Consider the following 71,393-nt stretch of genomic DNA (forward strand, 5'->3'; position numbering starts at 1 on the left):
GGGAAAGAATATGGTGGTTATTCCAGCTGTTGCCTTGGCTTCAGCCCTTGGCATGAGGCACTTCCCACCCACTACCTGGGAGCTAACTCTGGTGGGGTCACTACTTACTAAAATTTGACCTGACCTCTCTCCTTCATCCAAAATTGCCAGATCAGGCCTGAAGAGAACCATTTGCCTGTCGGGAGGGATAGGTACATATCCGGGAAGAAGATGTCAACCCTGGCAATTATTAACCTATTGATACCCATCCTCAGCACTTTTGAAAATACATTTATTTAATAGTACATTCGATAAGTTTATCGTGACTAGTCTACTTGAACCTATTTTTGGGTCTACCTCCACCACTCATGTAAACTCCTTGTGGGCAGGGAGTGTGTCACTTCCTTGGTTTGTACTTGCTGAGAGTACAGTGCATTGCACTAAACGAATGCTTAACGATATTACTAATATTAGCCTAGACTGTAAGCTCTTTGTGGGCAGGGAATATGTCTACCAACTCTGTTGTACTGTACCCTCCCAAGCGCTGAATGTTCTGCTCACAGTAACCACTTAATAAATGCAACCGATTAATGAATACCATTACTACTACTATTACCATGCTAATATTTTCTTTTAGATCCTCTTTAGACTTCCCTGTAGTCTGAACTGCTGTTTTTCGTTCTTTCTTTCCTTCCTCTCCCTGTCTTTTCAGTTTCAATTTTTTCCCAAGCAATTATTTCAAATTTCATATTCTTCTTTTTCCTTCCTTCCATCTCCTCTGTGTTCTCCCCTTCATCAGCCCTGTACTAGGGAGACTCCACACATTAAAATGGAAGATGTGGTCCTCGACTTCGAAGAGTTTCCAATTCTCTCCCATTTACTTCTTTATCATTTACTTCTCCCGTGGGTCAGTCTTCATTCCTTCTCCTTGAGCCTAAGCAAGGTATCTTCTACCTTTGTCATCTTTTTTTTTTCTTTTCCATCAGCTCGTGGCCATGCAAACCTTCCTGGTAAGGTGCTTCATAAACTCTACATCGTTATTGTCATCGTCACCGTCATCCATCAAGATAAGGAGAGTCACTCCTTTTGAGCTAAAGAATGCCTCGTGGGGCAAGTTACCTCATAGTCAGGGTCTCTGAGGGGCTGCTAGGAAACCAGGTGATCCCTGGATTCTTTCTATTTGGATTGAAAAGAAACAGGTTCTCTAATGCAGCAGACATTTATTCAGGATATTTAATGTTTAACTTGAAAAGGCCAATCAACGCAAACACCAAGTCGTATGCATTGTTGGCAGTCTGCGCTTTTAAGAAAAGGGCACAAAAGGAATCCCCATATCCTTTTTTGTGGCCCCTACTATCTTGGTAAACTGAGTCCATTGGCTTCTAAACACCTTGAGGTTCAAAATACTTTTGCATTGTGTAGTTCAGCGATGACTCTCAGAAAGCAAGGTGTTCTAATGGACAGAGTATGGACTTGGGAGTCAGAAGGACCTGGGGTCTTATCCTGCATCTGCAACCTGGCTGCTGTGTGACCTTGGGCGAGTCACTTAACATCTCTGTGCTTCAGTTACAATGGGAATTAAGACTGTGAGCCTTCTGTGGGACAGAGATTGTGTTCAACCGTATGAACTTGTATCTACCCCAGCGCTTAGTACAGTGCCTGGCACATAGTAAGTGCTTGATCACCTTGTAAATTCCCCAGCACTTAGAACAGTGCTCTGCACATAGTAAGCACTTAATAAATGCCATTATTATTATTATTAACAAATGCCATAAAAAGATAATGGTGAGTTGTTGCTGCTTCGATCTGAATAATGAAGCTTGAAAGATGAACTTTGACTATTTACTACTATTTGGTATCCAACTAGCTTTCATCTGCCCTAGTATTTGAACAGAGACATTTGCATCAATTCTTTACTTGGCTGGGTTATTACTTTAATTATTTCTTTAGTAATAATAATAATAATAATAGTATTTGTTAAGTGCTTACTGTGTGCCAAGTGCTGTTCGAAGCGCTGAGGTAGATACAAGGTGATAATAATAATAATGATGATATTTGTTAAGCGCTTACTATATGCAAAGCACTGTTCTAAGTGCTGGGGTAGATACAAGGTGATCAGGTTGTCCTACGTGGGGCTCACAGTCTTAATCCCCATTTTTTAGATGGGTAACTGAGGCCCAGAGAAGTTAAGCGACTTGCCCAAAGTCACACAGCTGACAAGTGGTGGAGCCGGGATTAGAACCCGTGACCTCTGACTCCCAAGCCCAGGCTCTTTCCACCGAGCCATGCTGCTTCTCAAGCACAGGTAATCAGATTGTCCCACGAGGAGCTCACAGTCTTAATCCCCTTTTTACAGATGAGGGAACTGAGGCACAGAGAAGTTAAGCGACTTGCCCAAAGTCACACAGCTGACAAGTGGTGGAGTCGGGATTAGAACCCATGACATCTGACTCCCAAGCCCAGGCTCCTTCCGCCAAGTCATGCTGCCTCTTTAAGTGTCCATGGGTTGTTGCCCTTAGAAAGAACAAGGTCTCTGCATTCTTGTGTAATTCTGATATTTTAGAAAGAACCCTGGCCTCCAAACCGATATGAGAATTTGGTTAATAATTAACATACAGGATTTCAGGGATTACAACCGGGGCTGAAAAATATACCATGGAAATCGAGTTTATACAGAAAACATTCCTTATCCCTTTTCTTTGATTGTAACTTCACTTCTCTGGATTTCAGTAACTGTTTATTTGAAGATAATTAGCAAAAGCTTTCCAGTTTTGTTTTTAAAACCAATGATAAGGTCACGCTGAATATCTTCAGGAGCAAAGAGCAGAGGGCAGCGTAGGAGAAAGCAATTCCAAACAAAACACAGGGAAAAGAGCTGGCAAGATGAAAAGATGGGATGTGGTCTATAAAACCTCCAACTGCTGACAGTCACTAAAAGCCTTTGGGGGACCTGCGTAAAATGCTCTGCTTTGGTCTTAATAGCAACATTACTGTTTAAACTGCTTATGGGCTTAATAGAGAGGTAATGGATATTATTCCACTGGTCCTCAGAGGATCCTCTGGCTCAGAAGTGAAGTAGAATAGTGGTAGCATTGTGATTTTTTTTTAACTGCTATTACCTTGAGGGGCACTTGAGACAGGCAATATGGAGTAAGCAGAAAGAAAGGCATAAAAGGTACGATGAAACTAATGCCCTAATTGAAAGCCTTCTGGATATTTAGAAGGCACTCAACTCTTGGCAGTTATGAACAAACTCTGCCTCTAGCCTTTAACCTTCCACAGGTGCTCCATCCCCATGAACCAGCTCTTTTTCAGGATGTGCCTTCCCCGTTAGTTGAAATAGTGACTTTCAAATTGAACCGCAGAGTTCCTCCGGGGGATGTCCAGCGATTTCCTGAAAAAAAAAGTCTGGGAATGGTGAATATACTCTTATTACCCTCAAGTCGTTTCTTTTTTTTAAACGGTACTTGTTAAGTGCTTACTATGTGTCAGGCACTGTACTAAATAAGCACTGGGGTAGATAATAATAATAATAATAATAATGATGGTATTTGTTAAGTGCTTACTATGTGCAAAGCACTGTAGCGATACAAGGTGATCAGGTTGTCCCAGGTGGGGCTCACAGTCTTAATCCCCATTTAGCACATGAGGTAACGAAGGCACAGAGAAGTTAAGTGAATTACCCAAAGTCACACAGCTGACAATTGGCGGAGCCGGGATTTGAACTCATGACCTTTGACTCCAAAGCCCGGGCTCTTCCCACTGAACCACGCTGCTTCTCTAGATACAAGCTAATCAGGTTGGACACAGTCCATGTTCCACATGGGGCTCACAGTCTTAATCCCCATTTTACAGACGAGGAAATTTACCTGCCAGAACCTTAGAAGTTGAGAGTCTGTGATGTAAAAAATGCAAAAGATTTGACCAATCTCAGTGTGTTTAATTATTAGAGTTCCAAGAAGCCTTCCCTAAGCCCTCCTTTCCTCTCCTCCCACTCCCTTCTGCGCCGCTCTTACTTGCTCCTTCATTCATCCTCCCTCCCAACCCCACAGCACATATGTATATATCTGTAACTTATTTATCTATTGATTTATTTATATCAATGAATTAATTCATTCAATCGTATTTATTGAGTGCTTACTGTGTGCAGAGCGCTGTACTAAGCGCTTGGGAAGTACAAGTCGGCAACATATAGAGATGGTCCCTATCCAACAACGGGCTCTGTCTCCCTCTCTAAACTGTGAGCTTGTTGTGGGCAGCAGTGTGTCTGTTGTCATATTGCACTCCCCCAAGTACTTAGTACAGGGCTTTACACACAGCAAGCGCTCAATAAATACAATTGAACGAATGAATGAATTAACCTAGTCTCACTTTGTACTTTTTAGGCATACACCTCAATGGTCTTTTAAGAGATTCAAGTGCCTTTTTTCACTAACTCACTTGGGTTTTAATAATAATAATAATGATGATGATGATGGCATTTGTTAAGCGCTATGTGCAGAGCACTGTTCTAAGCGCTGGGGGGATACAAGGTGATCAAGTTGTCCCACGTGGGGCTCACAGTCTTAATCCCCATTTTACAGATGAGGTAACTGAGGCTCAGAGAAGTGAAGTGACTTGCCCCAGGTCACACAGCAGACATGTGGTGGAGTCGGGATTCGAACCCATGACCTCCGACTCCAAAGCCCGTGCTCTTTCCACTGAGCCACACTGCTTCTCTGCTTGTCTGCTGTGTGACCTAGGGCAAGCCGCTTAACTTCTCTGTGCCTCAATTACCTCATCCGTAAAATGGGGATTAAGGCTGTGAGCCCCACGTGGGATGACGATTACCGTGTATCTATCCCAGTGCTTAGAACAGTGCTTGGCACATAGTAATCGCTTAACAAATACCATTATTATTATTGTTTATGGCTTTGAGTTAAAGAGACGGAGGGATAAATCATCACCTAGAAGTTTTATAAACCAAAAGGAAAAAAAAAACCCTTCAAAGCTGTGTACAGATTTCGGGTATAAAATTTTTCGAGGCCAGGGCCCCCAACCCTTCCCCTGACCTCAAGGCATCCGTTTTTAAGAAGCCACCATGGGCCGGCTCATCCCCTTCTCGAGGGTGAAGGCAACTTGGCCCAGAGAGGAGCAGGAGCCTCTTGACCACTTCCAGTGGGAATGGCGCTGCCCAAGGGGAAGCGGAGGAGTGGGCAGGCCTTCTGCAAGTCCATGGTGCAAGGCCTCCCGCCCAATTATTCCCACCCCTTCCCAAGTGGGGAAACTGAGCAGCGGGAGAGAAGCGGTGCCACGCGTGACCGCTGCGCCTGGCGTTTTCTCCTTAATTGGGCCGGGCCCCTTTCTTGTTCCTCTGCCGGTCCTTCAGTCGGAAGCCCGGGCTCTTCGACTGCTCCTGCTCCAGGAGGATAAATAAATCATTCCTTTATTTTTATTAACAATGTGTATACATAATAATAATGGTATTACTGTGGGCAGAGCTCTGTAATAAGCGCTTGGGAAGTACAATTCAGCAACAGAGACCATCCCCGCCTCCCTGTGAGGAGAGGAAATGTAGGAGGAAGAGAAGGTGGAGAGAGGAGAAGGCCTTTTCTCGTGCCTCTACCAGTCCTTCAGTCGGAAGCCCAGGCTCTTCGACTGCTCCTGCTCCAGGAGGATAAATAAATCATTCCTTAATTTTTATTAACGATGTGTATACATAATAATGATGGTATTTGTTAAGTGCTTATTATGTGCCAAGCACTGTTCTAAGCACTGGGGTAGATACAAGGTAATCAGGTTGTCCCACGTGGGGCTCAGTCTCAATCTCCATTTTACAGATGAGGTGACATTATAATAATAATAATGGTATTAGCTAAGCACTTACTATGTGCCAAGCACTGGGGCAGATACAAGGTAATCACGTTGTCCCACGTGGGTCTCACAGTCTCAATCCTCATTTTACAGATTGGGTAACTAATAATAATAATAATGATATTTGTTAAGCACTTACTATGTGCCAAGCATTGTTGTAAGCGCTGGGGTAGATACAAGGTAATCACGTTGTCCCACGTGGGGCTCACAGTCTCAATCCCCATTTTACAGATGAGGTGACTAAGGCACAGAGAAGTGAAGCGACATGCCCAAAGTCACACAGCTGACAAGTGGTGGAACCGGGATTAGAACCCACGACCTCTGACTCCCAAGCCGGTGTTCTTTCCACTAAGCCACACTTCTTCTCAATCTCTCATTCTATTTATTTATTTTGGTGCCTGTTTACTTATTTTGATGCCTGTCTCCCCCATTGTGGACGGTGAACCCATTGTGGGCAGGGATAGTCTGATTCCGCCCTTTTCATTTTAATTACTCTGTGGAAAAGTGGGGTCCCCTTGGTTTATAAACTGAGATAGAATGAGGATAGTCTGATTCCAACCTTTTCTTTTTAACTCCTCTGTGGAAAAGTGGGGTCTCCTTGGTTTATAAACTGAGATAGAATGAGGATAGTCTGATTCCGCCCTTTTCTTTTTAACTCCTCTGTGGAAAAGTGGGGTCTCCTTGGTTTATAAACTGAGATAGAATGAGGATAGTCTGATTCCGCCCTTTTCATTTTAACTCCTCTGTGGAAAAGTGGGGTCTCCTTGGTTTATAAACTGAGATAGAATGAGGATAGTCTGATTCCGCCCTTTTCATTTAAACTCCTCTGTGGAAAAAAGTGGGGTCTCCTTGATTTATAAACTGAGATAGAATGACTGTGAGCCCGCTGTTGGGTAGGGACTGTCTCTGTGTGTTGCCGATTTGTACTTCCCAAGCGCTTAGTACAGTGCTCTGCACACAGTAAGCGCTCAATAAATACGATTGATTGATTGATATTTGTTGCTGAATTGTACTTCCCAAGCGCTTATTACAGTGCTCGGCCCACAGTAAGCGCTCCACAGATACGATTGAATGAATGAATCTCCCACAACCCGAGGCGTGGGGCGCCGGGATGGGGACTGAGGGGCCGAAGGGGGAGGGAAGGAGAAGGGCAGGGGTCAGGGAAGGCCCGTTAAGGGGAGGGGGCATTAAGGTGAGTGGAAATGGGGGAGGAAGAGAGGAGTGGAGGGAGTGCTGACAGGTGACAGGAAATGGAGGAAGAGAAGGATGGAGGGAGGAGAAGGCCCCTTAGGGGGAGGGGGCGTTGACAGGTGAGAGGAAATGGAGGAGGAAGAGGAGGGTGGAGATAGGAGAAGGCCCATTAAGGGGAGGGGGCCCTGACAGGTGAGATGAAATGGAGGAGGAAGAGAGGGGTGGGGAGAGGATTCCCATTAGGGGGAGGGGGCACTGACAGGTGAGAGGAAATGGAGGAGGAAGAGAAGGGTGGAGGGAGGGGGCTCTGACAGGTGAGAGGGGTGGAGGGGGCGCTGACAGGTGAGAGGAAGTAGAGCTTTGTATGTATATAAATATTTATAAATAAAAAATAAATATAGCTTTAATTCTATTTGTTCTGACGACTTTGACACCTGTCTACGTGTTTTGTTGTGTTGTCTGTCTCCCCCTTCTAGACTGTGAGCCCGTTGCTGGGTAGGGACCATCTCTATATGCTGCCAACTTGGACTTCCCAAGCGCTTAGTACAGTGCTCTGCACCTAGTAAGCGCTCAATATGATTGAATGGATGGAGGAGGAAGAGAGGGTTGGAGGGGGCTCTGACAGGTGAGAGGAAATGGAGGAGAAGAGAGGGGTGGAGGGAGTGCTGACAGGCGAGAGGAAATAGAGCTTTATAAATATATAAATAAAAAATAAATATAGCTTTAACTGTTTGTTCTGATGACTCTGACACATGTCTATATGTTTTGTCATCTGCCACCCCCTTCTAGACTGTGAGCCCGTTGTTGGGTAGGGACTGTCTCTACATGTTGCCAACTTGTACTTCCCAAGCGCTTAGTACGTGCTCTGCACACAGTAAGCGCTCAGTAAATACGATTGAATGAATGGAGAAAGAAGAGAGGGGTGAAGGGGGCTCTGACAGATGAGAGGAAAGGGAGGAGAAGAGAGGGGTGGAGGGGGCCCTGACAGGTGAGTAGAAATGGAAGAGGAAGAGAGGGGTGGAGAGAGGAGGCCCATTAGGGGGAGGGGGTGCTGACAGCTGAGAGGAAATGGAGGAGGAAGAGAGGGGTGGAGGGGGTGCTGACAGGTGAGAGGAAATGGAGGAGGAAGAGAGGGGTGGAGGGGGTGCTGACAGGTGAGAGGAAATGGAGGAGGAGGAGAAAGAGAGGGGTGGAGAGAGCAGAAGGCCCATTAAGGGGAGGGGGCCCTGACAGGTGAGTAGAAATGGAGGAGGAAGAGAGGAGTGGGGAGGGGGAGCTCACAGGTGAGGGTAAATAGTGGGGGAAGAGAGGGGTGGAGGGAGGGGAAGGGGCGCTGACAGGGGAGAGGAAATGGAGAAGACGGGGTGGAGGGGGCGCTGACAGCTGAGAGGAAATGGTGGAGGAAGAGAGGGGTGTAGGGAGGGGAAGGCCCGTTAGGGGGAGGGGGCTCTGACAGGTGAGGGGAAATGGAGGAGGAGAAAGAGAGGGGTGGAGAGAGCAGAAGGCCCGTTAGGGGGAGGGGGCGCTGACAGGTGCGGGGAAATGGAGGAGGAGAAAGAGAGGGGTGGAGAGAGCAGAAGGCCCGTTACGGGGAGGGGGCGCCGACAGGTGAGAGGAAATGGAGGAGGTAAAGAGGAGCGGGGAGAGGAAAAGGCCCTTTAGGGGGAGGGGGCGCCTTGACAGGTGAGTGGAAATGGAGGAGGAGGAGAGAGGAGTGGAGAGAGCAGAAGGCCCATTAAGGGGAGGGCGCGCTGACAGGTGAGAGGAAATGGAAGAGGAAGAGAGGGGTGGCGAGAGGAGAAGGCCCGTTAGGAGGAGGGGGCGCTGACAGGTGAGAGGAAATGGAAGAGGAAGAGAGGGGTGGAGGGGGTGCTGACAGGTGAGAGGAAATGGAGGAGGAGGAGAAAGAGAGGGGTGGAGAGAGCAGAAGGCCCGTTAAGTGGAGGGGACCCTGACAAGTGAGTGGAAATGGAGGAGGAAGAGAGGAGTGGGGAGAGGAGAAGGCCCGTTAGGGGGAGGGGGTGCTGACAGGTGAGAGAAAATGATGGAGGAAGAGAGGGATGGAGGGAGGAGAAGGCCCGTTATGGGGAGGGGGCGCTGACAGGTGAGAGGAAATGGAGGAGGAGAAAGAGAGGGGTGGAGAGACCGGAAGGCCCGATAGGGGGAGGGGGCCCTGACAGGGGCGTGGGAATGGAGGAGGACGAGAGGATTGGGAAGAGGAGAAGGCCCGTTAGGGGGAGGGGGCGCTAACAGGTGAGAGAAAATGAAGGAGAAAGAGAGGGGTGGAGAGAGCAGAAGGCCCCTTAGGGGGAAAGGGCCCTGACAGGTGAGGGGAAATGGAGGAGGAAGAGAGAAGAAGGCCCGTTAGGGGGAGGGGGCGTTGACAGGTGAGAGGAAATGGAGGAGGAGGAGAAAAAGGGGTGGAGAGAGCAGAAGGCCCCTTAGGGGGAAAGGGCCCTGACAGGGGGCGCTGACAGGTGAGGGGGAATGGAGGAGGAAGAGAGGAATGGGGAGAGGAGAAGGCCCGTTAGGAGGAGGGGGAGCTCACAGGTGAGAGGAAATGGAGGAAGAAGAGAGGGATGGAGGGAGGGGGCGGTGACAGGTGAGAGGAAATGGAGGAGGGGAAAGAGAGGGGTGGAGACAGCAGAAGGCCCGTTAAGGGGAGGGGACCCTGACAGGTGAGGGGAAATGGTGGAGGGAGGGGGCTTTGACAGGGGAGAGGGAATGGAGGAGGAGGAGGAGGAGGAGCTGAGGGGTGGGGAGAGGGGAAGGCCCGTTAGGGGGAGGGGCGTGGCCAGGGCGGGGGGCGGCCGCGGGGGCTGATGGGAGCCGTCGGACCGCGTGCTGCTACGGCGCATGCGCAGTGGGTGCCCTTCTCGCGCGGGCGGGCGGTCCGTTGGACGGACGGGGCGGACAGCCCGGGGCTCCCCCCGGACCCCAGCGGCCATGGCGGGGCAGGAGTTCGCGTCGCTGGAGCGGTGCTTGGACCGCCACCTGCCCGCCGAGGAGCTAAGGGAGGTGAAACGGATCCTCTTCGGGAAGGAAACCAGGTGCCAGGGTGGGGCCCCGACGGGAGGGGCGGGGCGGGGCGCGCTGCGTGCCCTGCGTGCCCTGCGTGCCCCGGGGGATGCCGGGAAGGGGGAGAGATGCCAAGTGGCGCCCTCGAGGGCCTGTCAGGGAAGCAGCCCAAGTCGGCCATCGCCCTGACGGGGTCCCACATACAATAATAGTAATAATAACGATGGCACTTCTAGACTGTGAGCCCACTGTTGGGTAGGGACCGTCTCTGTGTGTTGCCGACTTGTAATAATAATAATGATGGCATTTATTAAGCGCTTACTATGTGCAAAGCACTGTTCTAAGCGCTGGGAAGGTTACAAGGTGATGAGGTTGTCCCACGGGGGGGCTCACAGTTCTAATCCCATTTTACAGATGAGGTAACTGAGGCCCAGTGAAGTGACTTGCCCAGAGTCACACAGCTGACAGTTGGCGGAGCCGGGGTTTGAACCCCTGACCTCTGACTCCAAAGCCCGGGCTCTTTCCACCGAGTCACGCTGCTTCTTGTACTTCCCAAGCGCTTAGTACAGTGCTCTGCACACAGTAAGCGCTCAATAAATACGATTGATTTGTTAAGCGCTTACTGTGTGCAAAGCACCGGGGGGATACAGTGTGATCAGATTGACCCCCGGGGGCCTCACAGTCAATCCCCATTTTACGGATGAGGCAACTGAGGCTCAGAGAAGTGAAGTGACTTGCCCAAGGTCACACGGCAGACATGTGGCGGAGCCGGGATTCGAACCCATGACCTCTTGACTCCACAGCCCGTGCTCTTTCCACCGAGCCACGCTGCTTCCCAAGCCAACTGCCCACTTGCCCCAGGGTGGTAATAATCATGGTATTTGTTAATTCATAATAATGATGCCGTTTGTTCATTCATTCAATCGTATTGACTGCTTACTGTTTGCAGAGCACTGAACTAAGCGCTCGGGAAGTACAAGTTGGTAACATATAGAGACAGTCCCTACCCAGTAGCGGGCTCACAGTCTAGAAGGGGGAGACAGACAACAAAACAACACATATTAACAAAATAAAATAAATAGAATAGTAAATATGTACAAGTAAAATAAATAGAGTAATAAATCTGTCCAAACATATATACAGGTGCTGTGGGGAGGGGAAAGAGGTAGGGTGGGGGGGTGGGGAGGGGGAGAAGGGGGCTCAGTCTTACTATGTGCCAGTCACTGTTGTTCTGAGCCCTGGGGGGATACAAGGTAATCAGGTTGTCCCCCATGGGGCTCACAGTCCTCATCCCCATTTTACAGATGAAGGAACTGAGGCCCAGTGAAGTGACTTGCCCAAAGTCACACAGCTGATCAGTGGCGGAGCTGGGATTAGAACCCATGACCTCTGACTCCCAAGCCCGGGCTCTTTCCACTGAGCCACGCTGCTTCTCATAGCCAAGCTTTTTCTCATAATTCATTCATTCAATCGTATTTATTGAGCGCTTACTGTGTGCAGAGCACTGTACTAAGCGCTTGGGAAGTACAAGCTGGCAACAGAGACGGTCATTCATTCATTCAATCGCATTTATTGAGCGCTTACTGTGTGCAGAGCACTGTACTAAGTGCTTGGGATGTACAAGCCGACAACAGAGACGGTCATTCATTCATTCAGTCGTATTGAACGCTTACTGTGTGCAGAGCACTGTACTGAGCGCTTGGGAAGTACAAGTTGGCAACATATAGAGATGGTCCCTACCCAATGGCGGGCTCACAGTCTAGAAGGGGGAGACAGACAACAAAACAAGTAGACAGGTGTCAATGCCGTCAGAATAAATAGAATTATAGCTAAATGCATATCATTAATAAAATAGAGTAGTAAATATGTGCAAATAAAATAGAGTGATAAGTATGTTCAAAAATACACAAGTGCTGTGGGGAGGGAGGGGGCGATGAGTAGAGGAGTAGGAGGAGAAGAAAAAGGGGGACTCAGTCTGGGAAGGCCTCCTGGAGGAGGTGAGCTCTCAAGCGCTTAACCATGTGCCAGACACTGCCCTAAGTGCTGGGGTGGTTACAAGCTGAGCGGGTTGGACACTCAGGCCCTGTCCCAGGTGGGGCTCAAAGTCTCCACCCCCATTTTACAGATGAGGCCCAGAGAAGTGAAACGACTTGCCCAAGGTCACACAGCAGACTTGTGGCGGAGCTGGGATTAGTCAGCGTTCAGACTCGCATCATGGCAGGGGAAACCCATTAACCTCACCGTGGGCAGGGAACGTGTCTACCAACTCTGTTATATTGTATGTCCAAGCGCTTAGTACAGAGCTCTGCACACAGTAAGGGCTTAATACGATTGGTTTCTAGTCATTCAACTGCATTTGTTGAGCACTTACTATGTGGAGAGCACTGTATTAAGACTTGGGACAGCACAATATAACAATGCAGCAGACCTAGTCCTTGCACACAGCGAGCTAACAGTCTCTAGACTGTAAGCTTGTTGTGGGCAGGGAATGCCTCCCAATTCTGTTTTATTGTACTCTCCCAGGCGTGTAGTACAGGTCTCTGCACATAGTAAGCGCTCAGTAAATACCACTGATGATGAAGACGGCCTCTTCCGTTATCCAGCGCCCAGGCCTGCCCTTCCTCCCCTCCCACCCCCAGGGCAGGACTGAGATGATGGGGTCACCAGGGTTTGCCGATCATCAGTTGAACGGCTGGCAAATCAAGAAAGCTTAGTATGGTGTAAAGAACAATTAAACTAATAATGCAAAATGGGAGCCAAAGAGCCCTTAAAGTTGACTAACCTTCCCCCGGAAGAACCGACATCCCGCTGGTAGTCATTTGGCCAGCCAGCTAGCCAAATCCTGGGCCCTGACCACCAGTGGAAGAGCCAAGACTCCAGGTGCGGGTCATTACACCGAGGACGGGGTTGGTGGAGGAGAGGCCGGGAGGGGATGATCCCCCCCTTCAACCTCTGGCAGGATGGGACGGCTTAAATAAACTTGGCTTTTCGTGGGAGTTCTAGGTCAAACTGCGGGCGATCCTGCCAAGTTTGAGGTGATGATCAACTCCCGTGGCTAAAGTCCGAAAGCAAATCAGTACTTTGGGCCTTTGTTGCCTCACGTTTTTCATTCTAAACTGAACAAACTAAATGCGACCACCAGTTGGATCAGCTGAAGCCTCTTCTCCTTCCCTTCCCATTGACCTGAATTGCGTGCTTTCTAGGGATCAACTGGGTCTGGTGGCCTAAACATAAAGGAAACAGAATTTAGGGAAATTCTTTAGTTTTATTTTGCCCCCTAAAGTTCAAAATTAATGGAAACTAAGGCTTTAATATAACCCTTATAGCCTGACATCCTTCAGTAAAACTCAGTTGACCGCGAACTGTAGTTTGACCGCAAACTGTAGTTTTATACTTGAATATGAAATTTTAAATAGCTGTGATTAGTCTTTATTGTATTACAGTGCAGTTGAAAAACAATTGCATATTAATTCCCAAAATAGCGTTTGGGGTATGAAGACAATCTCTTGGCATAATTAGGTTATTGACATAATTAAGATTCACTGTCTTAGTTTCTAATTTTAGAAAGCTCATTAATGACTTCATGTTAAGGAGGAAAACAAATGGTGAAGGGGACAGTTCAAGTGAAGATAGAATTGTATTCCTGAGCTGTTGGTTGTAGAGAAGCAGCGTGGGTTAGTGGAAAGATTACGGGCTTGGGAGTCAGAGGACATGGGTTCTAATCCTGGCTCTGCCACTTGTCTGCTGTGTGACCTTGGGCAAGTCACTTAACTTCTCTCTGCCTCAGTTACCTCATCCGTAAAAATGGGGGATAATATAATAATAATAATAATAATAATGATGGCATTTATTAAGCACTTATTATGTGTAAAGCACTGTTCTGAGCACTGGGGAGATTACAAGGTGATCAGGTTGTCTCACTGGGGGCTCACAGTCTTAATCCCCATTTTACAGATGAGGTAACTGAGGCACAGAGAAGCTAAGTGACTTGTCCAAAGCCACACAGCTGACAATTGGCGGAGCTGGGATTTGAATCCATGACCTCTGAGCTGACCTGTGAGCCCCACGTGGGACAACCTGCCTACTTTGTATCTACCTCAATGTACCATGTATCTACCCCAGCACTTAGAACAGTGCTTGGCACATAGTAAGTGCTTAACAAATACCATCATCATTATTATTGTTATTAATTGCCTATCTGGACTTTTTTTGCCTGATGTGCTCTTGTGTCGTTGTAAACAACCATTAGGTTTTTTTAGGAGACGGGAGAAATAGAGTTCTGGAGGAGGTATTTCCATCAGGTGCCTCAGGATGGTGGTTCCAGAAACGGGAAAAACAAAAGGCAGAAGATTGTGTATAAACGGGAATAGATTACGTCTGAGAGAATATATCCAGGCCCTGAATGCGGGCATTTCTATGTGGAGATAAGATTGTCCCAGTTAGGGTGATGGGGGTTGATATATACTCCCTGAAATGGGAGTATTTCCTGATGAGGGGATGGAGATATCCCCAAAGAGTTAGTATAGAGTAGTGGCATGTTCCAGGGCAGGGGTTTAATTAGCATGAGAGGAGTGGTCTTGGAAAATGCAGATAGGTCCCAAGAGTTGCAAATGATCTCTGGAACATTTCGGTAATGCATCACAGTAATGATGAAGGGGTTGTCTCTATAAGGTCCCTTTCTGTTGGTCTCCTACCTCCTTTCTTTTCTCCCTCTTTTTTCCTCTCCCCCTACCCTCCGCAACTTCCATCTTTGAGAAAACACAAAAGGTTTGAGGTACTAGTTGTGGTGATCATTGAAATTTTTTTCTGTAACATGCCCAGAAACTTATTTTTTCTAAGTGTTTATGACCTATTACACTTAGTACAGTGCTCTGCACACAGTAAGTGCTCAATAAATATGATTGAATGAATGAAATCAAGGTACTTTTTTCCGGCACTGAAAACAAAGGCTGTAATTGCATTCAAAGCACTGCTGAGGCCACTTCCATCTGTCTCGTCTCCATTCTCTTTCCTTTCTTCTCAAAAACAAGAGCTGGAAGAGGGAAAGGAACCGAGGACCGAACATGCTGAAGATACCAAAGATAAAGTCTGGTTTCCTTCTGCCTTTCTCCTGTATATTTCTGTATTTGTCTCTATCACCTACATGTCTATTTCTGTCTCTCGGTCACTGTGTGAGTCTCTAAGTTTCTCTCATCTTTGTACTTCCAAGTTGAGGCTCCGCATACTTCCTGCTCTGATTAAACAATTTAGAGTTCCCCAACCAATGAAGGATGTCAGTTAAAAACAAAAATTAGAGGGGAGAGATTAAAAAGAGGGATGACTAATAGGGTGGCAAAGAGAAGAATGGGAAAGGTGGGAGTGGAGAAAAGAATTTTTCCATGTGTCTCCATCACATTTTAAGGAGATGTTTTAAAAACAGGCTTGACTCAGACTTGTACACACAGTAGTATACTAGGACTGAACATAGTAAGTGCTCAATAAATACCATCAATTAATTGACTGTTACCCCCTCACATATTTTGAAGGGTGATTAATTCAGTTATCTGGATCTTGAGAGTCAGAGGTGCATCAAAGTAGAGCCTGGGCATGTTCTAAACACCCATAAACACCATCTTTGCCCTGAATTCTGATTTCAAAATAGTGCTTTCATTGAGTGCTTATTGTGTGCAGAATACTGAATCAAGCACTTGGGAGAGTTCAGTTGAATTATATAATTGATTCTTGTCCTCAAGGAGCTTACTGTCTACCAGGGGAGACAGACACTAAAAGAAATTGGAAGGGGGATGGGGAGTGAGCGATAGAGGATGGAAGATACGCACATAAGTGTTTTGGGAGATTGGGAGTACTTAAATGTTTTGGCGTGGACTTTCCACTGAGATAGTTCTTAGGCAGAAGGGTAGGAGTGGAGGAGATCCAGGGCTGTGACTCCAAGGGAGGGCCAGGAGGTCAGGGACTTGATTTGGCAGTGAGGGTGATGTGCAGAGTGAGAATTTATTCATCAAGAATAAATGCAGCTTGGCTGTAGTGGATAGAGCATGGGCCTGGGAATCAGAAGATCATGGGTTCTAATCAAGCCACCACCACTTGCCTGCTGTGGGACCTTGGGTCTGTCACTTTACTTCTCTGTGCCTCAGTTCCCTCATCTGTAAAATGGGGATTGAGACTGTGAGCCTCACCTGGAACAGGGACAGTGTCCAACCTGATTTGCTTGTATCCCCTCCAGCGTTTAGTACAGTGCCTGGCACAAAGTAAGCACTTAACAAATACCATAATAATAGCAATGTTGTTATCAAGAGAGTGGAGGGTAAGTAGGGAGTGATGAATATAGTAAGTACTTAATGCAGTATAATAATACTGCAATAATAATTGCAGTAATAATAATAATAACTGCAATAATACCAGTATTATTACTATCATTTTTATTCAGTTTACCGAATAACAATAACTGTGATATTTAGGTGCTTACTGTTTGTTAAGAGCCATACTAAGTTGGAGGTAGATACAAGATAATCAGGCTGCACCCATCCCTGCCCCTTATTTAGCTCATAGCCTGTGGAGAAGGGAGGATAAGTATTAAATCCGTATTTTACAGATGGGGAAACGTTTCAGCGATTTGCCCTAGGTCACACAACAGGCCGAATCTGGGTCTCCTGATTCCCAGTCCTCTGCTCCCTCCACTTGGTCACGCTGCTTTTCATGGTGCGAAGAACTGAAGAAGGAACAAATCCTTCTACTGGCCCTTCCACTTACCTGCCCCCACAGTATTAGTGAACTGTTTGGACAGGAACAATATGTGCAGTACCTTTCGTACCTCTGTACTTTCCTCTTTGGTTAGGGAGGGCTGAGCTGGGGTGAGATCATAGAGAGAAACCCAGAATCCACTTACCCCAGCCATGGCGATGGAATCTTATTTTCCAAGCCAACAAGTAACCCGTCATTCACCTTCTTGCTCTTGTTCCTGTATGGTTTTGGGCGCTTGTTTATCATTTGTTTTTTTAGTAGGAAGTTGGAGGAGTAAGGGTAACGAAATATCCAGAGCCCTTCCTTGATCATTTGAGTTTCATTTCTTGTTATCCGTGTAAAACAAAGCTACTCTCAGCTTACGGTTAGGACATTTTTCTCCATTAAAAGAAAGCTTGCCCCATCACAAAATCTTTATTTGAATTCGATATCTGTTTGATCTTCATGTGTAAAGAATAGAAGTTTTCTCAAGGTGCTGCAAATTAAACTTGCCCTGGGTTTTTCAAAAGTGTGTTGCGTTTTTCATATTCGCAAAACAATACTCAGTGCACTAAAATAGAAATATTGAAAAGCTAGTGAACCTGAAGTGTGTGATACCACCCAAGTGTGAGGCTTCATCCTGAGAAGCTTTTTCTGGCCATATATTCCTGCCCAGCATGACCCTGAACCTGTGGTAAATTAAAGTTTATCGTACATGATCAATTGGAAATAACAAGCGACTAGAGAAACAGCGAGGCCTAATGGAAAGAGTAAGGACCCGGATTCTATTTCTGCAGTGTGACGTTGTTGGGCAAGTCACCCAGCTTCTCTGTGCCTCAGTTTCCTCGTTTGTAAAGTGGGTATTCAATGCCTGTTCATTCATTCGTATTTATTGAGTGCTTACTGTGTGCAGAGCACTGTACTAAGCACTTGGGAAGTACAAGTTGGCAACATATAGAGGTGGTCCCTACCCAACAATGGGCTCACAATCTAGAAAGGGGAGACAAACAACAAAACAAAACATGTAGACTGGTGTCAAAGCTATATGCACATCATTAACAAAATAAATAGAATAGCAAATATGTACAAATAAAATAGAGTAATAAATCTGTACAAATATGTACAAGTGCTGTGGGGAGGGGAAGGAGGTAGGGTGGGGGGGGATGGGGTGGAGGAGAAGAAAAAGGGGGCTCAGTGTGGGAAGGCCTCCTGGAGGAGGTGAGCTCTCAGTAGGGATTTTAAGGGAGGAGGAGAGCTAGTTTGGCAGATGTGCGGAGGGAGGGCATTCCAGGCCAGGGGGAAGACGTGGGCCGGGCGTCGATGGCGGAACAGGAGAGAACGAGGTACATTGAGGAGGTTAGCGGCAGAGGAGCGGAGGGTGCGGGCTGGGCTGGAGAAGGAGAGAAGGGAGGTGAGGTAGGAGGGGGCGAGGGGATGGACAGCCTTGAAGCCGAGAGTGAGGAGTTTTTGCTTGATGGGTGGGTTGAGAGGCAGCCACTGGAGATTTTTGAGGAGGGGAGGGACATGTCCAGAGCATTTCTGTACAAAGATAATCCAGGCAGCAGAGTGAAGTATAGACCGAAGTGGGGAGAGACAGGGGGATGGGAGATCAGAGAGGAGGCTGATGCAGTAATCCAGTCGGGATAGGATGAGAGATTGAACCAGCAAGGTAGCGGTTTGGATGGAGAGGAAAGGGCGGATCTTGCCGCTCTGTTCTTGCTGCTACTTAGACTGTGAGCCCCGTGTGGGACAGGGACTGTGTCTGACATGATTACCTTATATCTATCCCAGAGCTCAATACAGTGCTTGACATCTAGTAAGCGCTTAGTGTCACAGTCATTATTATTACCCATGAGAATGTTAAAAATGTGACCTTGTGGTGGGGGAAAAACATCTGGTAACAGTAACATAGCCAAGTAATCTGGTTTTGGAAGCTTTGACTCCCCCTACTCCCTCACCCTTCGTCGCTCTTGCACTAGAATCTGTCCTCTTCATTCACCACCCTCAGCCCCACAGCACTTCTATACCTACCCATAATTTGTTTTTATGTCCGCCTCCCCCTCTAGACTGTAAGCTCCAAGTGGGCAGAGAACTTGATTACCAACCCTGTTATAGTATACTCTCCAAACACTTAATACGGTGCTCTGCACACAGTAAGTGCTCAATAAATGTGATTCAAGTACTTAGTACAGTGCTCTTCACATGGTAAGCACTCAATAAATGCAGTTGATTGATTGTTTGAGACACCGAGCTACCGCAGGAATGGCCAAGCTTAACCTGGATCTAGGCCACCAACTGATTGATCATGGAAGCAGTAATAGCTTTGCCCTCGATGGCCCACTGTGGATGCAGTCAGCAATCCTTGCATCCTGGGGCAGTCAGAGCTAGAGTGGGGGCAACAGTGTAATAGATTGGTTGGTAACTGGTTTGGCACAACCATGCGTGGGTGGAAATAAAGCTGCTTCCACCATTTCAGTCCCTTTCTAACCCCCAACTCTTCACACTACCAGCCCAGGGTGGGGAGGGGGAGAGAGAGATGCTTGCCCCAATTTTTGAAAGTCTGCAGATCGTTGGTTCACCAGTCCAAATAATGCCCACCCCCTGTTGAATAATCCCCTACCTGATTTTCATAAACAAATGGTACATTTCCATGGACAAGGCAAACATTTTCAGAAGAAACTCGTTTCCTGAAAACTTATTCTGCTGACCTCTGACGCCACATGAAGCATCGCACTAATGGCAGCAAGGATTGTTCCACGCTGACTAATGTTTTTGGAGACTCTTACCGTAGTCTCATGACAGAGCCTTCCCAGTTACCACATTATGAGCACTTCCCCCCGGTTAACCCTTCCCACTTCAGCCCCCCATCCTAGGGATTCTCCAGTCTGTGTGAGAGTAGAATACAGAGCTTCCAGCAGTTGTGGCAACACAACTGAACAGACTCGTGCTCCAGTTGGGAGGCATACCTGACACAAAATTATATATCCAAAAAAAAAAAAAAATGCTCCAAATGCCTTTCAGCCAATGCCTCAATTCTGGCAGAGAGCTTGTGGGTTTGGGATTTTCTTTCTCAGTACAGATTTGGTGATTGCCTTCGATTTTTGGAGCATTTGAAAGCTGGGAGGTCGCCAATGCATTCTGTATGCTGTCCCAGCAAAGGCACTGAAAATGGCAATGCAGTAACAGTGGTAAAGAAGTGGGACTCTTGCCTTGCTCTCAGGGTACTCAAAAATATTGTTAAACTACTTTCTTCATCCTTTTTCTTTGTGCATCATGTTCTTTAAAAATAGATTGGCACAGAATGGTGGGGTGGAAGGTCTCAGTTCTGCAAGGCGCTTGAGGGGTGGTTAAGGTATTTGAGCATTTAATAAGGATGATCTCCTTTTTCATTTTAGACAACTTGAGCTGCCTAGCGGTGCTTTAGAAGCTGCCTCTGAACTAGATTTTGAACTGCAGGGCTATGCATTTCAAGCAGCTGCTGAACAGTTAAGGCAACCGCGGATCGTTCGAGTGGGCCTGATTCAGAACAAAATTCCGCTTCCCACCGACTCGCCAGTGACAGAGCAGGTACGAGTTCTTAAAGACGAGGTTGTGGGCCAACAGGCTTTGTAGGAAGATTTATTTTGGACATTAAAATAGCATCTCAATTTATTTGTTGGAAAGACCACATTGTTCCCATATATCATCGATCAGAAAGTATTAACTTTTTATTCACCCTTTTATAATGTATTTAATGATGGTATTTCCTAAAGCCTTACTACTACGTCACAAGTGGTGGAATTGATGTGAGATAATCTGATAGGGTACAGTTCTCGTCTCACCCAGCGCTCCCAGCCTAAAAGGTAGGGAGACCAGATACCTTTCTCCAGTGAAGGGATGAGGGAACAGACACAGAGAGGGTAAGCGAATTGCCCAAGGTCACCCATCAGTCAGACCTGGGACTAGAACCAAGGTTCCCTGACTCAAGGGTCCAGTCTCTCTCCCCTAGGGCATGCTGCCTCTCCGGTATCTAACTACTTAGATAAATGGGTCTGTGAAATATTCCTATCTTGAATGGTAAAACGGAAGATGAAGGTAGAAGTATCATGCCCAAATTCAGACTTGCGGCCTACGATGATATCCCCAGGTTGAAAAATAGTAAGGTGTCATGCCACGGGGGCAGAAAAAAAGACTTGTTGGAAACTACCAAAAGAAAGGGAGAGAATGAATATACAAATGCAGGAATTTACCTGTTTTGTAATCCAGGACTCTGCGTCTCACGCGGTTCCGTTGTAGAGATAAGGCGGATCACAGCACCGAAGGAAAAAAAAAGTCTTTCAGATGAAAGGAATGAATGTCCACCAATGTCCTTAGAGATTAAACATATATATGTATATATGTTTGTACATATTTATTACTCTATTTATTTTACTTGTACATATCTATTCTATTTATTTTATTTTGTTAGTATGTTTGGTTTTGTTCTCTGTCTCCCCCTTTTAGACTGTGAGCCCACTGTTGGGTAGGGACTGTCTCTGTATGTTGCCAATTTGTACTTCCCAAGCGCTTAGTACAATGCTCTGCACATAGTAAGCGCTCAATAAATACGATTGATGATGATGACAGCAGAGGTCACCTTGAGAACTGCTGTTCTCGTCTTGATCATCCCTTATATTGGTCCAGCCTGTGGAAGCCCTTGGGTAAATAGCATTGCAAGCAAATAATCCTGTATTAAAAATTAGAAGTAATGGCCAAATTTAAAGTCTCGTGGCCAAAGTCCTTTATCTGACAAAGACAACCTGGTGCAGGTGTGTAGAAGCTGCACATATCAAGTCTGAGCACGAATGTTATTTGTAATAGGGATTAAAAGCTCTCTTTAACAAAAAGTTACCTTTTATAAAATTAGGTGGCTGCCCTGCATAGACGCATTGAGGAGATTGTGGAAGTAGCTGCGAGGTGTGGAGTTAATGTGGTTTGCCTTCAGGAAGCTTGGAGTGAGTATCTTTGTGGACATGTGCTCTTCCTTCTCTAGCCCCTATCTGTGTCACCACTACAGTTCCCCTGGCAGCTGATTCCTAATCATTTCTCTCCTCTACTGGTGATAAAAAAATTATTTTGCACCAAGCAGTAAGTAGTGAACACAGGAAAAACACTTGCAGTCCATTGTTCATTGCTCTTCATCCCATTTCAGATTCAAAGTAAAAATCAGCTAAGTTCTGAGCAGATATTGGCAGAAAACCCATGCTAAATTTCAGAAGTGCACCATTGCCTTATTCAAGGAAAGCAGTGTAGCAGAGTAGGTAGGAATAGTGGTCCTCCAGTGCTTTGCACATAGTAAGCGCTTAATAAATGCCAATATTAATTTAATTAACTAATGAGCAGCATGTGAAGCAGCATGGCATAGTTGGTGAAACACGGGCCTGGGAGTTGGAAGGTCATGGGTTCTAATCCCTGCTCCACTACTTGTCTGCTGTGTGACCTTGGGCAAGTCACTTCACTTCTCTGGGCCTCGGTTACCTCATCTCTAAAATGGGGATTGAGACTGGGAGCCCCGCCTGGGACAGGGACTATGTCAACCGCTTTGCTTGTATCCACCCCAGTGCTTAGTACAGTGCCTGGAACGTAGTAAGCACTTAAAAAATACCACAATTATTATTATCATTAGCAGACTTCCCAGTCAGTCTGGAAATGTTTTTTGCATCCTCTGACCATGAAGTTTTGCCCGTGGTATTTCAGTTGCCAGACCCCCAGATTCAACGTGGAGACTTCCCACATATTTCCGCAAGCCTCTGGAGCAAGCAAATACTTTCTTCCCTGAGGCAGGTCTGACTTTGCAGTTGATCACGTAACAGTGAACTACACCTACCTTTTCCCTACTTTTCCTCATCCACCTTCTTGAGAAGATATTTACAATTGGCAGTTTCTGAACAGACAAAAAGAAAGCTTGAAAATACTAAGGGAGAATGGAGGATTATGTATGAAGTTAGATTCTCCTTGGGTCTCATTTTCTCTTTGGACGGATGAGTAAAATGATGATTTTTTAAAAATGACATTTATTAAGCGCTCACTATGTGCAAAGCACTGTTCTAAGTGCTGGGGAGGTTACAAGGTGATCAGGTTGTCCCTCGGGGGGCTCACAGTCTTAATCCCCATTTTACAGAGGAGGTAACTGAGGCCCAGAGAAGTTAAGTGACTTGCCCAAGGTCACACAGCTGACAGTTGGTGGAGCCGGGATTTGAACTCATGACTTCTGACTCCAAAGCCCGGGCTTTTTCCACTGAGCCACGCTGCTTCTTCTTGGAAAACCTTTGGTGGGAAACAGTCTCCTTGTTAATGGCTTTTTAAAAATCTGCTGTCCTCATTTCAAGAAGGAAAGAGCGTTTCCCCTTTTATTTAAACCACCTTACTTCCCAGGGTCAGTGAGCTTCTTAGTTGAACAGCAGGTCAGTGAAAGTGAAGGGAGGCACTTCTCCAAAGCACTTTCTCCCATTCCTCTTAATAGCATCTTTATAGCTGTTTTATCATCAATATTGCCAGGTTCACCATGGCCAAGCTAAGCTAAAAAGGTTTTGATAATATAATCTAGAAAATGGAAGGCCAAAACAACCGAATAAAATGAAGGAACGGTGAAAATCCAAGGAAGTGGTAGAGTGGGTTGTGCAGTCTAACGAAGAAGAGTTAAAATGTAGCTTCTCCTTCTGTCAACTTCTGAACGGAATCCAACTAAAGAGTATGTGAGGCAGATGTCCCCACCAAACTCACAGCTAATTATTTACCTTGGGTGCGCATGTCATAAACTTCTGTTTTTCCAGCTATGCCCTTTGCTTTCTGCACAAGAGAGAAGCTCCCTTGGACTGAATTTGCTGAGCCGGCAGAAGATGGCCCAACCACCAGGTTCTGCCAGAAGGTAGAAAGTTAAATTTATAACTTTAAGCACTGATTTAGTCAAGCTGGATTGAAACATACAGATAGGACTGTTTTGGAGCCTGAAATAGGCCAGGCTGTTTCCCTAGGATCTTTGAAGTTTAGAACCCCACTTAGGCCTGTGCTAAGTCTGATTGCAGTCTGCATAAACCAGGACTTTTTCCCAGCCCCAAACCATCTAAATTTTTGCCATTCCAAAGCTACACCCTCTTCCCCCAGTGACACGTACACCTCCGGTTTCCACAGCCCTTTAAGGGATGCTTTTCAGATCCCACATTTTGGGGTTACCCGGATTTGCATGGGAAAACGTAATAGTTGCTTAGAAGATAGCTACCTTTGGGGATTTTCTGACCCTTCCCTTAGTAGCATGGGCCAAATATGGGTGTGGGTCTCCAGAACACAGTCAATCAATCAATCAGTCGTATTTATTGAGCGCTTACTGTGTGCAGAGCACTGTACTAAGCGTTTGGGAAGGACAAGTTGGCAACATATAGAGACAGTCCCTACCCAACAGTGGGCTCACAGTCTAAAAGGGGGAGACACAAGATACATAAGCATTTATGCATCTGCAGAGAAGCAGCATGGCTCAATGGAAAGAGCCCGGGCTTTGGAGTCAGAGGTCATGGGTTCAAATCCCGGCCCCACCAGTTGTCAGCTGTGTGACTTTGGGCAAGTCACTTCACTTCTCTGGGCCTCAGTTACCTCATCTGTAAAATGGGGATTAAGACTGTGAGCCCCCCACGGGACAACCTGATCATCTTGTAGCCTCCCCAGCACTTAGAACAGTGCTTTGCACATAGTAAGCGCTTAATAAATGCCATTAAAAAAAAGTCCCGGCTCCACCAATTGTTAGCTGTGTGACTTTGGGCAAGTCACTTCACTTCTCTGGGCCTCAGTTACCTCATCTGTAAAATGGGGATTAAGACTGTGAGCCCCCCACGGGACAACCTGATCACCTTGTAACCTCCCCAGCACTTAGAACAGTGCTTTGCACATAGTAAGCGCTTAATAAATGCCACTAAAAAAATAATTTCATTTTATATAACAAAAGATATAAAAAGCATTGCACTCAATCTAATGAAGCTGTAGATGGGTTCGATCATTAGGCAGAATCACTTGCAGCAATCAGATGTCGACAAATATACATCAAATATTAAGGCAGCAACAGGGCTGCATCAAAAAAATAAAATAAAATCCAGTCACGAATACATTCTCTCCTTGCCCTTATATACTCCTGTTTTGGAGCCTATATTGTTAAAGGTTTTGACAGATACTCAGGCTTTCCATGGATTTATTGCTGGGCCTCTCTCTTTATTTCTTTCTCTCTTTCCATCTCTCTCTCTCTCTTTCTCTTTCCATATCTCTCTCCCTCCCTCTCTCTCTCTCTCCCTCACTCTTCCTCCCTCTCTCTCCATCTCCCTCTCTCCCCCCCCCCCACCCCCTTCTTCCAAGCTTTGTTCTCTTTTTAGCAATGTGGCTTCTCTTCCCAGCTCCTCCTGTTTGCCTTGGCTTTCTCCTTGGTCCAGAAAACCCTGAACTTTTGGTCCCCCATGAATTTAATCCCATTCCTTGGTCCAGTCCCCAGACTTGATTCTGTTGGCTCAGCCTACGGCGAGGTCAGCAGCTGCAAACACCCGTAGCTTGATTCCTTTAGATGTGCCTTTTCCTGCCAATGTTCAGTAAAGTCAGGCAGCAATTAGGATCCTATAAATTTGCAAATGGCCTTCAGGCCCGCTCCTACCTAGCAGCTTATTGACCAGCATAGGGAAACCCCAGGGTTATTTAGCAATAGAATGCAGATTTTTACAGTTCCATACATTCTAGAAAACACAAAAGATTTTAATCCAAAGGTTGGATGGACTGATGGACTATCACAGAGCCACATTCCATTAGTTCCTCTTCCAAGTCTGTTACAGAACTCCTGACATCACATCTACTTCACTGGAGGTTAGATTTTCAGGCTTTTTAACACTCCTCTTCCCTGCATCCTGTCCCTCCACCCCTCTGCCAGCCTTGGAGAATTCAGAGCAAACTCGGGAAGCCAAACAGACCGGTAGCAGGCTCTTACATTAGTCTTCAATTGGAAAGAAATGAACATGACACTCCTTTGCTGTGATCGATGTTTTGATCATTTTTTATAGCTGGCAAAGAAACACAACATGGTGGTGGTGTCGCCAATCCTGGAACGAGATGATGTGCAAGGAGGGATTCTATGGAATACTGCTGTGGTGATTTCAAATTCTGGAGTGGTTCTGGGAAAAACGAGGAAAAATCATATTCCCAGAGTTGGAGATTTCAACGAGGTGGGATTCTGTCAAAATCAACTTCATTCATGTATTTTTTCGTGGCATTGCTTGCCTCCATCTTCTTTCCCTGAGGTTGTTGTTGGGAAGTACACTCAGATAATAATAATAATGTTAGTTATAATAATTATTAATAATAACCAGTTCTTCCAGAGTCAATAATGGTATTTATTGAGTGTGTGTTATGTGCAGAGCCCTGTTACTAAGCACTTGGGAGAGTACAGTACAACAGAATTAGCAGGGACGCTTCCTGCCCGTAATGAGCTTACAGTCTAGAGAATGTATGTTTTACTTACATTTTTGTTCAAGACTAAAGGAGAAATTAAGGTACGTTCTTCCGACAACACATCTGCCCAGATACTGCCCGAAGCTGTATCTGAAGAAATGATTGGGTGCATATACTGTGATCACTACGACACAAGGTTTGTAGAATTTGGGAAGAACACAATTCCTTAATTCATTAATTCATTCACTCAATCGTATTTATTGAGCACTTACTGTGTGCAGAGCACTGTACTAAGCACTTGGGAAGTACAAGTTGGCAACATATAGAGACGGTCCCTACCCAACAGCGGGCTCACAGTCTAGAAGGGGGAGACAGACAACAAAACAAAACATATTAACAAAATAAAATAAATAGAATAGTAAATATGTACAAGTAAAATAGAGTAATAAATCTGTACAAACATATACAGGTGGTGTGGGGAGGGGAAGGATGTAGGGTGGGGGGGAGGGGGAGAAGGGGGAGAAGAAGGAGGGGGCTCAGTGTGGGAAGGCCTCCTGGAGGAGGTGAGCTCTCAGTAGGGCTTTGAAGGAAGGAAGAGAGCTAGCTTGGCGGATGTGCGGAGGGAGGGCGTTCCAGGCCAGGGGGAGGACGTGGGCCAGGGGTCGACAGCGGGACGGGCGAGAACGAGGCACAGTGAGGAGGTTAGTGGCAGAGGAGCAGAGGGTGCGGACTGGGCTGGAGAAGGAGAGAAGGGAGGTGAGTTAGGAGGGGGCGAGGTGATGGACAGCCTTGAAGCTGAGAGTGAGGAGTTTTTGCTTGATGCATAGGTTGATTGGTAGCCACTGGAGATTTTTGAGGAGGGGAGTAACATGCCCATAGTGCTTCTGCACAAAGATGATCCGGGCAGCAGCGTGAAGTATAGATTGAAGTGGGAAGAGACACGAGGATGGGAGATCAGAGGAGGCTGATGCAGTAATCCAGCCGGGATAGGATGAGAGATTGAACCAGCAGGGTAGCGGTTTGGATGGAGAGGAAAGGGTGGATCTTGGTGATGTTGCGGAGGTGAGACCGGCAGGTTTTGGTGACGGATTGGATGTGAGGGGTGAACGAGAGAGTGGAGTCGGGGATGACACCAAGGTTGCGGGCTTGTGAGACGGAAAGGATAGTAGTGCCGTCAACAGTGATGGGAAAGTCAGGGAGAGGGCAGGGTTTGGGAGGGAAGATAAGGAGTTCAGTCTTGGACTTGTTGAGTTTTAGATGGCAGGCAGACATCCAGATGGAGATGTCTTGAAGGCAGGAGGAGACATGAGCCTGAAGGGAGGGAGAGAGAGCAGGGGCAGAGATGTAGATTTGGGTGTCATCAGCATAGAGATGATAGTTAAAGCCATGGGAGCGAATGAGTTCACCAAGGGAGTGAGTGTAGATAGAGAACAGAAGGGGACCAAGAACTGACCCTTGAGGGACGCCTACACTAAGGGGATGTGAGGGAGAGGAGGAGCCTGCAAAAGAGACTGAGAATGAACGGCCGTTGAGATAAGAGGAGAACCAGGAGAGGACAGAGTCTGTGAAGCCAAGGTTGGTTAGCGTGTTGAGGAGAAGGGAGTGGTCCACAGTGTCGAAGGCAGCTGAGAGGTCGAGGAGGATTAGGATAGAGTAGGAGCCGTTGGATTAATCCTTTCACCTCTTCACTAGCAATCACCAGTTCAAAATAATGAAAGAACTCGGAGGACCAGGAGTGTTTTGAGGGATCCCTGGGCATCCTAAACAGTTAGAGTAAGTTTAGATTAAAATATAACTTGGAAGAGAAAGCCAAAGTTGTTTTGGTTTATTTTATGGTATTTGTTAAGCACTTACTACATGCCTGGCACTGTACTAAGTGTGGGGAAGATACAAGCTAATCAGGTTGGGCACAGTCCATGTCCCACATGGGGCTCACAGTCTTAATTTCCATTTTACTGATGATGATGATGTTGATGATGGTACTTGTTAAGCGCTTACTGTGTGCCAAGCACTGCTCCAAGTGCTGGAGTAGATACAAGTCCACGTGCTGTTCACATTAATCCCCACTTTACAGATCAGGTAACCGAGGCACAGAGAAGTTAAGTGATTTGCCCAAGATCCCTAAGCAGACAAGTGGCAGAGCCAGGCTTAAAACCCAGGTCCTTCTGAATCCCAAGCCCATGCTCTATCTACTAGGTCACACTGCTTCTCTTTTTAATCTGTTAATATTTGGTTTTCTATTTTATTAAGAGCTAGCTTCTCTTTGTGATTCATTTTCTAGTATTTTCTTCAGAAATAGCTTTTTATACTGGTTAATTAGAACCGACGAAGACACCTTTATCATATAAACATCTCCCACCCTCTGGACCACCCCTTTATCCTGGAAACGGTATCCAACCTTGGCTTCTCTGAGTCTGTCCTCATCTTGGTTCTCCTCTTATCTCTCTGGCCATTCATTCTCAGTCTCTTTCACGGGCTCCTCCTCTGCCTCCCACCCTCTAACTGTGGGGGTCCTTCAAGGTCCAGTTCTGGGTCCCCTTCTATTCTCCATCGACACCCACTCCCTTGGAGAGCTCATTCACTCCAAAGACTTCAACTACCATTTTTATGCAGATGACACCCAAATCTACAGCTACAGCCCTGATCTCTCTCCCTCTCTCCAGTCTCACATCTGCAGACTGCCTTCAAGGCATCTCTGCCTGGATGTCCTCCCATCACTTCAGACTTAACATATCCAAAACAGAGCTCCTTCTCTTCCCACCCAAACCCTGTCCTCCCCCTGATTTTCCCATCACTGTAGATGGCCCCACCATTCTTCCTGTCTCACAGACTGTAACCTTGGTGTTCTCCTTGAATCCTCTCATTCAGTTTACATGTTCAATCCGTCACCAAATCTTGTCGGTCCCATCTTCACAACATCACTAAAATCCACCCTTTCCTCATTTCCTCTCCATCCATACTGCTTACCACGTTAATACAATCACTCATCCTATCCCACCTGGACTACTGTATCAGCCTCCTTGCTGACCTCCCACCCTCCTATCTCTCTCCACTTCTGTCCATACTTCAGTCTGTTTCCCGGATTGTTTTTCTACAGAAACATTCTGGGCACATCACCCCGTGCCTCAGAAAACTCCTGTGGTTACCCATCCACCTCCGTATCGAAAAAAACTCCTCTCCATTGTCATTAAAGCACTCCATTACCTACCTCCTTCTATCTCACCTCACTTCTCTTCTTCTACAACCCAGCCCACACTCTTCGCTCCTCTAATGCTTGCTTACCTTCTTACTGTGCCTCGATCTCGCCTGTTTCGCCGCCGACCCCTAGCCCATGTCCTGCCTCTGGCCTGGAACATCTTCCCTCCTCTAATCCGACAGACAACCACTGTCCCCCGCTTTGAAGCCTTATTGAAGGCACATCTCCTTCAAGAGGCCTTCCCTGACTAAACCTTCCTTTCCCCTTCTCCCACTCCTTTCTGTGTCTCTCTGACTTGCTTCCTTTACTCTTTCCCCCACCCAGCCCCAGAGCACTTATGTGCATATCTGTAATTTTATTTATTTGTATTGATGGCTGTCTCCCCAACTCTAGACTGTGAGCTGCTTGTGAGCAGGCAGTGCCACTGTTTATTGTTATACTGTACTTTCCCAAGTGCTTAGTACAGTGTTCTGCACCAAATAAGTGCTCAAAAAGTACGACTGAATGAATGAAGTAGAAACTCCATATTAATGGTGTGGTGAATAATAATAATAATGATAGTATTTGTTAAGCGCTTACTATATGCCAAGCACTGTTCTAAGCGCTGGGATTGATACAGCGTAATCAGGTTGTCCCATGTGGCGCTCAGACTTTTAATCCCCATTTTACAGATGAGGTAACTGAGGCCCAGAGAAGTGAAGTGACTTGCCCAACATCACACAGCAGATACTGGCGGAGCCGGGTTTTGAACTCACAGCTTCTGACTCATTCATTCATTCAGTCGTATTTATTGAGTGCTTAGACTCCCAAGCCTGTGCTCTTTCCGTTAAGCCACGCTGCTTCTCTTGTGAAAAGAATAGAAGTCTAGGATTTGGAGGTCCCAGATTGCAATCCCAGATTTGACACTGGCTTGCTATGCGACTTTGGGCAGGCCCTGAACCTCTCCAGACCTCAGTTTCCTTATCTTTAAACTGAACATTACAATGCCTGCCTTTCCCTCCCTCGCCGGGATGTTGTTAGGATTAAAACGAGCTAAGTAATGTGAATGCAGTTTGGGAATAAAAGCACTATATAAAATCAAGGTGGTATTATTATAGACCAGATTCCTTTGTTCATACTTCATACCCTGATTGCATGCGATGCTACTAATTATTCTGTCAGTTGGAACTGGATGGAGTGGCAAAAAGATTGTGGGCTGAGTCAGCCCGAGGCAAGCATCATTTTTGAAAATAACTTTTCAGAGGAAAAAAGATCGGATTTATCTTTTTTTTTTTTTGACCTGAACTTTCAGGGGGCAAGCTGAGCATTAGGCTCCAAGATAATATTAGCAGGGACCGATCTAGGCGGACAAAGTTAATGAGTTTGAAATCACCACCATTAGCCTCATCTCAGAGCTTGACCCAGGAAGCCTCACGCTCCCGCGTTCACCTGATTGAAAGACGACTCCTATTCTTGGCCGATTTCAGTACTCAGGTCTCACTGCCTTGAGTGGTGGGGTGATTTGTTCTTGGAATCTTTTATTTTGTCTCCATCCTTCAGCTCCGGTGCCAAAATAAATCATTTATTTAGATTTTCTAGATAAGTTCCTTGTGGGCAGGGATTGTGTCTAACAACTGCTGTATTGTACTCTCCCAAGTCCTTAGTACAGTGGTCTGCATACAGTAAGCGCTCGATAAATACCACATTGATTGATTGGTGTCATGATGGCACAGGAGCTTTGGGATCGGGTTGGAGGAGGGAAGGGGAGGTGAAGGATGAAACTGGAAAGCAGGAAAGCGTGAAAAGTTCCTTCTCCCACAGGGAGAGGAAGTGGCAGCTGAAGGAAGTGTGAAACAGCTCAAGGAAGAGAAATTGTTTCCGAAGGGCAAAGAGACCCCAGCAAGATGGACAGAAAAGTTGCCTCATTGCAGATCTGCAGATATCAGCTCCTTTTTTCTATCAATCAATCAATAAATGGTATTTGAGAGCCTACGTTGTGCAAAGCAATCAGTGGTACGTTTTGAGTGCTTACTATGTGCAAAGCACTGTACCAAGCACTTGAGAGAATTCAGTAGCATTAGTAGACATGATCCCTGCCCACAAGGACTTTATACGTCTAGTCAGGAGAAGACAGACACTAAAATAATGTACAGATAATGGGAGGGGAAAAACAGATTCGTACGTGAGGTAGAATTTAGGTAAAAAGATTCGTAAGATATGTATATAAGTGTCATGGGTGGTTGTAAATCAGTTATACTAATGTACTCTCCCAAATGCTTAGTTATTTATTTTATTATTTTAATGGTATTTATTAACCACTTACTATATAGAAAGCAGTGTGGCTCAGTGGAAAGAGCACGGGCTTTGGAGTCAGAGGTCATGGGTTCGAATCCTGCCTCCGCCACATGTCTGCTGTGTGACCTTGGACAAGTCACTTAACTTCTCTGAGCCTCAGTTACCTCATCTGTAAAATGGGGATTAAGACTGTGAGCCCCACGTGGGACAACCTGATCACTTTGTATCCCCCCAAGCACTTAGAACAGTGCTTTGCATATAGTAAGCGCTTAACAAATGCCAACATTATTATTATTATTATTATTATTATTATTATTATATGCCAGGCACTGTGCTAAGTGCTCACAATCTTAATCCCCATTTTTGCAGTTGAGGTAACTTAGGCACAGAGAAGTGAAGTGACGTGCTCAAGGCCACACAGCAGCCAAGTGGTGGAGCCGGGATTATTTATTCATTCAGTCGTATTTATTGAGCGCTTACTGTGTGCAGAGCACTGTACTAAGCGCTTGGGAAGTACAAGTTGGCAACATACAGAGACGGTCCCTACCCAACAGTGGGCTCACAGTGTAGAAGGGGATTAGAAGCGGGTCCTTCTAACTCACAGGCCCAGTGAGTAGAGAGTAGCATGAGTGGAGTAAAATGTGAGCTAGGGTGAGAGAGAGAAAAGTTAAGTAGTGAGGGGAGAGCTAATTGACTGCTTTAAAGCCAGCCATCAGGAGTTTCCGCTTAATGTGGCATGGAAGCCTATGTGGCATCCAAGGTTATTGAGGAGGGAGGAAGCATGTGCAGAACAATATTTTAGAAAAATAATCCGGAGTATAGATAAAATATCCAGAGTGTAGATCAATATTGAGAAGATCAGTGCTCATGGCAATTAAGCATAGAGAAGCAAGAGGCAGAGCATAGGAATGGGAAGACAGAAGACCTGGGTTCTAATCGTGGCTCCACCATTTGTCTGATGGGTGACTTGCCCAAGTCACTGAACTTTTCTGTGCTTCAGTTTCCTTGACTGTAAAATGGGGATTAAATGTCATTCTCCCTCCTGAGACTGTGAACTCCTGTATTGGACAGGGACTATATCCAATCTAAATCCTGTATCTACCCCAGTGCTGAGCACAGCGGGTTGCTTATAACAGCACATAACAAATACCATCATTATTACAGTAAACTTTCACTGTCTCATGAGGGGAATGGATAGAGTAGCTGAACCTGGAGCTAGTATTGAGCATATAGAAGAAGGACAGAATCAAAATTTTTAAAGATGTGGTGAAATACAGTGTCTAACAATGTGATGTAGCAGTGGAACTGTTAGCTAGCTAGCTCTCTTCCTCCCTTCATAGCCCTACTGAGAGCTCACCTCCTCCAGGAGGCCTTCCCATACTGAGCCCCCTTTTTCCTCTCCCCCTCCTCATCCCCCCACCCTGCCTCCTTCCCCTCCCCACGGCACCTGTATATATGTTTGTACAGATTTATTACTGTATTTATTTTACTTGTACATATTCACTGTTCTATTTATTTTGTTAATGATGTGCATTTAGCTTTACTTCTATTTATTCTGATGACTTGATACCTGTCCACATGTTTTGTTTTGTTGTCTGTCTCCCCCTTCTAGACTGTGAGCCCGTTGTTGGGTAGGGACTGTATATGTTGCCAGCTTGTACTTCCCAAGCGCTTAGTACAGTGCTCTGCACACTGTAAGCGCTCAATAAATACGATTGAATGAATGAATGAATGAATGAACTGTTGGGAGACAAGTGCAGCAAACCAGCCTCGTTTATGGCATCCAGAAGCATGGAGAGGATCTTACCATGAGTAACATCAGCTTCAAACATGAAGAACAGTTATATATAATCAGTAATTATAATTGTAATCCTTTTTTGAAAGAGCACAATGACTTGCTCCAGGGATTTTTTTTTGACCCGAGTGAAGAGTCAACATGAATCCACAATTTGATGTCTTAGACTGTGACCCCACTGTTGGGCAGGGACTGTCTCTATGTGTTGCCAGTTTGTACTTCCCAAGCGCTTAGTACAGTGCTCTGCACACAGTAAGCGCTCAATAAATATGATTGATGATGATGAAAATACTCCTCCATCCGCCTTCCCAATCACCACTTTGGGTGATCAGTCCCATTCCCAGTAGGAAACGTGAAGCTACCAGCAGCCCGACTTTCAAACTGACAGAACAATGGCGAGGCTGAGCCATTAGTCATGAAAGACTGTAGACAGGAGGTTTTTGCTATTGTTGTTGTTTTGATGATGATGATATTTGTTAAGCGTTTACTTTGTGCCAAGCACTGTTCTAAGCACTGGGGTAGATAGAGTAATCAGGTTGTCCCACCTGGGGCTCACACTTTTACCCCCCATTTTACAGATGAGGTAACTGAGGCACAGAGAAGTCAAGTGACTTGCCCAGGGTCACGCAGCAGACAAGTGGTGGAGCCGGGATTAGAACCCATGACCTCTGACTCCCAAGCCCGGGCTCTTTCCACTGAGCCACGCTGCTTCTTAATGGTATTTTATGGTATTCATTAAGCGCTTACTTTGTACCAAACAGTATTCTAATTACTGGGGTAGGTTCAGGTAAATTAGGCTAGGTACAGTCCCTGTCCTGCATGGGGCTCACAGTCTAAGTAGTAAGATTCCCCTCTAGCCTGTAAACTCGTTGTGGGCAGGGAAGTGTGTCTGTTATACGACTATGTTGTACTCTCCCAAGTGCTTAGTATAGTCCTCTGCACACAGTAAGCACTCAGTAAATACGATTTATTGATAGGAAGGAGAACAAATATCCCTTTTTTATAGCTGAGGGTACTGAGGCACGGAGAAGTGAAGTGTCTTAACCAAGGTCGTCCAACAAGCATATGGCAGAGTCAGGATTAGAACCCAGGCCCCTCTGATTCCAGGCCCGCGCTGTCCCCACAATGTCACACTTCTCCCAGTTGTTGGTCTTCTGAGGATTTCCCCCTCCAAGGACTTCCTTTTTCCCCCAAGTGTAAAACGTTCTTAATTTCTGAATAATTTTCTGTTAGAATACTTCTGGTCATTCACCATTTATTCCTATTGTTTAATACATTTTCTTCATTCATTCATTCATTCAATCGTAATTATTGAGCACTTACTGTGTGCAGAGCACTGTACTAAGCGCTTGGGAAGTACAAGTCGGCAACATATAGAGATGGTCCCTACCCAACAACGGGCTCACAGTCTAGAAGGGGGGAGACAGACAACAAAACAAAACATGTAGACAGGTGTCAAAATCGTTAGAGAATCAATCAATTGTATTTATTGAGTGCTTACTGTGTGCAGAGCACTGTTCTAAGCGCTTGGGAAGTACAAGTTGGCAACATATAGAGACAGTCCCTACCCAACACTGGGCTCACAGTCTAAGAGGGGGAGACAGAGAACAAAACCAAACATACCAACAAAATAAAATAAATAGAACAGATATGTACAAGTAAAATAAATAGAGTAATAAATATGTACAAACATATATACATATATACAGGTGAGAAGCAGCGTGGCTCAGTGGAAAGAGCACGGGCTCTGGAGTCAGAGGTCGTGGGTTCAAATCCCGGCTCTGCCAGTTGTCAGCTGTGTGACCCTGGGCAAGCCACCCAACTTCTCTGTGCCTCAGCTCCCCCATCTGCAAAATGGGGATCAAGACTGTATTGCTTATATACGGATGTGGTAGAAACACCCAGTAGAATCCAGTGAGTCCAGTGGGATTTACTCTTGCATGTATATCACAAACTGTTTTGATTTGATCTTGTGACATTGCTTTATTTCAAAGCTGTGCCCACAGAAAGCTTGAGCATGAGAAACCTGAAGAACTGTCAATTGTGTCATTTCTCTTCACCCGTTTTCTAGTCATCGTATTACATGGAGGGAAACCTGGGGCACCCGGTGTTCCAGACTCAGTTTGGAAAAATCGCTGTGAACATTTGCTATGGACGCCATCACCCCCTCAACTGGTTCATGTATAGTGTAAATGGAGCAGAGATCATCTTCAACCCCTCTGCCACCATTGGAGAGCTCAGGTAATATATTCACTCATCATCTAGTTATTCTACAGTCCTTCATTCATTCTAGAAATGTCAGAGAAGCAATTTTAGGCTGTGTGGAAGGATTAATTAAAAAAAACCAACTCCTTGGAGCTGTCGACGGTTCTCCTGTATTTCCCTTCCCCACAGCACCTGTATATATGTATATATGTTTGTACATATTTATTACTCTATTAATTTATTTATTTTACTTGTACATATCTATTCTATTTATTTTATTTTGTTAGTATGTTTGTTTTGTTCTCTGTCTCCCCCGTTTAGACTGTGAGCCCACTGTTGGGTAGGGACTGTCTCTATGTGTTGCCAATTTGTACTTCCCAAGCGCTTAGTACAGTGCTCTGCACATAGTAAGCGCTCAGTAAATACAATTGATGATGATGATGGAATATATTTGTAAATACACTGAATAGCATTATTTCTCTTATTAAGCCTAGAAATTAGTCTTACACATGTGCCTTTCATTTGTTGGTGTGTTCACCTGAAGTTTGAAAGGCTACATAGTCACTAGTGAGTCACGTTCTTAACACCATCATCCGTTGTTATCGGTGATATTAATTGTATTTCTTCTTGGAAAGTAATTAGTCATTTGTTATTCATTAGAATATTTACTGTTAATTGTAACCATCGCAGTTGCTTCATTCAAGTGAAATGAACTATGAAATCTAATCTTGTTTCAGTAGTGTGCAGCTGCAGGCGTAGTAATGTTATATTCTGCTCTGGGTAGAATAAATTTAAATGTGATTTTTTTTTATAAAGCTTTCTGTGCACAAAAAACAAGTGTCATGATTCATGGCTATTGACATTCCTAAGAAGTGAGTACACTTAGTTCTCCCATAACATATTTTTTCCATGTCACATTTTGGAAAACTGTTGAGGAATATTCTTCCGACAGCTGACATCTATCTGGAGAAAATACTGGGTCAGGTACATGCGTGTAATATCGGCGATGTCGGTCAAAGCGCACACATTGTAACCCACACTGGACTGTATTATTGTATTGTAGGAGAACTGAGTATAGAAATATTTTTGCTGTAGAAAAAGCTACACAATTCTAAATAGTTGGAGGGAAGCTAAACAAAGAAGGTAGGAGAAGCAAGGTGGAAAGATGTTAGAGAAAATACTCTATCTAAAATACTCTCTTTTTGTGGAATACTCCTCCCACTAAGAAGCTCAAACACATTTAAAGAGCCCAAATCAGGCACTTTCTATTCTTCTTCCTCTCCTTCCTCCTTGAATAGTCACTTTCACCCAAGGATATTTCCCTGGAGTCTTCTTTGCTCTTGGAATTTCTGGAAAACATCTCCCTCCTTCATAAATCTATTTTATCTCTTTCTCTTTCCAGGAAACTGATATTAGCTTGTTACTGGCAGAAACAATTATTGATGATCAGGGTGAGGCAAAACGTAGATGCATGTCTTCAAAGAAGGGGTATTGTAGTTGACATTTTAAGGGTATTGGTTGCTGGCAACTGTGATTACTGTGAAGCAGAATACTAGTCCCTGTATATATGTTTGTACATATTTATTACTCTATTTATTTTACTTGTACATATCTATTCTATTTATTTTATTTTGTTAGTATGTTTGGTTTTGTTCTCTGTCTCCCCCTTCTAGACTGTGAGCCCACTGTTGCGTAGGGACTGTCTCTATATGTTGCCAACTTGTACTTCCCAAGCACTTAGTACAGTGCTCTGCACACAGTAAGCGCTCAATAAATACGTTTGATTGATTGATAGTGCAAGCTTTTTCTGAGCTAAGTGGAAAAAATAAATCCAGAAGAAATGACGTCCCTCCCCCCCCCCCCCGCCCCCAGAACAGGTGAAAAAAAATGGAGTGGGCAGCAAAGAAATGCATGAGGCAAAATTGAATCTTCCATATTCATACCTTCCCTAGACAAGGAGAAGCAGCATGGTCTAGTGGAGGGAGCACGCGCCTGGGAGTTCGAAGGACCTGTGTTCTAATCCCAGCTCTGCCGGTTGCTTGCTGGGTGACCTTGGGCAAGTCAACTGCTCTGTGCCTCAGTTTCCTCAGCCATAAAATGGGGATACCTGTTCTCCTTTCAATTAGACTGTGAGCCCCATGCGGGACAGGGACTGTGTCCAACCTAATTAATTTGTACCTTCTCCAGCACTTAGAACAAACAGTGTTTGACGCGTAGTAAGCGCTGAACAAATACCAGAAAAACAACAACAACAACTGGAGAGTCTACAGTCCTTAATGACTAGTGGCTCTGCCTCCCCAGTATTATGTCAGTTTGGAAGTCTTGCCATTAACTGCTAGAGCCCACTGCATGCCTTCTGCTATTCATTTGACCATTTTCACTTATCCTTAATCACGTTTCTGTGTTTCTGCCTATCCTTGACCCCCACAGTTTTGGCCTAGAATTCTGAAAGAGAATCGCCTGTTGAAAAGAGCACAGGCCTAGAAGTCAGAGGACCTGGGTTCCAATCCCGGCTCTGCCACATGTCCGCTGTGTGACCTTGGGCAAATCACATCAATTCTCTGTGCCTCTGTTACCTCATCGGTAAAACCGGGATTAAATCTTGCTCCCTCCAGTTGAGACTCTGCGCCCTATGTGGAGCCAGGAACTGTGTCCAAACTGGTAAACTTGTATTTACCCCAGTTCTTAGAACAGAGCTTGACACATAGTAAGCCTTTAACAAGTGCCATTATTATTATCATTGTTGTTATTATTATTACTCTCTCCTGCCCTGGGTCTCCACAAGCTACTATGGCCATCCCCATACCTTCTTGTCATCTGTTGAGTTTCACCAGACTTCCACAAGATGTACGGTAACCCATATTTCCATGTCTCAAGTCAAATCATATGTCCCCATTTAGCAGGACTTAGATATTTAAAACTAATGCACCCAAAGTGTTAGTAATTAGAGGAGCATTCAGGCTCTTGTAGATGACTCCCTCTCCACCAATCATCTTTAAATGGTTAGTCCTAGTTAAATACACATTCTTTGTGTGTAAAAATTGGTAAATTGGCTAGGAATCACCATCTGGGTTGCTGTCAATTATATTTGGCATATGGTAGCTTGGTTCCTGATGTCTTCACCAACCCAGAGATCCTTATTCCCCTCATGGCACTATGTTTGCTGATCCCTGGGGCAAACTGAAGCTTCTGGAGAGACAGGCAGAGTCTCTGGAAATTGCCCAAATGAGGAGAGAGTCCCTGCTCATTTAGTAAATGGGGCAGGGGGGGAAGGCTGCACTTTTCCTCCCTTTGGATTTCTTTCCCCTCACCTTATCATTCAGTCGATGGTATTTATTCAGCACTTTCTGGGTTCAGAGCATTGTACTAAGCACTTGGGAGAGTACAATATAAAAGACATATTCCCTGCCCAAAAACAAGCTTACAGTTTAGAGGGGGAGCCAGACATGCTGTGGATCTAGGTGCGGGTGGTGAGAATAAAGGGAGCAAGTCAGAGTGACATAGAAGGGAGTGGAAGAAAAGGAAAAGAGAGTTTATTCAGGGAAGGCCTCTTGGAGGAGATGTACCTTCAGTAAAGCTTTGAAGTCGGGGGAGAGTAATTGTCTGCCGGATATGAAGAGGGAGGACGTTCCGGGCCAGAGGCAGGACGTGGGTGAGAGATCGGTGCCAAGATGGATGAGGTCAAGGTACAGTGAGTAGGTTGGTATTAGAGGAGCGAAGTGTTTGGGCTGGGATGTAGAATGAGAATAGTGAGGTGAGGTAGAAAGGGAAAAGGTGATTGAGTGCTTTAAAGCCAATGTTTCTGTGTCCCCTCCCCACCATCCCAAGCTTAAACTTCTTCACCCACCTGTCCTTAAACTGTCCCTAATCATTTACACACATATGTCTGACATTTACCACCCAGCCAGGTACCCACAGGCATACCTTTAACTCAGTCTTGACAATTTGCCACTCCCATATATCGATTCCCACATCTGCGCATGGGCCATTCCCTCACCCATGTTTTCAGAAACACATGTCTCCACATTCACACAGGTCTACATACTTCTACAAGTGCACTTGCACACAGTTTCTCTGTACTCACAAGTCAGGACCCCCCAAAATGTTTCTGAAGCCCCCCCATCTTTTCTTGCCGTAAAACGAAAACACCTGACAAATAGCTTCAAGATTCTCCAAGCGTTGTCTCCCTCTTATCTCTACACTCCTATCTCCCATTCTTCCTCAGTGTATGAATATTTATCCTGCCTAGCAAAGCCGACTTTCTCCTGCTCACAATTTTCTCGACTGTAACCGGTTGCTCACACCTTTACCTCAGGATGAGAAACCTACCACCTCAATTTCTCCAAACAGCATCCCTCCCCTCCAAAGCCTAGAAAGTATCCCCATCTGCCATTTTGACATTTCTGGATCTAGTAGGCTCCAAGGCTCTTCGCCGTCCCACCCCACCTCACCAATCTCTTCTCTTCACCTGCTCTTCTGCAATTTGCTTTTTGTTCTACCCAAGACAGCCTTTTAGCTGTACTTTGGTGTCTTCTCCTTCTAGACTGTTGTCTCCCCCTTCTAGACTGTTGTCTCCCCCTTCTAGACTGTGAGCCCACTGTTGGGTAGGGACTGTCTCTAGATGTTGCCAACTTGTACTGCCTAAGGGCTTAGTACAGTGCTCTGCACACAGTAAGTGCTCAATAAATACGATTGATTGATTGATTGGTGGTGACTCTTCAGCCTCCCACCCCTTGCTCCTACTGTTCCCCTGGCTTGGAACTCCCTCCCTCCCCACAGAGACCACAACTGTCCCCCAGAGTCAAATCCCTATTAAAATCCCACCTCCTCCAACGAGCTTTTCCCGATTAATTTCCTAACGTCATCATCCCATATCACCCATTCAGCCAACTCTAGCACTCTCGAACCTGCCTTATCATTCATGTGTATGTGTCCGTTCAGTTAATTTACTTTGACCGCTGTAGTTCTAAATGTTTTTCTTTTTATTTGTCTCAGTCTAAAGCGTAAATTCACTGTGGTTAGGGAACATGTCACTTTTCCTCTGAACTTCCCAGGTGCCTAGTACAATGCATCACATCAATGGACACTCAGTAATTGCTACTACTACTATTACTACTATTAACATGACTAATAATTATAAAAAATAATAATTATGGTTTTAATAATTATTAATTATTAATAATATTAATATAATATTAATTGATTTTTGCTAATTTGTTAAGCACTTACTATGTGCCAGGCACTGTACTAAGCACTGGGGTGGATACAAGAAACTCTGGTTGGACACAGTCCCTGTCTCACATGGGGCTCAGTTTCAGTCCCCATTTTCCAGTTGAGGTAACTGAGGCACAGAGAAGTGAAGTGACTTACCCAAGGTCACGCAGCAGACGTGGCGGGGCTGGGGATTAGAACCCATGACCTTCTGACTCTCCACTATGCCATGCTGCTACTACTTTTTCTTTACCTATTGTATGTTTAGCAATTTGTCTGCTTGCCTGTTTCCCTTCCTCCTCCCTAATCACCCCCTCTCTGCTGCAAAATGGCAGGACCCTTATCTTTTTCTTCTATTGTATTCCCAAAGTGCTTGATACATAGTTCTTCATACACAGGTGCTCAGTAAATACTGTTGATGAAAATGAGCATACAGAGACACTGATAGAAACCTCATGTTCAGAGGATGAGATGCAGTGGGAGAGAGGACCATACCAAAGATAAAATACTAAAGAAAAGCAGGGAGAAAAAGGGAAACGTTTATATTTATAAACGTCTATTAACCCAGCTTAAAATTTTATTTCAAAATTTTGATTTTTTTCCCTCCAGTCATCCAGTTCTACAGTTGCCGCCAGTTACAATAGTTGAGAACCATTGGACTGGATTATTTTATGCAGATGAGAAAATAGCTTTCTGTCCTCCTGTCTCTCCCCACTTCAGTCTATACTTCATGCTGCTGCCCGGATCATCTTTGTGCAGAAACGCTCTGGGCATGTTACTTCCGTCCTCAAAAATCTCCAGTGGCTGCCTGTCAACCTATGAATCAAGCAAAAACTCCTCACTCTCGGCTTCAAGGCTGTCCATGACCTTGCCCCCTCCTATCTCACCTCCCTTCTCTCCTTCTCCAGCCCAGCCCGCACCCTCTGCTCCTCTGCCACTAACCTCCTCACTGTACCTTGTTCTCGCCTGTCCCGCCGTCGACTCCTGGCCCACGTCCATCCCCTGGCCTGGAATGCCCTCCCTCCACACATCTGCCAAGCTAGCTCTCTTCCTCCCTTTAAAGCCCTACTGAGGGCTCACCTCCTCCAAGAGGCCTTCCCAGACTGAGCCCCCTTTTTCCTCTCCTCCTCCCCATCCCCCCCACCCTACCTTCTTCCCCTCCCCACAGCACTGCTATATATATTTATACAGATTTATTACTCTATTTTACTTGTACATAGTTACTATTCTATTTATTTTGTTAATGCTGTGCATTTAGCTTTAATTCTGTTTGTTCTGACGACTTGACACCTGTCTACATGTTTTGTTTTGCTGTCTGTCTCCCCCTTCTAGACTGTCAGCCTGTTGTTGGGTAGGGACAGTCTCTATACATTGCCAAATTGTACTTCCCAAGCGTAGAGAAGCAGCGTGGCTCGGTGGAAAGAGCCCAGGCTTTGGAATCAGAGGTCATGGGTTCAAATCCCGGCTCTGCCAATTGTCAGCTGTTTGACTTTGGGCAAGTCACTTCACTTCTCTGTGCCTCAGTTACCTCATCTGTAAAATGGGGATTAAGACTGTGAGCCCCCCGTGGGACAACCTGATCACCTTGTAACTTCCCCAGTGCTTAGAACAGTGCTTTGCACATAGTAAGCATTTAATAAATGCCATCATTATTAGTATTATTAGTAGTACAGTGCTCTGCACACAGCGCTCAATAAATACAATTGAATGAATGAGTATAATCGCTTAAATTACATCTCCATCCACAGCATGTGTATGTTTTCTTTGTTCTACAAAGAACGCAAACATGAATTATGTTTCCTTGCCAGGCACTTCATTGATTCTCTGCTTACTCAGGGCTCTCCTGGTAATTAGCTTTTTTTTTTCCTTGATTGTTTTGAGAGTGTAATTTTTATTGCTTGCCATGGGTGTGAGCCCCACAGAGGTTTGTCTCTAGGGAGTTAGAAGAAAGCTGTTTTGTAGCAACATCTCAACTATTGCTGGCTTTTTTTCAATTATATGAAATTGTCATTTTCAAGGCCATTTCAGTAAAATTCTTCCTTAAAAGAATTTTCAGTTTGGCTCAAAGCAATTACCAATAAAAAAAGTAATTAAACTAATCCATTCAAACAAGTGTATAATTTTGTTCCAGACTTGTGAATCTTCCTGAGAATTAAACTTGTTACAACCACCCACGACCTCCACCTACTTCTCAGTGTGAGCCAGGTACATGCTGTCACGAAGGAAGATTACAGGGCATTTTTCACCTAATCACTCAATTTTTATGTTAGGCATTAAAAACTGTCAGCCCGTACTTCAAATGATCCAATCCCTCAAAAAAGGGAAAATTAATAAAAGATGAACTGAAATTATAATTCTCGCAATTGAGTGTAATCAGTACTCTGGAAATCCCATTAGAAGGATTAGGGTTTTGTATCGTTTGTTTCTTTTTTTGCCCCCTTTGCTCCTACCTGGTATTTTCAGGGTAGTGAAGGGATTGGCTAATGGATACTTTCAGGATGACAATAAAATCTTCATTCCTCTTTCCTTAAAAATTAAGCTTGAGGAACAGTTTATTGGTCACTGTGGGAATTTGGATGGTAGGTTAATTTGGATGGACTCTTCCTGGCTTTCCGGTGAAAGAGATTGTGCTTGGCTCAGAAGAGGTGTTGAAAGGCGGTGGAGAGGTCGATAACCGGGTCTGTCTCCAAAACAGATTTAACTTCAGAAAAATTAGGTGTTCAAAACCTCAACTTGATTATAAACTTGTTGGCACAACTTGAAATGCAGTATTCCCCCGGAGCTGTCTACAGGTAGGAGCCTAGTGAAAAGGGATTGAGCCTCAGGGTATTTTTTTTTGCGTTCTTTCTCAATAATCTAAATTTAGCGGTGAACTAGAGTGAATGGGAAGTAACAGTATGTAAGTCTTTTTTATGGCGTTAATATTTTGTAGTGAGTCACTGTGGCCCATTGAAGCAAGAAATGCAGCCATCGCCAATCATTGCTTTACATGTGCAATCAATCGAGTGGGAACCGTAAGTATCCACAGTCCTTTCTTGGTGGCTTAGTTCTAGTAATAATAACCATGGTATGTGTTGAGGGCTTACCATGGGTCAAGCACCGCACTAAGTGCCGGGAAAGATACAAGATAATCAGGTCCCACATTGGGCTCACAGTTTTGTAGTAGGAAGGAGAACAGGTGTCGAATCCCCTTTTTGCAGATAATAATAATGATGGCATTTGTTAAGTGCTTACTATGTGCCAAGCACTTTTCTAAGCGCTGGGGGGGGGGGGATACATGGTAATCAGGTTGTCCCACATGGGGCTCAGTCTTAATCCCCATTTTACAGATGAGGTAACAGGCACAGAGAAGTTAATTGACTTGCCCAAAGTCACACAGCCGACAATTGGCGGAGTTGGGATTTGAACCCATGGCCTCTGACTCCAAAGCACTTTCCACTGAGCCACGCTGCTTTGGAGGCATAGAGAAGTGAAGCTACTTGCCCAAGGTCACAGAGTCGCGCAGTTGGTAAATGGAGGAGCCGGGATTAGAACCCACCCAGGTCTTCTGACTCCCAAGCCTGTGCTCTTTAATAATAATAATAATAATGATGGCATTTATTAAGCGCTTACTAAGTGCAAAGCACTGTTCTAAGCGCTGGGGAGGTTACAAGGTGATCAGGTTGTCCCTCGTGGGGCTCACGGTCTTAATCCCCATTTTCCAGATGAGGTAACTGAGGCCCAGAGAAGTTAAGTGACTTGCCCAGAGTCACACAGCTGACAATTGGCAGAGCCTGGATTTGAACCCATGACCTCTGACTCCAAAGCCCAGGCTCTTTCCACTAGGCCAGGCTGCTTCTCTAATTTAATCATCGAATGTATCAGCAGAGAGACTTGCTCCAGCAAGAGCATTATGTTGAAATTTGAGTCAGATAGATAATTTAGAGGATTCTTAGAAAAATTGTGACTTAAGTCAAAGGTATAAGTGTAATGTTCTCTGTAGTGCATTCTGGCGAGAATAGTCATTCGTCCCAGCGTGGTTCTCAGCTGTTGGGGCCCCTTTCCAGGACATCAGGCGTTTAAGGTTCAGGATTTTTGTTTTAAATGCCCAGTCTCCCTCTCCCTCAGTTCCTGCCACTGGTACCTAGGGGAATTCAAAGGCTCTGGCATAATGCCCTGGCAGAATGCTGTAGGTTCTGTGGATTTCCACAGAAGGTCCCGAATGGCATCACTACGAATGTAATAAACATCATCACGTGGAGTGTAACTTACGCAAAGTGAATTTACTTTCTCCATGCAGACACAGGGGCATTCAGTTTTCTCGAGTGCTATCAGCGGCCTCCCTAGTTTTGGCGGGGGCCTCCTCCTGGTAACCTTCCCCTCATGATGATCAAACAAAAACAGTACACTGTCTCCATCCAATTCTCCTGATGCATATCATCATCATCAATCGTATTTATTGAGCGCTTACTGTGTGCAGAGCACTGTACTAAGCGCTTGGCAAGTACAAATTGGCAACATATAGAGACAGTCCCTGCCAAACAGTGGGCTCACAGTCTAAAAGGGGGAGACAGAGAACAAAACCAAACATACTAACAAAATAAAATAAATAGAATAGATATGTACAGGTAAAATAAATAAATAAATAAGTACAAACATATATACATATATACAGGTGCTGTGGGGAAGGGAAGGAGGTAAGATGGGGGGATGGAGAGGGGGACGAGGGGGAGAGAAGGGAAGGGGCTCAGTCTGGGAAGGCCTCCTGGAGGAGGTGAGCTCTCAGTAGGGCCTTGAAGGGAGGAAGAGAGCTAGCTTGGCGGATGGGCAGAGGGAGGGCATTCCAGGCCCGGGGGAGGACGTGGGCCGGGGGTCGATGGCCGGACAGGCGAGAACGAGGTACGGTGAGGAGATTAGCGGCGGAGGAGTGGAGGGTGCGGGCTGGGCTGGAGAAGGAGAGAAGGGAGGTGAGGTAGGAGGGGGCGAGGTGATGGACAGCCTTGAAGCCCAGGGTGAGGAGTTTCTGCCTGATGTGCAGATTGATTGGTGGCCACTGGAGATTTTTGAGGAGGGGGTTAATATGCCCAGAGTGTTTCTGGACAAAGATAATCTGGGCAGCAGCATGAAGTATGGATTGAGGTCGGGAGAGACACGAGGATGGGAGATCAGAGAGAAGGCTGATATCATGAGTCCTCCGTCTTCATGGGGAGTGGAGGAGGGATGGAGGAGAAGGGGAATGTATATTTTTCTCTACTTTAAAAAAAAAAAACTCCTGCGTATGTCTTTGCAGATCTTTTTGCATCTGCAGGAGGTATGATTTCGTTTCAAAATACGGGATTCTTCAGATGAAACATCCTAAAGCACAACTTTTACTGTTACTGAAAGGTGGACATTTGGGATACCTCCTAGCAGGTTTTGCCCCTGGTTCCTTCCCAGCAGCATTATCTACTGTCTGGCGGGCCCCCTGTTCCAGTTCTTGCACTCTTCCTCCCCTGTTAAGACCATGTAGAAGCTTCCACAGGCTTAAGGCAGAGAAGAAGCATTGCGCAGTGGAAAGAGCATGGGGCTGGGAGCAAGAGGACCTTGGTTCTAAATCCGGTTCTGCCACTTGTCTGCTGTGTAATCTTGGGCAAGTCACTTCACTTCTCTGTGCCTCTGTTACCTCATCTGAAAAATGGGGGCTGTGAAAAGACTGTGAGCCCCATGTGGGATGTATATTGTGTCCCACCTGATTTGCTGGTATCTACTCCAGCACTTAGTAATAATAATGAAGAATAATAATGGCACTGTACTAAGCCCTGGGGTGTGGATATAAGCAAATCGGGGTGGACACAGTCCCTGTCCCACGTTGGCTCACAGTCTCATTTCCCATTTTAATAATAATAATGATTATTATTATGATTAATAATATTATTAATAATTATAATTATTATTTTAATAATAAATAATAATGGCATTTGTTAAGCGCTTACTATGTGCAAAGCACTGTTCTAAGCACTGGGGGGATACAATGTGATCAAGTTGTCCCACGTAGGGCTCACAGTCTTAATTCCCATTTTTACAGATGAGGGAACTGAGGCTCAGAGAGGTGAAGTGACTTGCCCAAGGTCACACAGCAGACTTGTGGTGGAGCCGGGATTCGAACCCACGACCTCTGACTCCAAAGCCCGGGCTCTTTCCACTGAGCCATTTTACTGATGAGGTAACTGAAGCACAGAGAAGTCAAGTGGCTTGCCCAAGGTCACACAGCAGACAAGTGGCAGAGTTAGGATTCGAACCCAGGTCCTTCTGGCTCACAGGCCCATGCTCTATCCACTACGCCACGCTGTTTCTCGCAGTCCGTCAAATTGTATTTATTGAGCACTTACTGTGTGCAGAGCACTGTACTAAGCGCTTGGGAGAATACAGTTTAACAGTGTAACAGCCACATTCCTGTCCCACAACAACCTTACAGTCTAGAGGACTGTATTATTAGTAGTAGTAGTAGTACCTGGCACACAGTAAGCGCTTAACAAATACCATTTTAAAAAAATATCTTCTGTGTGACCTTGGGCAAGTTACTCAACTTCTCTGTGCCTCAGCTACCCATTTGTAAAATGGGGATTAACTCCTGCTCCCCCTTAGACTGTGCACCCCACGTGGGCCGGGGACCGTGACCAACCTGATTAACTTGTTTCAACCCCAGTGCTTAGAACAGTGCTCAGCACATAGGAAGCGCTTAACAAGTACCCTAAAAAAGAAAAAAAAAAAAAGCCGCCCCCCCACCCCTCAGTACACAGTTTGGAGAGTTTGATTCAGCACGTCTGGCAGTGCCACAGATGTTCACAGAGCATTATACTGTATTTATTGGTTAGGCCTTGAATGGGTAGCAAGAATAACTAGTAAAATAACCCTGCCACACTGAAGATAAACTTTTGTGAGAGCAGCTGAAAATGTCAAGACAGTTCCATTTAGCGCAAATCAATCAATCAATCGTATTTATTGAGCGCTTACTGTGTGCAGAGCACTGTACTAAGCGCTTGGGAAGTACAAGTTGGCAACTTATAGAGATGGTCCCTACCCAACAGTGGGCTCACAGTCTAGAAGGGGGAGACAGAGAACAAAACCAGCGTGGCTCAGTGGAAAGAGCCCGGGCTTTGGAATCAGAGGTCAGGGGTTCAAATCCCGGCTCCGCCAATTATCAGCTGTGTGACTCTGGGCAAGTCACTTCTCTGGGCCTCAGTTACCTCATCTGTAAAATGGGGACCGAGACTGTGAGCCCCCTGGGGGGATAACCTGATCACCTTGTAACCTCCCCAGCGCTTTAGAACAGTGCTTTGCACAAAGTAAGCGCTTTATAAAAGCCATTATTATTATTATTATGTCGGAGAACCCTAGGTCGACGGATGCCTCCTGGAGGTACAGACTGCGTACACTTTATTTTTCCAAACCACAAGCAGACACAACAAAAGTTACTCTAATTGGGGCAAGTTAAGCTGTGAGGCCACCGGCCTGGCACCCAATTTACATGAACTTTAGAGCGTACATAGGGAGTGGGCACTTAACTCTTCCTGCCTTTACACATTTTTCCTAATACGTCTTCCTCCACCCTCACGCCTAGCAGCCAGTACTTCATCCTACACATACCTACTGCCTCCGAGGAAGACAAACCACATCTTACTGAAGACTTACTTCAGTCTTACTTCAGGAAAGCGTTCACTGTTTCATGTAAATAGTTTAACTTCAGTTTATTAAGCACCGGGCCCCAGCCAAGTTGGGTGGAATGAAGCAGTCTTGCAGTGCCACCTGCAGATTCAAACTGCCTTTTGTTTCACAGGAATACTTCCCTCACGAATTCACATCCGGCGATGGAGGGAAAGGTACGTTCACTGAATAGCTAGACTAATATCCATTTACCTGCCCGTTGGACTGGGTGGAAAGAGCAGATAAGACTGAAAATCGATTACCTTCGTTCCTGTATTTCCCCTTGCTCTCCAGGAGTGAAAGTAAGGCAGACACACTTCTCCTGCCCACTCCCTACACTACCAGAAGAGCACAGCCCCGTTAAAACAAACAAATAAATACCAGATGAGGTAACTGAGGCCAAGAGAAGTGAAGTGACTTGCCCAAAGTCACACAGCTGACAATTGGCAGAGCTGGGATTTGAACCCATGACCTTCCTCCCTTCAAGGCCCTACTGAGAGCTCACCTTCTCCAGGAGACCTTCCCAGACTGAGCCCCTTCCTCCTCTCCCCCTCGTCCACCTCTCCATCCCCCCCATCTTACCTCCTTCCCTTCCCCACAGCACCTGTATATATGGATATATGTTTGTACGTATTTATTACTCTATTTATTTTACTTGTGCATATCTATTCTATTTATTTTATTTTGTTAGTATGTTTGGTTTCATTCTCTGTCTCCCCCCCTTGTAGACTGTGAGCCCACTGTTGGGTAGGGACTAGTCTCTATATGTTGCCAACTTGTACTTCCCAAGCCCTTAGTACAGTGCTCTGCACACAGTAAGCGCTCAATAAATATGATTGATTGATTGATTGATAAATACTGCAGGTGCAGGCATTCTGGGGTCAGTCACCACATTTAGTCACCAAATTGTCCCATTTGGGGCATAATTTTTGTAGCATTAAAACAGGGGTGGGGCTGTATCCGGGGACAAAGAATTGAGTCCAACAGTGAGGTGGGCTGGAGGTTAAAAAAAGGAGAAGAAAGAAAGGAAGAGGAAAGGCAGGGGAGAAGGGAGAGAAGAGTATGACTTTGAGCCCCGTGCGGGACAGGGACTGTGTTCAATCTACTTATACTGTATCTACCCCACTGCTGGGATCAGTGTTTGACACATAATAAGTGCTTAACAAACACAATTATTATTATTATAATAGAATACTTGAGACTGCACCTCTTCTATTGCAGTCTCCCAAGTGCTACACACAATGAATTGACCCCTCCTCCCTTCTCCTTTCCCACCTTGGAAAGGCCATTCTCTTGCATTGTCTTCTTCTCACTCTTCTCTTCTTCCACCTCCGGTGGATGCAGCTTTCATTCTTATAATTATGGATCCCCCAAAAAAGTTTTATTTCATCAAAAACCGTGGGGGAAAATTGCACGAGTAAATGGGGTATTTTAGAAGATTTCATTTTTCTTCAGCTTCCTCCCCCCACACAGAACAGGAGCGGGGCAGGCACATTTGAAGCCTCGGGACTCCATGGCGGCATAGGAGCTGTTGTCAGTCAGTCATAGTTATGGAGCGCTTACTGTGTGCAGAGCACTGTACTGAGAGCTTGGGAGAGTACAATAGAACAATATAACTGACCCATTCAATGCCCACAGGAAGCTTACACTCTAGCGGGAGGCTCTCATGTCCACATTTGAGAAGGAGTGGACTTGTTCCTGCAGCTCCCTCTCTCCTGGCTGACAGAACACAGTCCCTGCCCTGGTCTGGAGATGTGCAGGATTCTCATCACCACCTCTTGCTCAGTGTCCACCCACCACCATGGCTAGAAATGCCCCGTTCACCTCCCCGCCCAGCCCCCTCCCAGCAATTCCCAACTGCTGTTCCAGTCATAGGAATTTTTTTTTTACCTTCACCCCCTTTCCTCCTCCTCTTGAAGATTAAGCACTGTCGCGATCCCGGCTACAGCAGGGGGGCCTCAACTGTGGACCGGTAAGAACCTTGGTGCCGATCTGCATTGGAAATTTTAATTAGACATCTGTGAATGTTGTACTTTGACATTGCCAAGTTTAAGGCAGTTGGCACCACAAATAGATAAATACTTGTCATGCCGCCAGGCTGGGCTGTATTAATTAAAAGCCTGGGATGGTAGTCCACGGGCTTGACAGGTTGGTCCAGTTGCTCTTCGATGGCACAGGTTTTAGCCTCTGGCAAGCAGTACCCTGCCCATACACTAGCTCTGCCCTATTGAGCAGAAAGTTGTGACCACCATCACCATCCTCTTCTTTTGTTGACTACCATCTTCAGTCCTGTAAGCTCGGGTGACCTCCTCCTTTCCCCTCCTGAAGTGGGAGGAATACCCGCTCTCTGAGACAGGAGGATGAATTAGGACCTGCCCTCAATTTCCCCTTGGGTTAGAAAAGGGAACAGAGAGATCCACAGGACGAAAAGAGAAGCTGCTAATAGAACTGGGCCTTGCCCCTTGAAGCTGTCCAACCATTCCGCTTGCTTTCGGTTTCCTGTTTTTTCAGCACTTTGTTCTCTTCCCCCCAACCCCCGTGTACTCAGCGGCCGATTCTCAACTGCACCCGGTCACTTCGGTTCCCAAGATCCTTAAAAACTGTGTGTTTCCCCATTTCTTTCTAAGGAATTTTGCCCCGGGTTTGACACTGGGGCTTTAGCAGGCAGCATCACCCAACTTGGAAGTTTTAGGATTGGCTTCTTCAGCCAAGGGGCATGTCTTCAATTGGGATCCGAGAGGCAGAGTGAACAGAAAGAGAGAGGTGCCTGTTCTCCTCTCGTGGGTGTCCAGTCCTTCCTTGGAATTGTCTAGGCTCTAGCTCCCATCTCACCACTCATGAGAAGGTAGGCCACCTGGCCGGGCCTTGCTGTCCTTCTGGCCACATGTGAGACGCGGCCTTGTGTTGACAAGCTCTTCTCTTATCCTTAGAGATGCTGCACACTTTCACCTTCACCTCTGAGAGTGGAACTGTAGATGAGCAGCTGAGAAGTGCTACTCCTTAAAAGTGTGATCCACTCACTCTAACCCTCAGAGATCCAGGTTCTGACTCTTGAAGGATCCTATCCTTTCTGCTCCTCACCTTGTTACCTTCTCACATTCACCCCCTTCCCCTAGTTCTTCCTCCTCCTTCAATCGCCAAGCAGGTTTGCCTCCCACTGTTTTTCTTTTCAGGTTTTCATGGGTTACTTCCCAGGTGTCATGTTGATTGAGGAATTAGGCAGTGACAAGATGGATGAGGCAGGTTCAGTGTGAGTGGGGATTTGGGCGACTAGGGAGAGGGGTGGGTGAGATGTTTACAGATGGCTCCAGCTGAGCTCCAAGAGTGTGAGGCCTGAGGCCGACCTCATTTACAGCTTGGCCCTCACAGTCTAAACCTGCCCAGGATTCCACTGTACTGAATATCCAGAGGGAATACTGGGATCTGGGAGGAGCCGGGGGAAACAGTATGGTCTAGTGGATAGAGCAAACGCCTGAGAGTCAGAAGGACCTGGGTTCTAATTCCGGCTCTGCCACTTTTCTACTGTGTGACCTTGGGCAAGTCACTTCTCTGTGCCTCAGTTATCTCATCTGTAAAATGGGGATTAAGACTGTGAGCCCATGTAGCAGAGGGACTGTGTCCAAACCGATCAGCTGTGTCTATCTCAGCGCGCATAGAACAGTGCCTGGCACATGGGAAGTGCTTAACAAATACCATTTATTATCATTATTATTTACCTGGCTGCCCAATACAATCAGCACCATGGGTTTCTAGTTTTAAAAAAAGTAGTCAATGTAGTAAGCACTGGGATCAGTACAGCACTTAGAACAGTGCTCAGCACATAGTAAGCACTTAGTAAATGCCATTATTATTATTATTATTATTACAGGATTCATTCATTCAGTCATATGTATTGAGCACTTACTGTGTGCAGAACACTGTACTCAGTGCTTGGGAGAGTACAATATAATATAACAAGAAACAGCCACATTCCCTGCCCAGTCTCATCAGGTGACAGTTTCTGGCCCACATGGGACTAACAGACAATCTAAGTAGGAGGCAGAACATTTTAAAGATGAAGAACCGGGAGCACAGAGAAGTTAAGTGACTTGCCCAACTCCACACAGCAGATGAATAATAATAATAATAATGTTGGTATTTGTTAAGCACTTACTGTGTGCCAAGCACTGTTCTAAGCGCCGGTGTAGATACAGGGTAATCAGGTTGTCCCTCGTGGGGCTCACAGTCTTAGTCCCCATTTTCCAGATGAGGTAACTGAGGCACAGAGAAGTGAAGTGACTTGCCCAGAGTCACGCAGCAGGCAAGTGGCAGAGCCGGGATTAGAACCCATGACCTCTGACTTCCAAGCCCGGGCGCTTTCCACTGAGCCACGCTACTTCTCTAGTAAGGACTGGAACCCAAGCCCTCTGACTCCATATGTTGCCAACTTGTACTTCCCAAGCGCTTAGTCCAGTTCTGTGCACACAGTAAGCGCTCAGTAAATACGATTGAATGAATCAATGACTCCCAGAACCCGTGTTCTTTCCACTGGGCTGCCCTACTTCTCTGAAGGCATATTGCGGCAACTATTTAGAAAGAACAACGCCGTGTAATTTGTGAATGCAGTACTTGAATTTGGTTTTCCTTTCCTTCTCAACGACGAAGCTCATCACGATCTGGGCTACTTTTACGGCTCCAGTTACGTGGCCGCTCCCGACAGCAGCCGGACCCCGGGACTGTCCCGCAATCGCGACGGACTGCTCGTTGCTGAGCTGGACCTCAACCTTTGCAGGCAGGTTGGTGACATTTGGAATTTTAAGGTACGTTCTCCCGTTTTTCAGACAAACCCCATCGGTGCCTCACCCCCTCCCCGCTCCTCGAATCGCTTACACCCTCCTCCCGGTTTGTTTACTGTCTTCACACATCTGTTTTGCTTAGTTCAGGCCTCTCATTTAATTGAGCGCGATTGCAAGGCCACGGAAATCAAGGAAATCGCATTAAGTCCTCCTGCTGGCCTGCCCTTTTGAGTTGACCTGTAATGAAGTTTAAACTTCATATAAATGCGGTGGTGTTCGCAGCCAGGAAGTGCAGGGCCTGGCTTAGGACAGCGAGACAGTATTAAAATCATTAAGACTCTGCAAGGAATCTGATATCCTTGAACCAAATCTTCACTTCCTGTGCCCGGAAATCGGAGTTAAAGGCCCATTTGTAAGTTTTTTTACCTTCCAGATGACCAATCAGTGGTATTTATTGAGCGCTTACTATGTGCAGGGCGCTGTACCATAAGCTCTGTACTGTACTGGAAGCCGCTCTAGACTGTAAGCTCGTGTGGTTGGGGAATGTGTCTGTTATATTGCTATATTCTACCAAACACTTGAGTGCTCTGCAGATAAGTGCTCAATAAATATGACTGATTGATTGATACCACGTATTTGGGAGAGTACAGTTCAACAGAGGTGCTCGGTTTTCGCCAAGTAAATGGGTAAATCTTGTTTCTGCTGGGTCAGTTTCCCCAAATCCCAACTTTGGAAGTTTGGGGACTTGAAGGCTGGGCAAGGATGGGAGATGGGATGAGAAGGTCAGGGGTGCCACCTCTTGCTTCATAGCAGCAAGGACAGGTGGAACAATCGTATAGCCACTCCTATTATTATTATTATTATTATTATTAATAATAATGATACTGGCATTTGTTAAGTGCTTACTATGTGCCAAGCACTTTTCTAAGCGCTCGGGAGGGATACATGGTAATCAGGTTGTCCCACATGGGGCTCAGTCTTAATCCCCATTTTACAGATGAGGTAACTGAGGCCCAGAGAAGTGAAGTGATTTGCCCAAAGTCACACAGCTGACAAGTGGCGAAGCCGGGATTTGGACCCATGACCTCTGACTCCCAAGCCCGGGCTCTTTCCACAGAGCCACGCTTGCTTCAGCTCTGTGGTACAATCAGTTTCCTTAAAAACATCAATCGTTTCCCGAGAGCGTGAAACCCAGAATATTTCCAAACATAAATTATAGTAAGAATTATATTCACATTATTATTAATAATAATAATAATAGAGATTATTTTAACCCACCGGGGGGTTTTAAGGATGAACCTGAGGATGGGCCCCTGGGTTATCAAGGGAAAACTCCTCACTCTCAGCCTCAAGGCTGTCCATTGCCTCGCCCCCTCCTACCTCACCTCCCTTCTCTCCTTCTCCAGCCCAGCCCGCACCCTCCGCTCCTCTGCTGCTAACCTCCTCACTGTTAGGCCTCGTTCTCGCCTGTTCCACCATCGACCCCCGGCCCACGTCCTCCCCCTGGCCTGGAATGCCCTCCCTCCGCACATCCGCCAAGCTAGCTCCCTTCCTTTCATTTATTCATTCATTCAGTCGCATTTATTGAGCGCTCACTGTGTGCAGAGCACTGTACTAAGCAATTGGGAAGTACAGTGCTTCAAAGCCCTACTGAGAGCTCACCTCTTCCAGGAGGCCTCCCCAGACTGAGCCCCCTTTTTCCTCTCCTCCTCCCCCTCCCCACCTCCTTCCCCTTCCCACAGCACCTGTATATGTATTTGTACATCTTTATTACTCTATTTTACTTGTACGTATTTACTATTTATTTTGTTAATGATGTGCATCTAGCTTTAATTCTATTTGTTCTGACAATTTTGACACCTGTCTACATGTTTGGTTTCGTTGTCCGTCTCCCCCTTCTAGGCTGTGAGCCTGTTGTTGGGTAGGGACTTGTTGCCAGTGTGTACTTCCCAAGCGCTTAGTACAGTGCTCTGCACACAGTAAGCGCTCAAGAAATACGATTGAATGAATGAATGAATAAGTGGGAAGCTAAGGGCAGCAAATTTGAACGTTAATCGAATTGTCTTAGAGCAGCCCTGCTGTTGGGGCAGCAGAAGGAGCACTGCTCTGAGACTTGGGAGAGCACTAACTACTCTTTCAACTACTACTTGGGTTCTTTCCAGTCCTGGTTCGTTTGGCCTGGAGCTGGGTGAAGACCATACAGGCTTTATGCAATCAGGCAGTTGTATTTTATCAAGTACTTACTGTGTGGAGAGCACTGGAATAATAGTGATGGTATTTGTTAAGCGCTTACAGTGTGCCAAGCACTGTTCAAAGCACTGGGGTAGACACAAGGTACTCAGGTTGTCCTACGTGGGGCTCACAGTCTTCACCCCCATTTTACAGATGAGGTAACTGAGGCACAGAGAAGCTAAGTTGACTCGCCCAAAGTCACACAGCTGATAAGTGGCGGAGCCGGGATTAGAACCCACAACTCTGACTTCCAAGCCTGGGCTCTTTCCACTAATAATAATAATGATGGCATTTATTAAGCACTTACTATGTGCAAAGCACTGTTCTCAGTGCCAGGGAGGTTACAAGGTGATCAGGTTGTCCCACGTGGGGCTGACAGTCTTAATCCCCGTTTTACAGATGAGGGAACTGAGGCACAGAGAAGTGAAGTGGCTTGCCCAGAGTCACACAGCTGACAAGTGGTGGAGCCGGAATTTGAACCCATGACCTCTGACTCCAAAGCCCGGGCTCTTTCCACTGAGCCACACTAAGCCATGCTGCTTCTCTGAGCACTTGGGAGAGTACCATACAACACTACTACAGATGTATTCCCTGCCCACAACAAGCTTACAGTCTAGAGGAGGAGACAAACATTAATATACATAAATTATGGGTATGTCCCTGCCAGGCTACCTGCCTGCTTGCATGTTCACCTCCAGAATCCCAGTGGAATATGCCTGGCAGGAACAAGAAAGCATGAGTGGCATTATGCCACTCAGTTCCCTCATCTGTAAAATGGGGATTCAGATTGTGAGCCCCCCATGGGAAAACCTGATCACCTTGTAACCTCCCTAGTGCTTAGAACAGTGCTTTGCACATAGTAAGCGCTTAATAAATGCCATCATTATTATTATGCAAACCACTAGCCCTAGACTCAATCCCTCTTTGCAGGTAGTAGTAACAGTATCTATTAAGCGCTTACTAGGTGCAGAGCACTCTACTAAGAACTGGGAAAGGGAATCCACAGATGAGAATTAGACACAGTCCGTGTCCCTCGGAGCCTCACAATCTAAGACTTGAAGAGGGAAGAGGGGATTGGAGACTGCCCTCTAGACTGTAAACTCATTGTGGGCAGGGAATGTATCTCTTTACTGTTAGAGAAGCAGCATGGCTCAGTGGAAAGAGCCCGGGCTTTGGAGTCAGAGGTCATGGGTTCAAATCCCGGCTCCGCCACTTAGCTGTGTCACTTTGGGCAAGTCACTTAACTTCTCTGCGTCTGTTACCTCATCTGTAAAATGGGGATTAAGACTGTGAGCCCCACGTGGGACAACCTGTTCACCTTGTAACCTCCCCTGTGCTTAGAACAGTGCTTTGCACATAGTAAGCGCCTAATAAATGCTATTATTATTATTACTATATTGTGCTCTCCTAAGCCCTTAGTGCAGTGTTCTGCCCACAGTAAGCGCTCAATAAACACGATTGAGTGAATGAACATCAGGTTCTCGGGCCTAAAGTGTCAGGACTGGAGATTATCTATCGTAACTGAGTGGCTATTACATCATCATCATCATCATCATCAAACTTAGAGCATCCAAACTATGTAGGGCAGAGTCCAGCCATCCCCAGAGCCACCAGGGAAGATAAACAGTGCCAATGGGTGCCTTCTGAATGCATAAATTATGAGCAGCAGGAATAAGGAAAAAAAAGGAAGACAGGGATATTGGCACTTCAGTTCCATCTCTGTAACCCAAACAAACTTCCTCTCAGGCCCTGGTCCCCCGATTTAGAAGCTCGGCTTATATTTTTTTGACTTGTTGAAAGTAAGGTTCTAACAGTAGGTTGGAGCTTTTATTCTGTAGTAAAGTTTTCAGTTCATTTCCCTTCAGGAAATTCGGTCAAAAGGTGAAAATGTCACTCTTGCTCTCCAAAGCATATCCATTCATTCAGTCATGTTTATTGAGCGCTTACTGTGTGCAGAGCACTGTACTAAGTGCTTGGAAAGTACAAATCGGCAACATAGAGAGAAGGTCCCCACCCAACAACGGGCTCAAGGAGTCTAGAAGGACGAGACAGACAACGAAACAAAACAAGTTAACAGGTGTCAATACCATCAGAACAGATATATAGAATTATAGCTATATATACATCATTAATAAAATAGAGTAATAAATATGTACAAATGTATACAAGTGCTGTGGGGAGGGGAAGAGGGTAGGGCAGAAGGAGTGGGGGAAATGGGGAGGGGAGGAGAAGCAGAGGAAAAGTGGGGGCTCAGTGTGGGAAGGCCTCCTGGAGGAGGTGAGCTCTCAGTAGGGCTTTGAAGGGAGGAAGAGAGCTAGCTTGGCGGAGGGGCAGAGGGAGGGCATTCCAGGCCAGGGGGAGGACGTGGGCCGGGAGTCGATGGCGGGACAGGCGAGCGAGGTATGGTGAGGAGATTAGCGGTGGAGGAGCGGAGAGTGCGGGCTGGGCTGGAGAAGGAAAGAAGGGAGGTGAGGTAGCAGGGGGCAAGGTGATGGACAGCCTTGAAGCTGAGAGTAAGGAGTTTTTGCTTCATGCGAAGGTTGATAAGCAACCACTGGAGATTTTTGAGGAGGGGAGTGACATGCCCAGAGTGCTTCTGTACAAAGATAATCCGGGCAACAGAGTGAAGAATAGACTGAACCTATCACCTTAGGTTCCGTGAAGAAAGATAAAGACCAATCTCTTCGATTTCACACTGCCTTTTGGCAGAGTGCCTGGTAACTGATATCTAAGTGGTGAAGTTTAAAACCTACTAAGAGTGTAAGGTTTGCACGTTCTTTTGTTTCAGATGACTGGTAGATATGAAATGTACGCAAAGGAACTGACCAAGGCTGTTCAACCCAACTTTAAACCCAACATCATCAGAGAATAACTGCATCTGAGCCAGTGTTAAGCCAGGGACCAAGAAATGATAGGTTATAACAATTATAGAGGCCTTTCCTCATTTTAATGTTTATCAAATTAAATGTCCCGACCTAGCCCGGGCTCTTCACTACTGTCCTCTGAAATTTCACTTATTTACTGTGAAATTCGTCTCTACTTTCAACCTTATATATTGTCTATACCCTAATCAGCCAATTTTAAGAATGCAGACATACCAGATTAAATCAGTGCTAGATTAAAAGACAAGGCAACTCAATTCTGCCTAATCAGGGTATCTAACTTGTGTGACACTAACTTGGAATGTGAGGCAAGTTTGTTTTTCACCTCCAATTTATTAAATTTCAAAAGCTTGACATGCCTGCTTCATTCTTGAAATGACCTGACCGCTGCATTTTTTGCAAGATGCCAAACTGGGGGCCCTGATTGTACTGACCCTACTGCATTACTGGGCAAAACTCCCCCTCTAGACTGGACGCTCATTGTGGGCAGGGAATGTGTCTGTTGTATTGTTGTGTTGTACTCTCCCAAGTGCCTAGTACACAGTAAGCGCTTAATAAACACGATTGATTGGATATTCAGAATTTGACTCCTGAACCCTCAGCCTGTTTGCTGCTCAGGATGGCTAGTCTGATGGGGAAGCGGTGCCGTAAATTTATTGAGCAAGTCGAACTATGTAGGACAGGATGGTTAGTAGGATACTCTACCTTTAAGTCACATTTAAAGGAACCGCTTTGTGTAGGTAAGTGTATAAAATAGACGTTTTCCTTCATCCAGAGAAAGTTCCACATATTTCGGAGAAACAGCGTGGCTTAGTGGAAAAAACCCGGGCTTGAGAGTCAGAGGTCAAGGGTTCTAATCCCGGCTCCGCCACTTATCGGCTCTGTGGCTTTGGGCAAGTCACTTCACTTTTCTGTGCCTCAGTTACCTCATCTGTAAAATGGGGATTAAGATTGTGAGCCCCACATGGGACAACCTGATCACCTTGTATCCCCCCAGTGCTTAGAACAGTGCTTAACAAATACCAATATTATTATTATTATTATTATCTTCTAGATTGTGAGCCCACTGTTGGGTAGGGGCCGTCTCTATATGTTGCCAACTTGTACTTATGTACCTTATGATAAGCTTTGTTCTTTGAATTTGTTGTCTAATTCAGTTTGGTTGGGCAGGAAAACCAGAGGTTGGGGCCATGTGAAGCGCCAATAAATACGATTGAATGAATGAATATTATTGTTATATTTCACTGCCCTGGGTCTGCTAGAGCTACAAGTCTGATTGAATTGCTCTTTATTTCTTTGTTTCCTGAGAGGCGATGTAAAATAACCAGACAAATCTAAAAGGGCTATAATTTTAAAGTATACTTATTAATGATAAAGCGAGATTTTAAAGACAAAAGAACTGTGATATGCTTGTCCGTCACTGGAATATATTTACTTGTTTAAGCCTTAAAAAAAATTTGAGGTGTCATAATTGTGATAAACTGGCTTAATTTCCTATGATGGCAAAAAATAAAGGACTCAGAAATTAGAAGTGTATTTTTTAAAAAGAGGACCTCTAGGTCTAAGAAAAGGTAAATTCAAAAGAACAAATATAGACATTCTAGATAAATCAGTGTGGCGCTGGGACAAAAAAAAAGTTGTTTTAAATTCATTCAGTCTTTCAAATTTAAGACAAGGGTTACGCTTGGCAGAGTTTGGCACGGGCTTGTCCCCAGTCCCATCCTAACTGCCCAAAATGTGCATAGGCCCGGGCCTCCCCATCAATTTAGGGTTGCGGATTGCAGCTTGCACATCTTGCAGCTGCACTCAAAGGGGTGCGGTCCCCCAGGCAGCCCTCCCATGCAAACTGGATGCAGCGGGCAAGCCCCAAAATGGGTTATAGCGAAAGCATGGACTTCCACATGCATCTAAAAGGCCCTGGTAGTATTTAGTTATTATTATTATGGTATTCGTTAAGCGCTTACTATGTGCCAAGCACCATTCTAAGCGCTGGGGTAGATCCAAGGTTGTCCCACGTGGGGCTCACTGTCTTAATCCCCTTTTACAGATAAGGTAACTGAGGCACAGAGAAGTTAAGCGGCTTGCTTAAGATCACACAGCAGGCAAGCGGTGGAGCTGGGACTGTAATCCACATCCTCTGACTCCCAACCAAGCCCGGGCTCTTTCCACTAAAGCCATGCTGCTTCCCTAAGTTACCAGTTACCTTATGATAGGCTTTGTTCTTTGAATTTGTTGTCTAATTCAGTTTGGTTGGGCAGGAAAACCAGAGGTTGGGGCCATGTGAAGATGAGAGGAGGGTTTGGGCTTTGCGTTATATTCCAGATACGCTTCCTAAGTGTCCAAAGAGTCTCCCAAATCTACAGTCCTGTTCAGGAATGCTGACTGCCCTCTGAACCCACCTCTCACCCCACCACCAACTTGTCTGGACTTTGGGGCTGCCTTGAGGTCACCCAGGATTTGAGGGGCAGGGCTAATCGTAACAACAAAAATAATAATAATAATAATAGTGGTGTAAATTAAGTACTTATTACCTGCCAAGCACTTTACTGAGAAGCAGCATGGCATAGTGGGTAGAGCATGGGCCTGAGTGTCAGAAGGTCATGGGTTCTAATCCCAGCTCTGCCAATTGTCTGCTGTGTGACCTGGAGCAAGTCACTTCACTTCTCTGTGCCCCAATTACCTCATCTGTAAAATGGGAATTGAGACCGTGAACCCCATGTGGACAGGGACTGTGTTCAACCCGATTTGCTTGTATCCACTCCAGGGCTTAGAAAGGTTCCTGGCACATAGTAAATGCTCAACAAATACCATAATATCTATTATTATTAAGTGGTGGAGTAGTTACAAGACAGAGTGAGTACAGGGTTGGGAGGTGAAAGAGTTTAAGAAGTTATGTATAATAATAATAATGATGGCATTTATTAAGCACTTACTATGTGCAAAGCACTGTTCTAAGCGCTGGGGAGGTTGCAAGGTGATCAGGTTTTCCGCTAGGGAGGCTCACAGTCTTAATCGCCATTTTACAGATGAGGTAACTGAGGCCTAGAGAAGTGACTTGCCCAAAGTCACACAGCTGACAATTGGTGGGGTCGGTATTTGAACCCATGACCTCTGACTTCAAAGCCCGTGCTCTTTCCACTGGGCCACGCTGCTTCTCTATCAAAGACAGATGTGAGTATTCCCAAAATTGGGTGGGACCAGGCTTGCTTTGTCTACTCGGTGCAAACCTTGCTAAAGTGAGATTGGGGTTTAACTCAGGGGGATTTGAGCTCGAAGAATTTTTCTGTTAAAGTCTTTTCTTATGCTGCCAAGACCAATACCCATCTCTACCATATTGCCCCCAAAAGCCACCATTTAGAGAAGATTTAGTTTGTAATACTGGCATGTGCTTCCATTTTTCTTAGGCATAAAGACAGCTGTAATGGGGCCAATATCCAACATGATCTCAGGCTAATGGATGATTGATTTTTATGCCTTTGAAAATAATTGGATTTGGAATGCAATTACAGCGTGCAGAAACAACTTCATTGCCACAGAACTAGAGGTCCAAGAACAGCTGAAAGTCTTTGGGAGCTTGCAAGGCAGGCAGGTCAATTATCCTAATCCAAATCCTGTGAGCCCACTGTTGGGTAGGGACTGTCTCTATATGTTGCCAATTTGTACTTCCCAAGCGCATAGTACAGTGCTCTGCACATAGTAAGCGCTCAATAAATACGATTGATGATGATAAACAGGCTGAAAAGATGCATCTGATGGTGAAGGGCTCAAAGTAGCCTGTACCAGTTAAGCTAAACAGCTCCCTGGCTGCTGATCAATCAGGTGTGCATACCTCATCTGTAAAATGGGGATTAAGACTGTGGGACAACCTGATCACCTTGCAACCTCCCCAGCGCTTAGAACGGTGCTTTGCACATAGTAAGTGCTTAATAAATGCCATTATTATTATTATAAGGGCACTCTGATTCTAAGGCTGTGGGTTGCAAGCCAGGGACAGGAGTTAATTGCACATGATTTAATATAGTCTGTCCACCAGGTCCTATTTCCTTTTTCTTAACTGCAAAGCTTGAGCAGAGCAGAAAGGAGTTAGCTTCCAACTGAACTAGCAGGCCAGGCCGATGTGTCGAGGTCTGAGGAATTGTAGCTAATGGTAAAAAGATTGTTACAGACGCAGTTGGTCAGGGAGGGGAGATGGTAACATCGCGGGGATCGGTGAGAAGATCCAAGGAGTGTCAGCCAAGGTCCATCTGCCCGCCTCAGTCGCTCACAACTGCTGGGCCTCTTCTTCAAGGCCGACGTTGGGGCAGTAGAATGCAGTAGATCAATCAATCAATCGTATTTATTGAGCGCTTACTATGTGCAGAGCACTGTACTAAGCGCTTGATCTAATCAGCTGTGTTTGATTTGAGTGTTTTCTCTGCTACCTAGTGCAGTCTGGATTAATCCTGGAGGTGACTGATTAATCCTGGAAGTGACTGATCTCAAGGGACCATGAGCCCAGTAGATGTGGTGGTCTTTTGCACGGCCTCAGATTCTCAGGGCGTCCACAAAAAAAAGGACACCAAATAAAATAACTCTCAAGAGATGGCAGAATCGATCAATCAGAGGTATACATTGAGTGCCTACTGTGTGCAGAGCACTGTGCTAAGCGCTTGGGAGAGTATAGTACACAAGGTTATCTAAACAAGGAATAATTATGGTATTTAAGTGCTTACTCAGTGCCAAGCACTGGGGTAGATACAAGGTAAGCAGGTTGTCCCATTTGGGGCTCACAGTCTTAATCCCCATTTTACAGATGAGGTCACTGAGGCCCAGAGAAGTTATGTGGCTTGCCCAAGGTTATACAGCAGACAATCTCTTCCTCCCTTCAAAGCCCTACTGAGAGCTCACCTCCTCCAGGCGGCCTTCCCAGACTGAGCCCCCTCCTTCCTCTCCCTCTCCTTATCCCCGCCTTACCTCCTTCCCCTCCCCACAGCACTTGTATATATGTATATATGGTTGTACGTATTTATTACTCTATTTTATTTGTACATATTTATTCTATTTATTTTATTTTGTTAATATGTTTTGTTTTGTTCTCTGTCTCCCCCTTCTCTGTCTCCCCTGGTTGGGTAGGGACCATCTCTATATGTTGCCAGCTTGTACTTCCCCAGCGCTTAGTAGTGCTCTGCACACAGTAAGCGCTCAATAAATACGATTGAATGCATGAATGACAAGTGGCGGAGCTGGGATTAGGACCCACGACCTCCGACTCCCATGACCTTTTCATGGGGCTCAACTAATACGGCCTAACAATGGGGCATTACTTCGAGATTCATCCCGTTGGTGTATGTATTAACCCAAAGTTAAATCTTTGATTTTTACTGCCCAGCTAGGAGTTTCAGAATAATCACCCCCTGGTTTTTATGAATATTCCCATAATGGTTTGCAAAAGATTACCCAGTATCTGGGAGCCATTATATCAACACAGGCAGACTGTTTTCTAGAGATAACAATGATGTTTATTGAGAGTGGTTCATTACAAACAAAATATATTTATGTATAAAATTTCTCTGTGTAAAATATCCCTTTCTTTCCTATGGACAGAGTGACTAAAACCAAGTACTTTACAAAGCTTTAGAAACATTCCCGTATGTTTTGCACTTGGACAGATGGTGAATAGTGATTGTTTTCTGAAATAATGATTTCAAATGCTAAGTGGAAGATAGTGATGAAGAGATTTTCAATGTTCTTGACTTACCTGCCGGCTCAACAAAAATGGCATATTTCTGACCCCTTTCCTCCTACCTTAATCAGAATCAATCTCCATGTGCTTGTTAACGTTTCTCATTCCAGAAGAGGCTTCTTCTTGGGATGGATTATCCCACTCTGAGACATGAAGGCTGACCCTGCTTTTCCTATTTAGATGATTTTAACATTGTAAAATGCTTAAGCCTCCTACAATGCCAGCAGGCTGCCCCACTCACAAGTAGTCTCAAAGCATAATCCCACTGTACCCGGATAGTCTTATCGGCCCTGGTTTCCCTTTTAACCGGGACTTCCTCTTCCTGAATTCCAGTCTTACTCTAGTTTGGGTCTTCTAATCCCTTTGCAACAACTGCTTTCGTTAGGATTTGAGCAAAAAGCAGCCTTTTTTTGACTTACACACTCTATCACCTACTTTAGAATGTTTCCCAAGAGATCTTTTGGCAACCCAGCCTCAGTGAGAGGGAGGCATCCGCACTGGATTAACAACAGGATTCGAAGCCCCATAGTAGCTACAGCTAATAAGATGATGATTCTACAGAAGATCTCCCTGGAGGCCAATGCTGTTTCTGGGGTTGAATGAAAATAATTCCACATGTCGCTATTTTTGGTATTAAAACTCTGTCGATCCAATTGCCTATCCTCCGCTCCAACGTTGGGCAGTCCCATCTGTCCCAAGAGGGACTCAATCCATCCAGCCTGTTCTTCTGGCTCTGTCTGTGCCATGTCTGAAGGGAGGAAATGCCCTTAAGCAAGGCGATTCCCCTTCAGCTCAGCTCCCGCCACTCTTCGGACCTCAGAAACCCACGTCCTACCTCCAAGACACGGATGAGATCATTTGAAAATGTTTTTGCGGTGACCTTGCATTGCCCCAATCACTTCTGCCATTTTTTTGCCCCTCTAGATGCTGGAGTGTGGTTTGCCTGATTTCTTTTTCAGCACAGCTGTAAACCAAAAATGTTCCCATTTGGGGACTCCTCCAACCGCAGTGCCTCAGATAGAACAGCACCCAGCGGTATTGCTGGTTTAGAAATCCTACTCCATAGCTCGAAGAGGCAGTTTCAGGCTTAAAGTTCTTGTTGCCGTGCCTTTGAGAACCTTGTCAATGTTCAGTAACTAATTTCTTCCCCGACCCTGCAAAAGCCTAACTGCAGAACTAAATGACACGTGGAAGTGAAAAATCATCCAAAATGAGAATTTTGGAAAGAAGTGTGACCGTAGCATCAGCATTCTACCTGAATCTTAAAAGCATGACTTCCCTGGGCTATTATTGCCTTTAATTTGGGGTTGCTCAGAAGGGTAGGCTGTCTCAGGTGTCTTTATGGGATTTACGTCCTCGTTCTGTGTAGATCAAAGTCTAAGAATACGCCTAAGTCACAGTTCGGCAAGCGTGTTGTTTTGACAGTTGCCTTCCATGCTAAGGCAGTTAAGACCTAGAGTTTAAAGTGTTTCTTCCCCACAGCTTAGACATAAACTTGCCCTATTTGTGAGGCACAGAGACCTGGCAAATCCTGTAATGCCACCTCATTAGCACACCAGGGGCCCAATTTTTGCCCCGTTGGCATCCACGGATCAAATTTTGGCTTCCGACAGAAGGAAAATCCCAAGGCTTTGGGAAGGGCAGGAGTGGCGGCCGCTGTCTCTCACCTCAGCGAGCCAGAGTTCCTGAGCGCCAGCCTCTCCTCCTGTTGGGACTTCCCCCTCTTGCTCTTTCTTAAAAAGTCAAATTCAAGGCCACTGGATGAGAAAGATGAGGCAAGCGCTTGAACATTCAGGGGTGGGTGGGGGGAAAGGATCCTATAGCCCTTCCAGCGAAAAGGAGCGCAAGCTTATTTCCTTGCTATATGATGACATCCAATGGTGCTTCCAGCTCCAGCAGCCACGTTGGCCTGATGTGGCCAGTACAGGTGAGTCGACCCAGGGGACGGTGCTGTGGGGTAGAAGGCATTGCGCACTGAAGGCTTTGTGGCACCTGCCGCTGGGTGAATCAGTTACATAAGCAGCCGCCGATCCAACATTTTCCTTCGAAAACAAAAAAAAAAAAAGCTTCAGGTCTTCAGGACGTCTCTCGTTGAAACGCGTATCCCGAGACCTGTCGCCGAGATCAGCCTTGGGGAAGTTTCCCTTTCCCTTAATTCAATCCGGGCCAAGCTCTCTGGCAACGCCAGAAGTTCGTGTGCTCATTTGGGTTCGGGACCCTTTGCAGAAGTGGCGTCATACCGGACGGAGGGAGACAGCGCACTCCAACAACCGACTGTCCTTTCGAACGGCAGTGCGCTTTTAAAGCCGGGTAGCCGTACTGCCGCGGGAGCTATCTAGTCAGAAGGAAAGGATCGTAGACGGCACTGCAGCTTCTATGACTGTCAGTCCGTCAACGGTACCTAGCGAGCTCTTACCGTGGGCACGCCCTTGTGCTAAGCGCTTTAATTTCTAGTAAAATAAAGCGTCCCTTGTGTAAAATCCCCCTGCAGTCGGTATCTCCCGCAGCTCCCGCCGGAGAAGTCCTGAGACGAGTAGCCCCCCGGGCCCTGCTGGCAGGCTGAGGTCCCAAGTGACTGGAAGCACCGATCGGGCTTGGCTGTCAGCTGTCTGTGTAGACAAAGAGGATGTCCTCGTCTGTGCCGTAGCTGGTCCTGGCTTCCTCAAAATTAGTGACACTGGTGCTACACATTCCTGTGGAGGAGGAATACCGAGTCAGTGGAGAGGAGCCCGGGCCATTCTCTACTCATCTGAGAGGGCGCGAACCCAGCTTGCAGCTCGGCTTGCCCTGCAACGGGCCGGTTTAACACGCTTTGCGGGTTCTCTGCCCGCTACGTGTTTCTGAGGTCCCGACACCGAGTCACGGCCCAGATAATTCAGGAGCCTCACAGAATGCCTCTGGAGCCATCTTGGGACTGGATCCAATCTCTCTCTCTCTGACGGAGTTCCAGACAGGGCCGCGGATTACCCACACCGATAAAGGAAGAGAAAAGGAGGGAGAAAGTGGAGGGGTAGGGGTAAATGTGTCTGTTTATTGTTGTACTGTACTCGGCCCCACGCTTAGTACCGTGCTCTGCACGCCGTGCTCAGTAAATATGACTGAATGAGTGAAGGCGAGGTCAGAGGTAGACAAAGAGGGAATCAGAGGGGCGTGGGGGAAACGTCAGCAGCTACTCACTGTCGGCATAGGCAGGGTTGTTATAGAAGATGCTCCCTGAGGCTTTGTTGTAGCCGCACAACACGATGAAATGGCCTTGGTAGTCGGGATTCCGGCAGAAGCACTTCTGGCCGATGGGGAGGAAGCAGCAGTATTTGACGGGGCTGGAGCACAGGTCACACAACAGCAGGACGGCGTTCACCAGGACGATGGCTAGGTGACCTTGGGAGAGGTGCTCCTGGATATCCTGGATGGTGACAGTGCTGAGGAGAGAAGGTCAACGGCGCCAGATTTACCTACTGCCCAGGTAACCGCTTCCGGACACACTGGTCCCAAATCTGTCAGGCCTCCGAGTGGACGTTCTGTTTGTAGCCACTGCTTCGCTACTATTTATTTCACTGTGCCCGCTCTACCCGATCTGAATCTGGCCCATATTAGGGGGTTCTTCTGCAGTCAGAAATGCCAGGGGTCACACGAGAGGTTCTGGTTACTAACCCCACCCAAGTCCCCCCCAGCAGACGGGTAGCCACAGAGCCTGCGATTAGGGATAGAGTTGCTTTGAACTAGGCCAACGATCCAGCGGGGATCGCTCTCCTTGTCTTTAATCCTGTCCGACAAGAGCAGCTTGCCTTGGACCACCAACTCTAGAGGCCTCCATCCTTGGAGATCTTTAAGGAGAGTCAATCATCTGTCCTGGTTAAGTGTTCACCTCATTGGAGGCAGGGGGCCGGGCCAGATGACCTCTTGAGGTCCTTTCCAGCCCTAGGAGTCTACGATTCACTTCAGCAACGTCATCCCATCACCCTGGACTCCTTGCCCTCCCTTCCTTACTCCCGGGCCCTGTTTTTCAACATGGGATGTGGCGGAGAGGTTCCGGTGATGACGGTTGCTTGGCATTTTTTCGAAGGCCTCTCCTGAGGTCAAAAGTGCCCTCTGTCCACCTACCACATTACTGGACTCAAGCACTGCAAATTCATAGTGATCTGCCTCAGACCTGAACATCCATATGCTACGGAACCACGCAGGTACTCTTTTTGATATTCACGGGATTGTCTTTCTTGCTGCTTCCTCCTCTGCAGAGCTGCACTGCTAATCCTCGCTTCTACCCTCAGTTCTCTTCTCACAAGCAAAACTAATGATGACTTTGCTTCCCCTCTGGGCCGCTCTGCCTCTCCACTCCTGGGGGTCCCCTCCAGGGTCAATAGAGCTGCTCCTGCCCCACCCCAACCACCGGTTGATTAGGAGAAATGATTTTGCCCGCTCAGGGTCTAAAAGAAAAGCTACAAGCCGACCACACCACTTTAAGGTCATGATTTGGCATCTTCACCCACTCATAATTAAACCCAGTATGGAAGTCTTTTGAGTATTTTTCCTTTTTGACGTCTTCATTATTTTGGAGCCGCCCTGGAGACTTAAACATCTCTCTTCACCCTCCCGTGGCCCCCTGATCACAAACCCCCTCAGGGAAGGTTGAAAATGAAAATGCCCTCTAGGTCTTTGGCCGTGACTGCGTTTGGCATATTGCTCAAAGGGCAGAAGTCAACATGATTCCTTTGTGCTTACTTTTCGGTTTAAGCACAAATATTGTGCGAAACAGTCTTGAGGACACTGCTGGATGATTTACAATTGCAACGGAGGTCCTGGCAGGCCTGGAGACCCTAGTATCTTTTCAGGCAATGGAATAAAACAGAGCAGGGCAATGGCCAACTGCAACAGTCTTTGGTCCTGTGCCGGAGCAGACCAGGCTGGGCTAGGGCAATTCACCTAGGATCCGGAGGACATCCCAGAGCCCAAACCAACCCTAGTATCCAAAAGTCGCCCGCTTCCCCTTCCGTGACTTCATTCCTTGTTCCCTGAAGCCCCGCTTCTACTTCTTCTCTAATCTGAAGAAAGGAGTGAGAGCCAGGAGGAGGCAGGGGGACAAGAACGAAAAAAAGACGCAGAGTTTCCCCAGCATAAAGTCAAAATGAAAGGCGCCTCACCACTTCTCCACCAGCACCTTGCAGGATTTTGCTTGTGCAAACAGCTGGTTCACCCGGTTTTCTTCAGTGTCGAAGTGTTTCCTATAGAATGACTGAGCGGAGAAGGCAGGCTTAACATTTGCACCATGGTAGCTAGTCATGCTATTTAGAGGGGTTAATGAGCATAGTGGGAAGTAAATAAATTGGGGCTGAGTAGGGGCCACATCTCCCTGGGTGAAGGTTTCAGAGGTGGCATTGGCCTACTGCATTGGCGGTACAGAAACGGCAAGAATTTAAAAGAGATAAGTCCAGATTTCCGGGGAAGGCGATTTTGGTCTAGCTCCTACAACACACCTAAGAAAATGACCTAGTGGAAAGAGCAAGGGAGTCAGAGGTCGTGGGTTCTAATCTCGGCTCTACCATGTGTCCGCTGTGTGACCGTGGGCAAATCACTTAACTTCTCTGTGCTTCAGTTACCTCATCCATAGAATGGGGCTCAAGACTGTATCCAACCTGATTACCTTGTAGTTACCCCAGGGCTTAGAATGGTGCTTGGCACTTAATAAGTGCTTAATACCACAATTATTATTATCTTTATTGAAACCAGAGCCAAACCTGAATGCGCCTTTAATGTCCTTGCTCCACCAAGTAGTCGTAGTTGTAAAAATAATGATAATAATGGTGGTGTTTAAGTGCCTACTGTACCAAGATAATTAGGTCAGACACAGCCTCTGCCCCACACAGGGCTCACAGTCAAGTGAGTAGGGAGAACAAGTATTTAATTCCCATTTTGCATATGAGGAAACCGGGAGACAGAGAAGTTAAATGACTTGCCCAAGCCTGGTCTAGTGGAAAGAGCAGACAGGCCTGAGAGTCAGGGGACCTGGGTTCTAATCCCAGCTCCAGTGCCGGGATTAGAACCCAGGTCCCCTGACTCCAAGGCCTGTCTGCTTTTTCCACGAGGACGTGCTGCTTCTCTACAGCTAAGCACAGGAAAGTACCTGAAAGGTACTCTGAAAAGAAACGCACGATTTGACGGTGGGCACAAAAGCAAACCTTAAGATGCATTTCCTCCTAGCAAATAAATGATTTACACTGGATAACTAATGCTTTCTATGCTCTTCCTGAATCCATGTAACTGAAGGAAAAGTAGGAAACTCAGCCGTTGAAATAAGACGTGCTGGTGGCAGCTACAAGCTAGCCCGAACCTTCAAGGCGGGAGAGAAAGAAGATGCATCTCAGATTTCCTTCCTCAGTGTCCCCAGTTTGACCCTTTTGCCAGCCTAGCTGGCCAGGGGGTATTCTTTAGCCCCTCAATGTTGTTCTTTGAGCCGGAAAAGATTTTGGAAGGAAAGCTAGATTTCCCTCACTCTGTCACCCTAGACTTTAAGTTGACAATTTTCTTTCTGAAGCTCCATTCAATTTACCTTCTACTTGTTTATCTCAGTAAGCAGGCAGTATAATCCCTTTATTTCTCCCTACCTCCTGGGGAGTATTCTTTGCTAAGATACAGTTCTGTGGGCAGCAGTCACCGAACTTTTAAACCTTCCCTTTTTAATCACTCTGAACTTAATGCTTTCAGCAGACCAAAAATCACTTGGTGGGGCCGCAATTTGATAATAAGGAGGGCTTTATGGGGCCGCATTGCCAGCTGGCGTAAATCAGTGCTGGCCCAACTCTAGCTATAAAAAGGGAATTATCACCGCGTGGGTCGCTGCTCCTGAGCCCACCATTTGGCTGGGAGGTGGCTCCCAGGTGACATGAATTGGCTACTGGGTTCTACAGCCAAGTCAAATCCCTAAAACTTCTACATGACCGTGGAAGGGCCCCAACGATGGCCACCCCTCAGTGCACACCCTCCGGTGCTGGGACTACCAAGTATTTCCTTTGGAAAACACCGGGAACAGCTGGTTACGATGCCGTAGCCCCGGATCGGTGTAGCGGCTTTCCTTGGAAGGCGACTGCTGCCTCTACTGCACCCCAACCCCCACAGGATGGGCTAAATCCTAGTAGGTAAAGAAGGGAAAACGTCTGCTAATTCTTTTCTATTTTACTCTCCCAAGCGCTTAGTCAGTGCTCTCTGCCCATAATAAATGCTCAGTAAATGCCACTGATTAATAATAATAATA

The 71,393-nt window shown here is 46.0% G+C and overlaps 2 protein-coding genes across 8 annotated transcripts in view; one reads left to right on the forward strand and one right to left on the reverse strand.

The window, feature by feature from the left end:
* Nucleotides 1-9,899: 9,899 nt before the first annotated feature.
* UPB1 (beta-ureidopropionase 1) lies at nucleotides 9,900-58,779 on the forward strand. Of its 5 annotated transcripts, none has more exons than XM_038763265.1 (10): nucleotides 9,901-10,073; nucleotides 20,157-20,328; nucleotides 21,647-21,734; nucleotides 23,553-23,647; nucleotides 25,806-25,967; nucleotides 35,530-35,699; nucleotides 43,807-43,888; nucleotides 48,670-48,712; nucleotides 53,181-53,311; nucleotides 58,332-58,779. In XM_038763265.1, exons 1-10 carry the CDS (start codon nucleotides 9,970-9,972, stop codon nucleotides 58,413-58,415), a joined length of 1,131 nt encoding a protein of 376 aa, XP_038619193.1. In that variant the 5' UTR covers nucleotides 9,901-9,969; the 3' UTR covers nucleotides 58,416-58,779. The 5 variants fall into 5 exon arrangements, with proteins under 5 accessions (XP_038619196.1, XP_038619193.1, XP_038619195.1 ...); XM_038763264.1 differs by having other exon boundaries at nucleotides 9,903-10,073; nucleotides 53,181-53,335; XM_038763266.1 differs by having other exon boundaries at nucleotides 9,903-10,037; nucleotides 53,181-53,335.
* Nucleotides 58,780-63,904: 5,125 nt separating this feature from the next.
* Nucleotides 63,905-71,393, reverse strand: part of GUCD1 (guanylyl cyclase domain containing 1) — a 25,240-nt gene continuing 17,751 nt past the window's right edge. For 2 of the 3 annotated variants that reach the window (XM_038762471.1, XM_038762472.1), the window contains exons 4-6: nucleotides 69,286-69,377; nucleotides 67,325-67,566; nucleotides 63,905-66,840 (exon numbers count right to left, since the gene is read on the reverse strand). In XM_038762471.1, the coding sequence (XP_038618399.1) occupies nucleotides 66,749-66,840; nucleotides 67,325-67,566; nucleotides 69,286-69,377 (426 nt within the window). In that variant the 3' untranslated portion in view covers nucleotides 63,905-66,748. The remainder of the gene's footprint in view (nucleotides 66,841-67,324; nucleotides 67,567-69,285; nucleotides 69,378-71,393) is intronic. The other variant, XR_005455338.1, reaches the window with a different exon arrangement.

Source organism: Tachyglossus aculeatus, chromosome 21 (assembly GCF_015852505.1).
Source record: "Tachyglossus aculeatus isolate mTacAcu1 chromosome 21, mTacAcu1.pri, whole genome shotgun sequence".
Classification (NCBI taxonomy): domain Eukaryota; kingdom Metazoa; phylum Chordata; class Mammalia; order Monotremata; family Tachyglossidae; genus Tachyglossus; species Tachyglossus aculeatus.

Coding starts and splice junctions, on each gene's coding strand:
- UPB1 (XM_038763264.1), top strand. CDS start 9,970: ATGGCGGGGCAGGAGTTCGCGTCGCTGGAGCGGTGCTTGGACCGCCAC. Junction 48,713..53,180: donor ATCCGGCGATGGAGGGAAAG/GTACGTTCACTG, acceptor TCAACGACGAAG/CTCATCACGATCTGGGCTAC. Junction 53,336..58,331: donor GTGACATTTGGAATTTTAAG/GTACGTTCTCCC, acceptor CTTTTGTTTCAG/ATGACTGGTAGATATGAAAT.